This window comes from Meriones unguiculatus (assembly GCF_030254825.1).
Source record: "Meriones unguiculatus strain TT.TT164.6M chromosome 13 unlocalized genomic scaffold, Bangor_MerUng_6.1 Chr13_unordered_Scaffold_34, whole genome shotgun sequence".
NCBI classification, from domain to species: domain Eukaryota; kingdom Metazoa; phylum Chordata; class Mammalia; order Rodentia; family Muridae; genus Meriones; species Meriones unguiculatus.
The window spans coordinates 13,141,024-13,212,619 of NW_026843646.1; positions in this window are offsets into that span (position 1 = coordinate 13,141,024).

A 71,596-nucleotide genomic window follows, 5' to 3' on the forward strand; every position below is an offset into this window, starting at 1 on the left:
GCTAAACCCTTTATATGCTTGTGCATGAGTGATAGGGACTAGCACTAGGAGTTCATTATCTTACTTGTATTGTATGTGTGTGAGTTGTCAGGTCCAAAAGAAACTCTTTCCCTAAATTCCACAAGGGACAAATGGCTCTCTGGAGTGCCTTTTAGCACAGCAAAGTGCATGTCCATCTTCAGGGTCCTTCAGGATCACAAGTACCTGTTACACATTTCAAAGTCCACGTATCCCCCCTAGCCTTTTTCACCTCCTCCCCTAATCTAAACTCCTTCCAGCTCACAGGCTTCCCTCCCCTCCACTACTCATCCTCCTTATAAACCTGCTATTTTGGCTACTTTCTTTCCTTGTGTCTCTGTCTGTCTGTCTGTCTGTCTGTCTTCCTGTCTGCCTCTGTCTTCCTTTCTGTCTCTCCCCTCTCCCCTCTATTTTTTAACTCTCTGCTCCTGCTTCTATCCCTGACAGGTCCAGTCTGCTGGCCATGTTCAATCTACTACTTTCTCTCTGTGTTCTGGACTCTTCCAGATGCCTCTGGATGTTCTCTTCTCCTATGCACAATAAACACTTTTCCCTTAGCCATATCATGGAGGGGTCTGTCTGTATGTATATGTACCATGGGCATGCACGGTGCCTGTGAAGGCCAGAAGAGAGTGCTAGATTCCCTGAAACTGGAGTTACAGATGCTTTTGAGATGCCATATGGATCCTGAGAATTGCACCTGGGTCCTCTGCAAAAGTTGTAAGTGCACTTAAGTGCTGGGCCAGCTCTCCAGTTCCTTAGCACTGGATGTTTCAACACAAGTTTTGGGCCTCCCAGCAACTGGTCACTAACTGTTTTTAAATAATAAAGATTCTTTTCAGGTTTAATAGAGAAGCATTAAGACAGATTTCAGATGGAATATCTTGTGAATTAAGCAAAAAAGGCAAGTTGAGTGTTTTTAGTTTCCAGTGTGTCTGATAGCATTGCCTGTTGGATCAGTGGAAACTTCAGAATAAAATACAAATCCTCTCCAAGTTTTGTTTTCTTTTTTTTTATTTTTTTTCATTTTTTTTTAATTTTATTTTTCTCATTAGTTACATTTTGTTAATTCTGTATCCCAGCTGTATCCCTCATTCCCTCCCCAATCCCACCTTCCCTCCCTCATCTCCTCCCTGCCCCTTTCCAAGTCCACTGATAGGGGAGGACCTCCTCCCCTTTCATATGACTCCCTTTTGTCAGGTATTTTCAGGACTGGCTGCAAAGTCCTCCTCTGTGGCCTAACAGTACTGCTCCTCCCTTGGGAGGTGGGGAGGTCAAAGAGCCAGTCATTAAGTTCCTGTTAGAAATAGTCTTTGTTCCCCTTACTATGGGAAACCAAATGATTACTGAACTATCACGGGACACATCCGAGCGGAGGTTCTAGGTTTTATCCTCTCATGGTCTTTGGTTGAGTGTCCATCTCAGAAAAGACCCTGTGCCCAGATATGTCTGGTCCTTGTGGAGCTCTTATCCTTTCCACATCAAACTCCCCTTCTTTCATATGATTCCCTGCACTCTGCCGAAGGTTTGGTTATGAGTCTTAGTATCTACGTTGGAGCACTGCTAGGTAGAGTCTTTCAGATGCTTTCTGCGGTAGACTCCTATCATACGTTCAATGCATATCCCATTTGTCTTTCTAAATGAGAATAAATCATCATACCCCGTGTCCGCTTTCTTGATTATCTTCTTTAGGTGTATAGATTTCATTATGTTTATCCTATCTTTTAGGTCTATATAAGCGAGTATATACTATGTTTGTCTTTCTCCTTCTGGGATACTTCACTCAGAATGATCTTTTCTAGATCCTACCATTTGCCTGCAAATTTCATGATTTCCTCCTTTTTGATTGCTGAGTAGTATTTCATGTGTAAAAATACCACAATTTCTGTATCCATTCCTCCGTTGATGGACATCTGGGTTGTTTCCAGGTTCTCGCTATTACAAATAAAGCTGCTACAAACATGGTTGAGCAAATGTCCTTACTGTGTACTTGAGCAAATTTTGGGTATATGCCTACCAGTGGTATAGCTGGGTCTTGAGGAAGCGCTATTCCCAATTGTCTGAGAAAGTGCCAGATTGACTTCCAAAGTGGTTGTACCAGTTTACATTCCCACCAGCAATGGAGGAAGGTTTTCATTTCTCCACAACCTCTCCAATATGTGTTGTCATTTGAGTTTTTCATCTTGGCCATTCTGATGGGTGTAAGGTGAAATCTCAGGGTCATTTTAATTTGCATTTCTCTAATGGCTAATGACTTTGAGCATTTCTTTAAGTGTTTCTCTGCCATTCTATATTCCTTTACAGAGAATTCTCTGTTTAGCTCCGTTCCCCATTTTTTTAATTGGATTACTTGGTTTGCTGCTTTTCAGATTCTTTAGTTCTTTATATATACTGGATATTAGCCCTCTGTCAGATAAAGGGTTGGTGAAGATTCTTTCCCAATCTGTAGGCAGTCATTTTGTTTTGATGACAGTGTCCTTTGCTTTACAGAAGTTTTTCAGTTTCATGAGGTCCCATTTATTGACTGTTGCTCTTAAAGCCTGTGCTGTTGGAGTTCTGGGTATATGCCTACCAGTGGTATAGGTGGGTCTTGAGGAAGCGCTATTCCTAATTGTCTGAGAAAGTGCCAGATTGACTTCCAAAGTCACAGGAAGTCTCCTGTGCCAATGAGTTCTAGGCTGTTCCCCACTTTTTCTTCTAACAGATTTAGCGTATCTGGTTTTATGTTGAGGTCTTTGATCCACTTAGACTTTAGTTTTGTGCAGGGTGATAAATGTGGATCTATTTTCATTTTTCTGCATGTAGACATCCAATTAGACCAGCACCATCTGTTGAAGATGCTATCTTTTTTTCATTGAATGGTTTTGGCTGCTTTGTCAAAAATTGAGTATTCATAGATACATGGGTTTATATCTGGGTCTCTTCTATTCGGTTCCATTGATCCTCCTTTCTGTTTCTATGCCAATACCATGCAGTTTTTATTACTATTGCTCTGTAGTACAGCTTGAGATCGGGAATGGAGATACCTCCAGATGATCTGTTGTTGTACAGGGTTGTTTTGGAGATTCTAGGTTTTTTGTTTCTCCATATGAAGCTAAGAACCTTTTTTTTCAAGGTCTGAAAAGAATTGAGTTGGTATTTTGATGGGAATCTGTAGATTGCTTTTGGTAGGATGGCTATTTTCACAATGTTAATCCTACCCATCTATGAGCACGGGAGCTCTTTCCATCTTCTGAGATCTTCAATTTCTTTCTTCAGAGACTTGAAGTTTTTCTCAAACAGGTCTTTCACTTGCTTGGTTAGTGTCACCCCAAGGTACTTTATGTTATTAGTGGCTATTGTGAAGGGTTTTGTTTCCCTAATTTCTTTCTCGGCCCTTTTGTCTTTGGTATACAGGAGGGCTTCTGATTTTTTTGAGTTGATTTTGTATCCAGCCACTTTGCTGAAGGTGTTTATCAGCTGAAGGAGTTCTCTGGTTAAATTTTTGGGGTCACTCATGTAAACTATTATATCATCTGCAAATAGTGACACTTTGACCTCTTCCTTTCCAATTTGTATCTCCTTGATCTCCTTTAGTTGTATTATTGCTCAGGCTAGAATGTATTGAAAACTTTGTATGCAGCATAACTCCAGCACAGAGCATAGGTGAACAGGCAACTGTTCAAGTACTATGTTGAAGAGATATGGAAAGATGGGCAGCCTTGTCTTGTCCCTGATTTCAGTGGGATTGCTTTAAGTTTCTCTCCATTGAGTTTGATATTGGCTGTAGGCTTGTTCTATATTGCCTTTACTATGTTTAAGTATGTGCCTTGTATCCCTGATCTCTCCAATACTTTAAACATGACTGGGTGTTGGACTTTGCCAAATGCTTTTTTGGAGTCCAAGGAGATGATCATGTGGTTTTTCTCCTTCAGTTTGTTTATGTGGTGGATTACATTGATGGATTTCCATATGTTGAACCACCCTTGCATGCCTGGGATGAAGCCTACTTGGTCATGGTGGATGATATCTTTGATGTATTCTTGTATTCGGTTTGCAAGTATTTTATTGAGTATTTTTGCATCAATATTCATAAGAAAGATAGGTCTGAAGTTCTCTTTTTTTGTTGGGTCTTTGTGCGGTTTGGGTATCAAGGTGACTGCCACTTCATAGAATGAGTTTGGTAATGTTTCTTCTGTTTCTATTTTGTGGAATAGTTTGAGGAGAATTGGTATTAGCACTTCTTTGAAGGTCTGGTAGAATTCTGCGCTGAAACCATCTGGCCCAGGGCTTTTTTTGGAGGGGAGACTGTTAATGACTGCTTCAATTTCCTTGGGGGATATAGTGCTATTCAGTCTTTCTAGCTGATCTTGACTTAATGTTGGTAGATGGAATCTATCAAGAAAATTGTCCATTTCATTTAGATTTTCAAATTTTGTGGCGTATAGGCTTTTGTAATATGACCTAGTGATTGTTTGGATTTCCTCAGTGTCTGTAGTTATGTCACCCTTTTCGTTTCTGATTTTGCTGATTTGGATAGATTCTCTGCTTTTTAGTTAGCTTGGCTAAGGGTTTGTCTATCTTGTTGATTTTCTCAAAGAACCAGAATTTTGTTTCATTGATTCTTTGAATAGTTTTATTTGTTTCTATTTGATTGATTTCAGCCCTGAGTTTGTTTATTTCCAGCCTTTTGCTCCTCTTGGGTGTATCTGCTTCTTTTTTTTTCTAGGGTTTTCAGTTGGGCCATTATGTTACTTGTATGTGACATTTCAAATTTCTTCTTGAAGGCACTTATTGCTATATTTTTTTTCTGAGCACTGCTTTCATTGTGTCCCATAAATCTGAGTATGTGTGCCTTCATTTTCATTGAATTCTAGGAAGTCTTTAATTTCTTTCTTTATTTCTTCCTTAACGCAGCTGTCATTGAGTAGCAAGTTGTTCAGTTTCCATGTGTGTGTAGGTTTTTTGTTATTTCCGTTTTGTTGATGTCCAGGTTTCGTTCATGGTAGTCTGATATAATACAAGGGATTATCTCAATCTTTGTATCTGTTGAGGCTTGCTTTGTGACCAACTATATGGTCTATTTTGGAGAAGGTTCCATGCAATGCTGAAAAGAAGGTATACTCTTTTGAGTTTGGGTGGAAAGATCTGTAGACGTCTATTAGGTCCATTTGATTTAGGGACTCTGTAAGTGCTTTTATTTCCCTATTTGGTATCTGTCTAGTTGACCTGTCCCTTGGTGAGAGTGGGGTGTTGAAGTCACCCACTATTAGGGTATTGCAATCAATGTGTGGTTTAAGCTTTAATGATGTTTCATTTATGAATGTGGGTGCTCTTATATTTGGGGCATAGATGTTTAGAATTGTGATGTCTTCTTGGTGAATTTTTCCTTTGATGAAAATATAGTGCCCCTCTATGTCTTTTTTGATTAGTTTTGGTTGAAAATCTATTTTATTAGATATTAGGATAGCCACTCCTGCTTGTTTTTTGGGTCCATTTGCTTGAAAAACTGTTTTCCAGCCTTTTACTCTGAGGTAGTGTTTATCTTTGTTGAGTAGGTGTGTTTCTTGCATGCAGCAGAATGTTGGTTCCTGTTTCCACACCCATTCTGTTAGTCTGTGTCTTTTTATTGGAGAGTTGAGTCCACTGATGTTGATAGATAATAATGACCATTGAATGTTATTTCCTATTATTGTGGAGTTGACAATGTTACTGTGAATCATTGTTTGTTTGCTTTTGCTTTTTGTTGGAAATTATCTTTAACCTATGTTTTCTTGGGTGTAATTGTTTTCATTGGATTGGAATTTTCCTTCTAGTATCTTCTGTAGGGCTGGGTTGCTGTTCAAATATTGCTTAAATTTAGTTTTATCGTGTAATATTTTATTTTATCCATCTATCTTGATTGAAAGGTTTGCTGGGTAAAGTAGTCTAGGTTGGCATATGTGGTCCCTTAGGGCCTTTATGATATCTCCCCAGGCCCTCTGGCTTTCATAGTTTCTGATGAGAAGTCCGGTGTGATTCTGATAGGTTTGCCTTTATATGTTACTTGGCCTTTTTCCCTTGCTGCTTTTAGTATCTTTTCTTTGTTCTGTAGATTAAGTATTTTGACTATGATGTGGCGTGAGGAGTTTCTTCTCTGATCTAGTCTATTTGGTGTTCTGTAGGCCTCTTGTATGTTTGTAGACATCTCTTTCTTTAGGTTGGGAAAATTTTCTTCTATGATTTTCTTGAAAATATTTTCTGGACCTTGTAACCTGGACTCTTCTTCTTCAATTCCTATTATTCTTATATTTTGACTTTTCATGGCATCCTTTCTTGCATGGTTTGTTTTTGGTATTTTTCTGATTTTATTTTTGCTTTGAGAGAAGTATCAATTTCTGTGAGTGTTTCTTCAGCACCCGAGATTCTCTCTTCCATCTCTTGTATTCTATTAGTGATGCTTACCTTTGTGATTCCTTCTCTTTTCTCTAAGTTCTTCAGTTCCAGGGTTTACTCAGTTTGTGTTTTCTTTATTGATTCTAATTCTGTTTTCATGTCTTGCAACATTTCCTTCATCTGTTTGAGTGTGGATTCCTGTGTCTCCAAGATGGTCTCTATTTTTTTGTTTGTTTCCTCTCTTAGTGCCTCTGCTTCTGCCTCCAATTGTTTGGCTATATTTGCATGTGTTTTTTTAAGAACTTCTTCGTTATCAGCACCAGAGTTAATAAAATGTAACTGATAAAAAAAATTAAAAAAAAAGAAAAAAAGAAAAAAAAAGAACTTCTTCGTTCACTTCGTGTTTCTATTTGGGAGGCTAAATCTTTAAGGGATTTTTTTGTATCTCTTTAACTGTTTGAATTTCTATGACTATTATAACTGGATAATCATAGCTTTAAAATCATTTTCTTTTTCTGTTTCTGCTGAGTTGGAGTGTCCAATAATTTTGGAGGTTGCCGGTGAAGCCATGATATCTTGATTTGCGTTGGTTGTGTTCATTTGCCGACCTCTGGCCATTTGGTTATCTGTCGTGTTCACTGTCTGTTCCTGGATTCTGCAGGTCAGACTGGTTTTTCTCTGGTTTCTGGAGAATTCTTCAGTAAAATGAAGGTCTAGTGAGGTCTAGTGGTTTCAGTGTTTGCATTGGTTATTCAGCTATACCTGTAGAAGGAAAGTTTGCAGGCGCAGAAGGGCAAATGTGGGGTAGCCTGTGTTTGAGCGTGTGCTTATGGGTGTGTCCTAAGGGAGAGTGTGTTGGTGAATGAAGAGGCCTTCAGTGTGTGAGAGGGGTGCTTTGCAGGCACTGAAGTTGTTGCAGGCACTAAGGGATCGCAAGCGCTGTTGAAGAATGTGTGCGTGTATTGATTTTACAGGTCTGCTGGTCATTGGTGTCTATTCAGCTGGTTTTCTGCCACTGAGGGGTTGGATGGCCCATATAATCACTGGCTGGGCAGCCCTGTGTAGTCCGTGCTGCCACTTGCAGACTTGGGATCTGGGAAGGGTTGTACTGTGGGTCTGAGTCTCTGTGGCTAGCACTGTATTGGGCATGCGCTCTGGAGGGATGGAGTTTCGGTGGTGCGTGCACTCCTGCAGAGCTGGGTGGTGGTGGTAGTGGGGAGTGTGTTCCGTGGGTCAAGAGCTCGGCGAGAGCGCCCTAGGTGGGGTGTGTTCTCCTCTGAGTGGTAGCGTTCAGCAGGTCGTTACTGCTCTCCGCTGCGGCAGCGGGGTCTGGAGCCCTGCCTCCCTGCCTCTGCCCGTCTTGGGTCCCAGACACTGAGCTTTGCCGCTTTGGTATCCAGGAAGAATTGTATTGTGGATCTGAGTCTCTGTGGTTAGCGCTCAGTGGTTGGAGCTCTGTGATTGGACCTGCGCTTCTCCTGTGAGGAGGTTTCTGGGGTTATTGCACTCTGGCCACTTGGGATGTGAGCTCTGCTACACTTCCTGCTGTGGTCTAGGCATGGGATCGCATCAGCCGGATTGGGGAGGGGACGCTCCTCGGGACCGGAGGGCCCTGAGTGGGACGTGTGTCCAAAAAGGGGATGGGTGTTCAACGGGTGGTTACAGCAGACCACTGCTGTAAGGGGCCCAGAGCACTGTCTCTGCTGCCTTGATCTCCTGGATATGAGCTTTGTGCCCCGCTGCCTGGTGCTGTGTGCAGGTTTCCCCGAGGGAGGCCCGGACAAGGGAAGCGCCCTATTTCCTTCCTGGAGAAGTCCGTGCCCCATCTAAATCTACAAGCACTCCACACTTCTGTGGTGGCCCCTCTCCTTTAGAAAGCCCAAAAGTCCAAATTCTAGCTTTGATTGACTCTCCACTCACCAATTACGGGGATTCATGTCTTCTGCCTCTCCAAAACGGTGCGCTCTGCTCACCGCCATCTTGGAGTCCCCCCTTGTTTTCTTTTACCACAGTAATAAATGTAAGAGCTGGAGGGTGGGAAGAAGTGCTGGGAAATGTCTTCTGGATGTGACAGCACTACTGAACTGAGCTCACTGAAGCTATCGTGACCTACACAAGAGCAAGCCAACAGTATATATAGGTCAACATTCCAATGAGCAGCATGAACTGAACACTGTGGGTTATGAAGAAAGGAAAAAGGAGAGGATGTGAAAGGTTGAAGTGGACATGTTGGGGAAGCCTGGGAGTCAATGAGGTCATTGGGAGTGAACGTGATCAAGACACATAGCTTATATGTATGAATTTGTCAAAGAATAAACAAATGCTAGTCTATTTAAAAAGGCCAATGCAGAGGACACACTTATCAGTGCAAGACTTGGGAGGCAGAGGCCCGCAATTCACTATGAATTGGATGCCAGCCTGGGCTATAGAGTGAGATCCTATCTAAAAATATTTCAAAATATCACATGTATCTATGACTTATGTGTCACCTACCTATTTATTTATTTGCATCATGAAGCTCAGGCTGGCTTTTAACTTCATATGTAGTGGAGACTGGCTTTGCCCTACTAATCCTCTCCTCTACCTTCTAAATCCTGGGATGAAAGCATGTGGTAGCACCCCAAGTGTGGTGGTTTGAATGAGAATGCCCCCCCATAGGATCATGTAGGCCTCATGCTTGCTAAGCAGGAGCCTTCCTTCTGAGAAATATCCTCTTAAAAATTAATTTGTTTAAGCCGGATGGTGGTGGTACACATCTTTTAAATCCCAGCACTCATGAAGCAGAGGCAGGTAAATCTGTGTGAGTTCAAGGCCAGCATGGTCTACATAGGGAGTTCTGTGACATGGAGAGCTACATAGTAAAATCATGTTTCAAAACAAAATCTTGGTTAGGAGTGCTGGGGATGGAAGCTAGGTTTTTGCTATGCAGAGTCTCACCTATGCCATATAAGTACTATATCACGAAGCAATACTCTCACGTTTATAGAAAGTAAAGCACAAACTAAAGGTCTGACATTTGAGTCTTCTGACATAGGCATCTGCCCCCTGCTAATATTGAAAATTACTCACAGAAACTCTGACCCTCAGCCCAGGGCTTTTCTACTAGCTTATGTACATCTGGCAAATAGAAGGCAATAGCTAGTACATACAAAGTACATTTCTGTTTTTGAGATAGGCTGGCCTCATACTCCATATGCAGATAAGGCTGACCTTACATTCCACATTTCAAACAGTTAAATTGTATGTATGTATGTATGAATATATAGAGTTACATGATCTATCGATGATCTATCTATTTATTTTTCTATCTACCTATCTAGCTTCCTACCTATAAATCAATTTATCTATCTGTCACCCCTCCATTTCCTATCTACAGATAGGATCTCTTGTAGCCCAGGCTGGCCTATAACTCCATCAGTAGTGGAGGATGACCTTACATTCTTGATCTTCTTGCTTTTACCTTAATCTAAGTGACTAGTACTCAGCCTTAAATGCGGCATCAATGGCACTCCTCCCTTCCCAAGTCTCAGGGAATATGATGGGAGAAGGGGTGGAAAAGAATTTAAGAGCCTGAGGATTGACATGAATGCTGGGAAATGCTGCTTTCAGGCTATTGTTCACATGAACCTACTGAGGGTAGCCCTTCCAGATCTTTCTGTGTCAGCTGCTTGGAGTCACACAGCCCAGGTAATAAGGAGGCCTTCAAAGGCCTCCTTGCTACCTCAAACAAACACAGACAAAGGCAAAACAAATCCAACAACAAACAAAAAACCCCACTCAAACACAACCCTGTTGAGCTAACAAAAGTGGGTTTTACCACTGTTCACAACTGGCTTTCAGACCAATTTGCTTCCTGCAGAAAAGGCTTTTTGCTGAGTAAAATGCTAAAATGGGGACCCAAAGGGGATTTAAAAGGTCTTTAGAAATATGAAAGGCTCCACGTCCTCCTTAATCTCCACACCTGTGTGAAGTGGTTTATAATGAGTAATGGACTAAAGGGACGACAGCAGGGCATTTGTAGAATCTGACAGGTTTATCAACTTGTGTTTTTCTGAAAACCAGAACTTGGAACGCTTTCTGCTCACTGCTGTCTGTTCACTGTTAAGATGTATTTGTAGTTAATCACCATTATGTTCTGGAGGAAGCCAAGTATGTGCAAGAGAAATAAAATTGCTTTGCTCTTGTCCTAGGCTCTGTCTTTCTAGTCCTCCTGACTGCTACTTCTGTTCACAGTTTTGGGAGTATTTTTCTGGAACTATTTTACCTGTATAACATTTTATGTATATATAATGATATATTTGAATATTTGTTTCCTTTGTTGCAGCAAGCTTCCATATAGCACAGGCTAGCCTCTAACCTGTTCCTACTTCTCAAGAACTGGGATTACAGGCATGTGCTACCATGCCCAGCTATGCACGAATATTTATTCTTTTTTTCTGATTATTTTATTTTATTTTTCTTTATTAATTACACTTTACTCATTTTGTATCCCCCCCCCCGCGTGGTTCCCTCCCACCTCCCATCCCAATCCCTCCCTTCCTCCACCCTCTGCATGCATGCCCCTCCCCAAGTCCACTGATAGGGGAGGTCTTCTTTTCCTTCCTTCTGATCCTAGTCAATTAGGTCTCATCAGGAGTGGCTGCCTTGTCCTCTTTTGTGGCCTGGTAATGCTTCTTCCCCCTCAGGGAGAGGTAATTAAAGAGCAGGCCAATCATTTCATGTCAGAGACAGTCCCTGTTCCTATCACAATGGAACCCACTGAACTGCCATGGGTTACATCTGTGCAGGGGTCTTAGGTTATCTCCATGCATGGTCCTTGGTTGGAATAGCAGTCTCAGGAAAGACCTCTGTTCTCAGATTTTTTGGTTCTGTTGCTCTCCTTATGGAGTTCCTGTCCTCTCCAGATCTTACTGTTTCCCACTTCTTTCCTAGGATTCCCTGCACTCTGCTCAAAGGTTGCCCATAAGTCTCAGTATCTGCATTGATAGTCTGCAGAGCAGAGCTTTCAGAGGTCCTCTGTGTCAGGCTCCTGACTTGTTCCCTCTTTTCTCCTTCTTCTGATGTCCAGCCTCTTTGCTTTTCTGGATAGGAATTGAGCACTTTATCAAGAGTCCTCCCTCTTGATTAGTTTCTTTAGGTGTACAGATTTTAGTAGGTTTATCCTGTATTGTATGTCTATATGAGTGAGTATATACCATGTGCATCCCTCTGCAGCTGGGATTGCTCACTCAAGATGATCTTTTCCAGATCCCACCATTTACCTGCAAATTTCATGATTTCCTTGTTTTTTAATGCTGAGTAATATTACATTGTGTAATACCACATTTTGTGCATCCATTCCTCCACTGAGGGGCATCTGGGCTGTTTCCAGCTTCTGGAAACAGCTGCTACAAACATGGTTGAGCAAATGTCCTTATTGTGTACTTGAGCCTCTTTTGGATATATGCCTAGGAGTGGTATGGCTGGATCTTGAGGAATCACTACTCTTAGTTGTCTGAGAAAGTGCCAGATTGATTTCCAGAGCGGTTGTACAAGTTTACATTCCCACCAGCAGTGGAGGAGGGTTTCCCTTTCTCCACAACCTCTCCAGCATGTGTTGTCTCTTGAGTTTTTTATCTTAGCCATTCTGATGGGTGTAAGGTAAAATCTCAGGGTCGTTTTGATTTGCATTTCCCTGATGGCTGATGAGGTTGAGCATTTCTTTAAGTGTTTCTCTGCCATTCAATATTCCTCTACAGGGAATTCTCTGTTTAGCTCTGTTCCCCATTTTTTAATTGGAGTACTTGGTTTGCTGTTTTTCAGCTTCTTTAGTTCTTTATATATAATGGATATTAGTCCTCCATCAGATAGAGGGTTGGTGAAGGTTCTTTCCCAATCTGTAGGCATTCATTTTGTTTTGATGAATGGTGTCCTTTGATTTACAGAAGCTTTTCAGTTTCATGAGGTCCCATTTATTGATTGTTGCTCTTAGAGCCTGTGCTGTTGGTGTTCTGTTCAGGAAGTTTTCTCCTGTACCAATGAGTTCTAGGGTATTCCCCACTTTTTTTTTCTAGCCAATTTAATGTGTCTGTTTTTATGTTGAGGTCTTTGATCCACTTGGACTTTAGTTTTGTGCAGGGTGATAAGTATAGATCTATTTGCATTTTTCTACATGTAGACATCCAGTTAGACCAGCACCATTTGTTGAAGATGCTGTCTTTTTTCCATTGAATGGATTTGGCATCTTTGTCAAAGATCAGGTGTCCATAAGTGTGTGGGTTTATTTCTGGGTCCTCTGTTCGGTTCCATTGATCCACCATTCTGTTTCTATGCCAGTACCATGCAGTTTTTATTACTGTTGCTCTATAGTACAGCTTAAGATCAGGGATGGAGATACCTCCTGAAGATCTTTTACTGTAGAGAATATTTATTCTTAAGAAGGGAGGAGAGGGTTAAGAAATGCCTTAACAGTTAAAAGTACTTGCTCTTCTTGCAGAGGCTGTGGGTTTGGTTCCAGCACCCATATAGCAAGTAACAACCATCTATAACCAGCTCAAGTCTGGAGACTAAAGTCTGCAATTATGTTTATTTTTTCCTTTTGGGGGACACTGTCCTGCTAGAACTTGTAACCCATCCTTAAGTTATTTCACTTTGGGAATAGGAGTAGTTTTACAACAGCCTGGCTCACATTGAATTTGGGTGGGTCATTAATGTTGGCACATTCAAGACAACCCAGATTCTCACAGATAGAAATGCTGATTATTTGTGTAGGAATTGACTGTAAGAAAGACCCTGGCCATCTGGCTCACAAGAGCTTCAACAGGGCAAAGAACATGGCTCCATTCAGAAGCTGCCCTGGTGTGGGTCTCTGATGGAGCTGCTCTCTCTGGTGCTTCTACACTCCTACGTACACGCATAGAGAAGAGCTAAAATTCTCCAAACACAGAAAAGTGATAGAGCACTGAGGGTCCTCATGCCCTGGTCTGATCAGTGCATGGTGTGTAAAAGTATTGTGATATCACACTGTCTAGTATTGTGTGTTTCTCTGGAGATATTAATTACACTGTTGTGTTTGTACTGAGGCATGAAACTGTCTGCAATTGTATGTACTGAGATATCACATTGTCTACTGTTATGTATATGTACTGGGACATCACATGCCTGACCTTGTGTGTCTGTACTGAAACATCACATGCCTACAGCTATACCAAGCTGAGTATATTTGATCCCCTATGATCTTGGAAGCTAAGCAGGATTGGGCTTAGTTAGAACTCAGAAAATAAAGCCTTATTACATTCAACCCCCAAAATGTGCAATTATTTTACATGTTAACTTAAAGCTAAAACAAGTGTTTCAGTGACACCACCCACTCACTGCCTGCGAGTTCAGTTAAAACTCTTCAATGGTTTTGCAAATTTGTTCGAGGCCAATGTGCTGGCTTATTCTCTACCACCCCCGAAGCCACCCACAGTCAGCACTGCCATTACCACCCCCAAGATAAACTCTGCTCTTCTCCAACCTCAGGGGTGAAGGCTGGAATCAGGCTTCCTCTCCCCTGGATCACCCACCTCCCTCAGGGTCTTTCAGCCATCTGGTCAGCCCACCTTCTTACAAAGCACCCTCCCCTGACCCCTACCCCCCTCCACAGCTTTTACAGGGTCCATAGGCAGTACAGAGTCCTTCTGTTAGTATTTTGTAGTATGAGGTTGCTGTTTCACAAGGTGCTTGAGTTCTGGTTCTTATATTACCAAGTAGGCCACGGTGACCCCAGAAAAGTTTACACAGGTATGCAGAGTTGAGAGGACGGTTAGAAGAACTAGTTCTGTTTCCACCATGAGGGTTCTCTGGGGATTGAACTCAGGGAGTCATGTTTGGCAGCAACCACCTCTACCTACTGAGCCATCCTGCCAACCCATCCAAACATTCTTTAACGGAAGTTCCTCCCCTGTGGACTAACAACTGAGTGGGATAACCCTCTATTTTCCTAATTCTTTCCATTTTTCAGTAAAGAAAGTCCATACGCATTTAAGATAAGAATTCCCAGCCTGAAGTAAGACTGTTTTTCATAATTCTGAAAACATCTACTTACAGGTATCCATGTTCTAAAGCACTCCTGGTGTGTGGGTTTCAGGATCCACATTGGCTGATTGCAGTGGGGAGTCTTGGGAAAGATCTCAGAGCTGACTTGTATTGCAAGTGTAGCTCCTGCCTGACTTTCTGTTTTGTAATGATTTACTTTGTAACTTGTTAGATGCTTTAAAAAAAAAAAACAGGTGTTGCCTTGGCTGATGGGCTGCCTTATTTGGCTGGGTGGGCTGGGAGCCAGTCAGGCCCAGACTCTGAGAACACAGGCTGATTGGGGTTTTGGCTTGCTGCCAGGGCAGAGTCCTCTTTGACTTGTAGGATAGAGTTGGCACAGGAGAAAGAAAAGAAGCACAATTAAAAGGCTGAAGGCAGACCTAGGGCACGGTAGACTCAAAGATATGTGAAGGTGTGTTCTCTCATGCAGAAGAACAACCAAGTGTGCATGGCGGAGGAGGCAGGAGTGGGGGATGCTGGGCCATCATTCACAGGAAACATGTGGTCCTTACTGTCTTTGATCAAAGCCAACTGAGAACAGACAGACACACAAACAGGTGCAGAGACGTGTCAGGCATGGAAGATGTGGAAGACTACGGAAAGTTACTATGTGGGGCGTGGGGCAGGGACATCAAACCAATGTTCTGAACGCTGAGGAGCCTGGAGCCTTCATCAGGCTCAGGGCCTCTCTGAGGGGCCCTCAGAGGCATTGAGTTAAACAGGGAACCCCTGGAGCAGGTGAGGGGCAAAGCCAACTCTGCATTTGTTTGAATCTTTTTCTTCTTGGGAGCAGAGGTAAGACTGGACAGCTGGATGAACACAAGACTTGTGGAGAAGCAGTAGTTTTGGGAACCACTGGATTGTTTCTCATCTGCTGGTACGTTTATCCAATTCAGACACACTGGACTTCTCTCAGAGCAACTTCAGAACTAAATCCAGGCCTTCTTTTTGCACCAAGCTGATGAAAGATCCCAGAAGATGTCCATTGTGTCTTCCACTTCACGAAGCAGGAGACCTAGGACAAGGAGCAACTGACCAGGGACCCCCAACACTCATAGTTTTAACATTGTTTTTCATTGTTTTTAATGATTGCAAAAATTAACACACTGATTCTTAAACAAAAAAAAATTTAGGAAAATTGTAAGAGCTAAAAGGAAGGAAAACCAAGGCCTGTTCATAACAAACCTCTGCTTGTGTATTTGTAGGTGATCCTTATTGTCAGTTGGACATGTATAGACTGTCATACTTTTTCAGCGCAACTATGTGTGCATTTTCCCCTAAAAGTGGGCAGGACTCTTCTCACTGATTTGTAATCTTATGTTATTCACTTAATAACTTACAATACTGTGCCAGTAGAAAAAAAAAAAAAAAAAAAAAAAAAAAAAAAAAAACAGCAGTGAGCCACATGGGAGAGCTCTTATTTACGATAGTAGCTGGTTTTTACTTCTGGGCACACTTCTCCAACTAGCCTTACATATTTGCATACTCTAACCAAGGACCATTCATGGAGATAACCTAGAAACCCTGCAGAGATGTAGCCCATGGCAGCTCAGTGTCCAAGTGGGTTCCATAGTAATGGGAACAGGGTCTGTCTCTGACATGAACTGATTGACCTGCTCTTTGATCACCTTCCTCTGAGTGGGGAGCAGCCTTACCAGGCCACAGAAGAAGACAATGCAGCCACTCCTGATGAGACCTCATAGACTAGGATCAGAAGGAAGGAGAGGAGTACCTTCCCTATCAGTGGACTTGGGGAGGGACATGGGTGGAGAAGGGGGAGGGATGGTGGGAGTGGGTGAGGAGGAGTGAGGGAGCTACATGGGGCTACAAAGTAAATAAACTATAATTAATAAAAATAAAAATAAAAAAATAAAAACACTCATATTCTTAACGAGGAACAAGGATTCACTTGAAAAAGAAAATTGTACTTGCCAAACTAAAATCTTTACAAAGCATTCTAACTTAATTGAAACCTGTGTTGACACCTTGGTGACTTAATGTTACCAGGAAAGTTAAACAAGAGAAATGTGCTCTGGTGCTCTGTGCTATGACCACCAAACCTCAGCAGAAGATGTTGAATTATTCACACAGCCAGAAGTTTGTTCTTGTCCTAGAGAAACTTCCTACTTAAGGGATAGGTATTCTGCAGACGCCTCAGCCATGCTGAATGCACTCCCTGCCCATTGCTCCTGACGTCAGCATGTTTCCAAACAGGAGGAGAGCCGGGCTCATATCTGAGTTTCATTGAAATCCTTCAAGCCAACGCAGTAAACTATCACACCAAGGTCTCAAGATCTGTTAGCCTGTGTTGAGGAGACAGAGGATGTTAAAGGGAGTCATAGAGACAGGTGTCTTTTCCTTGATTTCAAGACTGCCACCAATGATGCAGTATTCCCTGAGCACCTACTGTGTGGCAGTTGGACATGTGGTCAAAAGTCCTAGGGAATTGTAATGCTGCCATTAATAACTTCCAGTATATGTCCCACCCCCATCCTGTATCATTTTCCTTCTGTGTAAATGTCTGCCTGGGTCTGAGAGAGCCTGTGTCTGTAATGAGACTTCAATACATCTGTGGGCTCATGCATTGGGATATAGGTCATCTACAAGTGACTACACCTCTCTCTCTCTCTCTCTCTCTCTCTCTCTCTCTCTCTCTAGCCATCATCAACTACCAATAGCTTCTGAGCTAGGGGGTGAGGCCTTGGTAATCCCTCCTCCTGGGCAGTGATGTTTGAGAGCATAAAGAAAAGGAAAGGAGGGCTGGAGAGATGGCTCAGCAGTTTGGAGTGTGCAGTGCTCTTTTGGGGGGACACTGGCTGATTCCCAGCACCCACATCAGATGACCCACAACCAGCTGTGACTCAAGTGCCAAGGGCATTCAATGTCTTTGGACTCTGAGGGTACCCTCACTCACATGGTGGCTCACAATCACCCAGAACTCCAGTTCCAGAGCACCTGGCACCCTCTTTGGATTTCTTCAAGCAACATAACACACATACGTATATGCAGACAAAATACTCATACACAGAACATAAATGTTTTTGTAAACTTGTTTTAAAAGATTTTAAAGCTTTTAAAGAAGGAAAAAAATCTTAGTAAAGGGAAGGGAAGGAGAAATACAGAGAGCTACAAAGAGTGTTGCATGAGCTCTGGTCAGCTTGCTTTCCTGGACTGAGGATCTGAACGTTACCCTGGCAGACTAGTTCTTATGCACCTCAAGAAGCTCTTTTTCCTCTATTGCTTTAGTAGAAAAATATGAGGGGAAAAATGCTGCCAACACTTTTTTCTTAAAATGGATATGACATTTCAAAGCTGCTAAAGTAATAAAGTGCCTCAACAAAGACTTAGTAGATTGTTTTTAAAGTAGGAAACAGTTTGCCATGTGTGAGGTGTGAGCATTGACTGTAAAATGAATTATTGTCCGGGAGGGGACGGGAGCTCCACAGGGACCAAATATATCAGGGCACAGGGGTCTTCCATGAGACTGTTTCTCCAACTAAGGACCATGTACAGATATAACCTAGAACCCCTGCCTGGATATAGCCCATGGTAGCTCAGTATCCAAGTGGGTTCTCTAGTAAGGGGAACAGGGACTATTTCTGACATGAACTCAATGGCTGGCTCTTCAACCCCCACCCCTCGAGGGAGGAGCAGCCTTGCTAGTCTACAGAAGAGGGCATTGCAGCCAGTCCTGAAGAGACCTGATAAGCCAGGGTCAGATAGAAGGGGAGGAGGTCCTCACCTATCAGGGGACTTGGAAAGGGGCAGGGAGGAGATGAGTGAGGGAGGGTAGGGTTGGGAAAGAATGAGGGAGGGGGCTATGGCTGGGATACAAAGTAAATAATCTGTGATTAATATAAAAAATAAAAAATGAATTATTGTGATTATTTTTACATATGAAACACTTTCATGTTTTACCAAGAACCACTATTGTTTTACCTGAATAAAGAGCGGGGTCATGCCAGAGAAAGGCCCTGGTCTCCTCACACATGCCAGGCACACACCATGTTCTCCCGGCCCTGGGCTGCATGCTGGGTTCTGTTTCCACACTGAGATAAGGCAGCAGTTACTCAACTTCTGTCTCCAAGTAGAAAAGGTCTTCATGTAGCTCCCCATCTGTCAGTGCGATGATGACACTCGCTGTCTTATATCCTGCTCAAAACAGCAAAGACCCTCTTAGGCTGCCCCACTGCCTCCTGAGATTTTTAACTCTTCATAAACTTCAGTCCCTGAAAATGAAGATGGGGAGAATCTCCAATCTTGTTTTCGTGTGTGGAAGCATCTCCAGCGTGGAGAATGCCTTTGTGGCGTCAGACTTCTGGGTTTCTCAGCCACATCTCAAACGTGTAGGCTGACCTGATGACACAGCTGCTGAGCAGGTCAGGCACTGCAATCAGCTCCAGTGACCAACGGGCCTGTGGCAAATTCCACACTTGGTCTGGATTGGTTATTCTTGAATGCCATAGCTGACCACACATGCCACACTTGGAAGACAGCTTGCTAAAAACATAACATTTATCAGAATTTGCAAGTTGACCAGAAGTGTTTCAGTTGTTGGAAAAAAATCTACTGGAATTCTTCCAATATTATTTCGACTTCCTGTACTCAAAAGTGATTTTGCTGAGCGAGTTTGGAGCCTAGCCTACTTGTTGCAGTTGTTACAATCAAACATGAAGTGGTTATTAGGGGAAAGTCTCCACAGTTGTATGGAATCTCATTGATGAGAATGCTCTCCATGAGGGAGACAAATAATAACCAGAATAATGATGATCATTGTGTCTCTCTTTCTAAGGACATTATTAAGCATACTTTAAGTGTTCATATTTAAGTGAAAGGAAGTTTAAGCCAAACTTGATCTAAATATCAGATCCAACAACAGGAGCCCCACAGAGAGACAAGATAATTACATCTGACATAGAAACCCAAGAGCTTACTAACCCAGCCAAACATTTATTAATTTAATGAATTTGCCATGCAAAGCCATTCATGGGAATTACAGACTGTGGCCATATGGAATCTTAATTGTTTTTATAAAATGTTTCCTAGCAAGGCATGGAGAATTTGGCTTGATATACAACATCTTTCTAGGCATTCCTTCATATTTCTTCTTTGTGATAAATGAATGTAGAGGTTTTATGGACCATGACACACATGTACTTAGAAATGTAAAAGAATTCTCTTCCAGAAGCAAATGCTGAGAGATACAAATGAGACACTGCACAATGTTGCTTTATTCTACAATCTTACCTTGACTGCTTTCATGGTAAATCTGCTCACTGGCCTGAAAACACATGAAGATACCATTAGACCATCAGCTACACAACGCTGCTTGCCAGTCCAGGCTCATGAATGCCAGCCCGGAGCTGGTGTTCATATGCTGTCTTGATTCTTAAAGTGACTGCTCCAGGTCTCTCTAAAAATGCCAGTGCTGATGTCCAGGTAAAGAGACTCTCACATTGAAGTCAGCTAACTGCTGACAAGGATGGAGCTCTTCTCTGAGTCTTGGAAAGATTTCCTTTAAAGCCAAAGATTCTGAAATTCCATCTCAGCCATTGAGGCTGCCAGCCACGAAGGTCACCTTGGGAACTAAGGGGACTCATATGTGGCAGAGTTCATGAGTGACGTCTAAGCACTGGCTAAGGAGGAGAAAACATTCCCTTAGTTCTTTTGAATGTAGCTGTTTTGAGATTATGGTGTGCAGAAATTTTTGCTCTCACATTACTGGGCATAATTAGTCTCCTCACTCCACTTGCTGTGTCTCATAAGCCGTCCCCACTCTGATATTCCAACATGATGCTTTATACTTGAGAGTTTCAAGCCTTCTTGAAATTACCTTTTTAAATCCTTCATGCATGTAAGTGTTTCCTCCTGGCAGAACTTTCTGGAGTTCTTCTAAGCCTTGATGGATCTGTTCCCTGAAACCCAAAAGTATCTTGTTAGTCTGACAAGAGTATTTTCACCTTGCTGTTGACAGCCACACACACCTGTTTGATTTCCACGAATAGGCTGTATTGCTCTGATACTTCCCAAATGCAGTAGAGGGAAAAGCCTTTGTTGTACATCACCCACCAGCTTCAGCCACAGCTACAGTAGAATGAGTTGGATTTTGACAATGTAAGGAACATTTTGCAGGAAACCTTCATTTGCTTTTCAGATTTTCTCCTTTGGTAACGTGGACAAAGCTTTCTTTCCATACTGGAAGTGAGCCTTGAAATGTCCCTGCTCCTAATGGGACATACAACCACACTGGTGAAGATGCTTATACGAGCCAGAGAGTGATGAGCACCAAGAAATCAGAAGCCAGGGAAAGGCAGCTCAAAGATGTGGCTGGGAGGCACCTGCACAAATGATGCCAAAGGGAACTGCACAGTCAGCTTTGAAAGCAAAAAAAAAAAAATCAAGAAAACAAACAAAACAAAACAAAACAAAATATGGAATCCCCACCTCCCATACAAACAGGCAGGGGCAATTAGTGGCTGTCACCATGTGCTCTTCTGGTGTTTGGTCTAGGTTGAGGCAGGAAGAGGAAATGGGACAGAAGATGGGAGAGGGATGGAGTGGCATCTGGGGCCACATGGAGTCTTGCAGACTTCTCTCTCTGGAGGGTAGGATGCAGATGCCCACACTCATGTTTCTACCTCTGCAGCAGTGCTTACTGAGCGCCCCAACCTCACACGGAAACCACAAGCCTTTGGGAAGGGTCAGGATGCCCTTCTTCCTGCTTTGGTTTCAAGGTGGAGATGGAAATGCACAACTTAAACGAGGAAGAAAGAGCCTTCAGGTCAGAAGAGACTCTACCATTCCTGAAGAACATGATACAGAAAGTCCTGCTTGAAGATGCTGCCTTCACCTCTCTGCGTGGATGCTATTCTCCCTGTATCAGAGAGATAAAACTTGGGCTCAAAGAGGGCAAGTCTCTGCTCTCAGAGACCAGAAAGAAGTTAAAGGTGCTGACTCAATTGCCATTGTGCACACTGGCTAGGAACTCTCACAGCCAGGCTCTGCTGAGTACGAGCAGTACAATGCTCCCAAGAACTCCCAGCTTATGACAGCTCTTCAGTGCCACAGCTAAGGACACTGATCACAAAAAGCAGAAGGAACCTGTCCAAGACCTCAAGATTAGCTGGTGGCAAGGGTGAGATTCCACCCTAAGGCCCTGCTGTGATCTGCGCTGATAAAGTTTTTCTTCTGAATGGATGATCCAGTGCATGAAAACCCGTTCACCTCGGCAATTGTGTGGGTAGAAGTTCCAATGAAAACTTATGTGAGAGGAGGCCTGAAAGGAGCTGAAGGGGGTGGATTACCAGGCTGTTGGAACATTTTAATGGCACAGTGAAAGAAAATGCCTGGCACAGGTGCCTGTGGTTGCTGCTCTCACGTGGACTACTCCACACCATGTCACTCAAACTTTGGGAAATGCACAGACTATTCTCTGGTTGTCTCATCAGAACTCAGCCACAAAAACTGGTAGCCCACTCCTCTCCCTGCCTGACTCATCAGCAAACTGTGTTTGTTCACCTTCAGAACTATCTAGAAATGGATCCACATCCCAACCAGACAGCACTAGGGGCTGTGCCACTATCCGACCTCACAAAGGCCACTGGGACAATACCTGTCCTCTGCCTCCTCTACCACACACTCTGGGTGAGGATGCCAGAGTCTTTTGAAGATGAAGATCAAATCGTGTCATTCTTGCCTCTGCCCAAGACCCTCCCATGACAAGTCACTGCCTCCCTGTCCAAGCTCACTTCTCACTAGCTGCCTCCATTGCTCCAACCTCAGTTTCACTTTTAGGACTCCTGTTTTTGACAGACCTTCTGCATCAGAAAGCCTGGCCTTTTCCTGGGCCCAACTCTGTTCCGGTCCCTGCTATGTCTGCTAGGACTTGTGACTGGTTTTTTAACAGACATTCAATAGATTCTTGTGAAGTGGTGGGTAGAGGAGCAGGCATCACTACTGCCAGTCATCTTGAGAAGAGAGACTTCCTTGGCCACATGGGAAGGCCAGGGTGAAGTGGGCCTGGTCACTGGCCCTAGTGTCCTGGAGTATCTGGAGGGAAGGTGTGTGGTGAAGGGAAGTCATTCTTTGTGCTATAATTCTTCCATCACCTCCAATATTTCAATATTTCATCCAAAGGCACAATTTCAACTGGTTGTTTGCTTTTTTCTTTCTTTCTTTCTTTTTTTTTTGAGAAGAAAGAAAAAAATTAACTCATGCTTTAGTAAAGGAGACAAAGATAAGAATGGTGTTCCCTAACAAGGCCACCAAAGGTGCAGAGATGGGGGCAGGCACCAGAAGCCACCTAGCAGAGCTCTGTCCTGTGGCTTGGCACTTCCTGAGTTCTCAAAAGCAAAGGCAGGAATGGGAAATCAGAGTCTGTTCCTGAGCATACAGAGATGGTAGGCACAGGATCCTTCAAAATAGCAGGAAGGAGGAGATGCCACGGGGGAAGAAGACTCTTTTCTGAAAATTAGATTGGTTGTTAAAATTAAATATACAATCTTAAGACACACAAACAAAAACATGTCCTGGGAGTTTAAAGCAATACTGGGGGTGGGGGTGCAGAGCAATGCTGGTGACTACAATTCTTAACTTCAAACTATACTACAGAACCATAGTGACAAATACAGACAGGTATGCCAATAGGAAACAATAGAAGATTCAGAAATAAACCCTCACAGTAGAGCCACCTGATTCATGACTGTATTAAAAACAAAACCAAACAGCATACATTAGAGGGCTGGAGAAATGGCTCATTGGTTAAAAAGTTAAAGTTTGGTTCTCAAACCTGACATCAGGTAGCTCAGGATCACCTATAACTTCAGCACATGTGAATCCAATTCCCCCTTCAGGCTTCTGAGGATACCTGCATTCATGTGCACATACTCCCCCAACTCCTGCATACAAAGAATTAAAAATAAAATAAATACTTAAAAAATACACTGGAAATAGAAGCCAGTGTCTTTACAAAAGATGCTGGAAAATTGGTATTCACATGTAGCAGGATGACATTTGATCTCTACCTCTTGCCTAATACATAAATCAACCCAAAATGGACTTAGTTGTAATACCTGAAACTCTGAAATTACTAGAGGAAGAAGCAAAACACTTCAACACATAGAAAGATAGGGTTCTTTTGAAATGGGCTCCAGCATCTCAGGAAATAATAAGAACTGGCTAATGGGATTATATCAAACTAAAAATATTCACAGCAAAGGAAACAGCTGAGCAAAGAGATAGCCTAAGAATAGACTATCTTGGCCAGTCATCAAACAGGAGATCAATGCCTAGAATCTGGGAAGAACTAAAAAACAAACAACCAAACCCACCAAAGTAACAATATAATCAACAAATAGGCAAATGAATTTCACAAATGAAGAAAAACAGAAAGCCAAGACATATGTGAAAAAATGCCCTATACTCTCAGCCACCGGGAAATTGCAAATGAAATTAATTACATTGCGATCTCTTCTCACCATAGATAGAATGAATGGCTGTCACCAAGAAAATGATGGATGCCACTGAAGAGCTCTTCTCCACTGCAGTGGGACTGACAAAGCCACTGTGGAAATCAGTACAAAGTTCCTCAAACAACTGAAAACAAAACCTGCAATGACAAAGCTATTCCACCATCGCTAACACCTGAAGGAGTCCAGTCAGTCAGTGGGCCTCAGGGCTATATGCACAGCCATGTTTGTGGCTGCAAAATTCATGACATCTAGGAGAGAGAACCAGCACAGATATCCACCAAGAGATGTATGTACAAAGATGTGGTATATATGTGCAGACACACACACAACAGATATCATGACGAAGAAAATGATAGAAATGAAGACTATAGAGGTAAGTGACATAAGCTAGATTCAAAAAGATAAAAATCCACGTGTTCACTCCTATGTGGAAGCCAGAGGAGAAAAACTTGAATAATATGAGGGGGCTGTTAGAGCTGAGGAACGGAGTAGAGGGGGAATAGGATGATCAGAAAGCACAACAGAGGGGACATGTGACTAAGGTATGTGACATGCAAGTAAGAAAACATGATGAAACTCATCATTTTAAATTTAGTGAATACTAGTAGAAAAGTAAACGTGATCTTTTTATTGGTCATGAACTAGTGAAGTGTGGAACATTCTTGGTAGCACTAAAGCCAGAATATTATGTTAACACTGAGCTTTAAAAAAGAAAGTTTGAAAAAAAATAGCATGTTGGGGTTGTGGAAAAGAGTCCTTGGCAGGTTTTTCTTCTGCCTAGTAAAGTATGGGAATGAGGGTATTTTTCTTCTAGGCCTGTTTCTTTTCCTTTACCAAGGTTTTCTTGAGAGAATGCTCTCAGTGTCTCTCTCTTTCCCTTGAGAAAGTCCCCAGCTACAGCAACTTCTTAACTGGTCCCATGCCTTGTTACTTGTCTCACCACTCCCTGCCCCTTCTTAGTGCCCAAAACATCCAGACATCTGAAGAGAGGCGGCGGCCTGGGAATTCGTGGTTCTGCTCTGACACTGGGACACCTCGTACTAAGAGGTGCCTCCTTCTGCCATCTTAGAAACTCAGGGAGTAGGGAGCCTGACCTTTCATAGGGTTACCACCTCTCCAGAAATTCAGGTATAAGTGCAGCACAACTTCCTGGGAAATGAGTGGCTGGGAATCCTACACAAGAGGCTGTTACTAAAATGCCCTGTTTTCCTTGCTGGTTTCTCTGTCTGCCAGTGTTCCTACTTAGAAGCTGGGGAATTTCGGGCCACACATCTTGTGTTCCTTTTGCAACATATAACTCTTAAGGGGTGAGCATGGGCTGCAACCGTCTGAATGAGTCCAGCTTCCGTGTACCATTCATTCATATGCAGCTACTTTATTCTCTAGAAAGTACATGCAGCAGCAGAGCAGTGATTTGTTAGGGTGAGGGGATGGTCACAGTGCACTGTGGGCCTGAGGATGACTTTCTGGGGGTGGGAGGTAAGCATGTTGTTGCATTTTGATGATGTCTGCTGATGAAAGCTGCGAAGGAACTGCACACATGAACATGTCAGTATGCGCTTCCAATGTCTCCACTAGGAAATCCTCCTTGGCATTACACAACATCCATTCTTGTTGTTGTTGTTGTTGTTGTGAAAAAATGACCCCATCTGCACACAGATAACCCAGCATGAGGTCTGCACAGTCAATGTCGCAGCCCCCGTGAAGGGGTCTTTGTAGAATTGGACTTTTCTTAAATGACCTGTAGCTTTTCGAATATACACGACTGTTCATTACCCAGCCAAGCTCCAAGCATTTCCAGGTGACCAGTGGCTGCAGCATGACAAACAGAAGCACACAGGTCTGCTGTTGACTCTTGTACCATCAAGTTCTAAAATGAACGGTAACAGTTTGCATATAACCCACAAAATCATGGCTTCCTCAGGCTTCTCTCGGGTTGGCAGAAGGGATGAGTGATGAGGTGCTTGCTTGAGAAAAGCTTTTCCGCCTATTACTGAGTTTCTTTCTACAAAGGACAATATTCCTTTGTCTTGTATGATCTCTACAGCAAGATCTTTTTTTTTTCATTCTTGATAATACCTGTGAGTTATGTTTTCTCTTCACACTTGAAAAGCAATCTTTCAAAAAATGTGTCAGTTCATACTTCTAAAATTTTCAACTCAGAATTTTTTTTAGTTTAATTTTACTTATTTTTTTTATTATTAATTACACTTTATTCACTTTGTATCCCCCCATAAGCACCTCCCTCATCCCCTTCCAATCCTACCCTCCCTCCCCCTTCTTCACACATGCCTCTCCCCAAGTCCACTGATAGGGGAGGTTCTCTTCTCCTTCCTTCTGATCTTAGGCTATCAGATCACATCAGGAGTGGCTGCATTGTCATCTTCTGTGGCCTGGTAAGGCTGATCCCCCCTCAGAGGGAGGTGATCAAAGAGCAGGCCTATCAGATTATATCAGAGGCAGTCCCTCTTCACATTACTATGTAACCCACTTGGACACTAAACTGCCATGGGCTACATAAGTGCAGGGGTTCTAGGTTATCTCCATGAATAGTCCTTAGTTGGAGTATGAGTCTCTGTGAAGTTCCCTGTGTTCAAATTTTCTGGTTCTGTTGCTCTCCTTGTGCAGTTCCCATCCTCTCCAGCTCTTACTATTTCCCACTTCTTACATAAGATTCTATGCATTCTGCCCAACCTTTGGCCATAAGTCTCAGCGTCTGCTTTGATAGTCTGCAGTTCAGAGGTTTTTGGAGGCCCTCTGTGGCAGGTTCCTAGGTTATTTCCTGTTTTCTTCTTCTTCTGATGTCCATCCTCTTTGTCTTTCAGGATGGGGATTGAGCGTTTTAGTCAGGGTCCTCTCTCTAGCATAGTTTCTTTAGATGTACAATTTTTCATAGGTTTATCCTATGTTATATGTTCATATGAGTGAGTATATACCGTGTGTGTCTTTCTGCTTCTGGGACAGCTCACTCAGGATGATCCTTTCCAGGTCCCACCATTTACCTGCAAATTTCATGATTTCCTTATTTTTCATTGCTGAGTAGTACTCCATTGTGTAGATGTACCACAATTTCTGCATCCATTCTTCAGTTGAGGGACATCTGGGCTGTTTCCAGCTTCTGGCTATTACAAATAAAGCTGCTACAAACATGGTTGAGCAAATGTCCTTATTGTGTACTTGAGCCTCTTTTGGATATATGCCTAGGAGTGGTATGGCTGGATCTTGAGGAAGCGCTATTCTTAGTTGTCTGAGAAAAGCCAGATCGATTTCTGGAGTGGTTGTACAAGTTTACATTCCCACCAGCAGTGGAGGAGGGTTCCCCTTTCTCCACAATCTCTCCAGCATGTGTTGTCTCTTGAGTTTTTGATCTTAGCCATTCTGATGGGTGTAAGGTAAAATCTCAGGGTCGTTTTGATTTGCATTTCCCTGATGGCTGATGAGGTTGAGCATTTCTTTAAGTGTTTCTCTGCCATTCGATATTCCTCTCCAGAGAATTCTCTGTTTAGCTCTGTTCCCCATTTTTTTAATTGGAGTACTTGGTTTGCTGTTTTTCAGCTTCTTTAGTTCTTTATATATACTGGATATTAGTCCTCCATCAGATAGAGGGTTGGTGAAGATTCTTTCCCAATCTGTAGGCATTCGTTTTGTTTTGACAAACGGTGTCCTTTGCTTTACAGAAGCTTTTCAGTTTCATTAGGTCCCATTTATTGATTGTTGCCCTTAGAGCCTGTGCTGTTGGTGTTCTGTTCAGGAAGTTGTCTCCTGTGCCAATGAGTTCAAGGGTATTTCCCACTTTTTTTTTTCTAACCGATTTAATGTGTCCAGTTTTATGTTGAGGTCTTTTTTTATTTATTAATTACACTTTATTCACTTTGTGTCCACCCTGTGGTTTTATCCCTCCTCCTGTCCCAATCCCTTCCTTCCTCCACCCTCTGCATGCATGCCCCTCCCCAAGTCCACTGATAGGGGAGGTCTTCTTTTCCTTCCTTGTGATCCTAATCAATTAGGTCTCATCAGGAGTGGCTGCATTGTTTTCTTCTGTGGCCTAGTAATGCTGCTTCCCCTCAGGGGGAGATAATTAAGGAGCAAGCCAATCAGTTCATGTCAGAGACAGTCCCTGTTCCTATCACAATGGAACCCACTTGGATAATGAATTGAATTGCCATGGGCTACATCTGTACAGAGGTCTTAGGTTGTCTCCATGCATAGTCCTTGGGTTGGAATATCAGCCTCAGGAAAGACCCCTGTTCTCAGATTTTTTTGGTTCTATTGCTCTCCTTGTGGTGTTCCTGTCTTCTCCAGATCTTACTGTTTCCCACTTCTTTCATAAGATTCCCTGTACTCTGCCCAAAGGTTGCCCATAAGTCTCAGCATCTACATTGATAGTCTTTAGGGCAGAGCTTTCAGAGGTCCTCTGTGTCAGGCTCCTGACTTGTTCCCTCTTTTCTCCTTCTTCTGATGTCCAGCCTCTTTGCTTTTCTGGATAGGAATTGAGCACTTTATCAAGAGTCCTCCCTCTTGATTAGTTTCTTTAGGTGTACAGATTTTAGTAGGTTTATCCTATATTATATGTCTATATGAGTGAGTATATACCGTGTGCATCTTTCTGCTTCTGGGATAGCTCAAGAGGAGCTAACACCAATACTCTTCAAAGTATTCCACAAAATAGAAACAAAAGGAACACTACCAAACTCATTCTATGAAGCCACAATCACCTTGGTACCTAACCCTCACAAAGACTGCATTATGTTGATGTATTTGATCCACTTAGACTTTAGTTTTGTACAGGGTGATAAGTATGGATCTATTTTCATTTTTCTACATGTAGACATCCAGTTAGACCAGCACCATTTCTTGAAGATGCTATCTTTTCTCCATTGTATGGTTTTAGCATCTTTGTTTAAGATCAGGTGTCCATAAGTGTGTGGGTTTTTTTTTTCTGGGTCCTCTATTTGGTTCCATTCATCCACCATTCTGTTTCTATGCTAGTACCATGCAGTTTTTATAACTGTTCCTCTATAGTACAGCTTAAGATCAGGGATGGAGATACCTCAAGAAGATCTTTTATTGTTTTAGAAAATCTGGTTTTCTTGTTATTCCATATGAAGTTAAGAATTTTTCTTTCCAGGTCTGTAAAGAATTGTGTTGGTAATCTGATGGGAATTGCAATGAATCTGTAGATTGCTTTTGGTAAGATGGCCATTTTTACTATGTTAATCCTGCCAAGCCATGAGCATGGGAGATCTTTCCATCTTCTCATATCTTCTTCTAATTCTTTCTTCAGAGACTTGAAATTTTTTTCATACAATTCTTTGACTTCCTTGGTTAGGGTTACTCCGAGGTACCTTATGTCATTTGTGGCTATTGGGAAGGGTGTTGTTTCCCTAATTTCTTTCTCAGCCCTTTTGTCTTTTGTATACAGGAGTGCTACTGATTTTTTTGAGTTAATTTTTTATCCAGCCACTTTGCTGAAAGTGTTTATCAGCTGTAGGAGTTCCCTGGTAGAGTTTTTGGGGTCACTCACGTATACTATCATGTCATTTGCAATTAGTGATAATTTGACTTCTTCCTTTCCAATTTTTATCCCCTTGATCTCCTTCAACTGTCTTATTGCTCTAGCAAGGACTTCCAGGACTATGTTGAAGAGATATGGAGAGAGTGGGCAGCCTTGCCTTGTCCCTGATTTCAGTGGGATTGCTTTAAGTTTCTCTCCAATCAGTTTGATGTTGGCTATAGGCTTGCTGTATATCGCCTTTACTATGTTTAGATATGTGCCTTGTATCCCTGATCTCTCCAAGACTTTAAACATGAATGGATTTTGTCAAATGCTTTTTCAGCATCTAGGGAGATTATCATGTGGTTTTTTTTTTCTTTCAGTTTGTTAATATGGTGGATCACATTGATGGATTTCCATATATTGAACCACCCCTGCATGCCTGGGACGAAGCCTACTTGGTCATAGTGGATAATATCTTTGATGTGTTCTTGTATTTGGTTTGCAAGTATTTTGTTGAGTATTTTTGCATCAATGTTCATGAGGGAGAAAATTGGCCTGAAATTCTCTTTCTTTGTTGGGTTTTTGTGTGGTTTAGGTACCAAAGTGACTGTGGTTTCATAGAATGAGTTTGGTAATGTTCCTTCTGTTTCTATTTTGTGGAATAGTTTGAAGAGAATTGGAGTTAGCTCTTCTTTGAAGGTCTGGTAGAGTTCAGCACTGAAACCATCTGGTCCTGGACTTTTTTTGGATGGTAGACTTTTGATGACCGCTTCTATTTCCTTGGGAGATATAGGACTATTTAATTGATTTACCTGGTCCTGATTCAGCTTTGGTAAGTGGAATCAATCAAGAAAATTGTCCATTTCATTTAGATTTTCAAATTTTGTAGCATATAGACTTTGGAAGTAAGCCTTAATGATTGGACTTCCTCAGTGTCTGTAGTTATATCCGCCTTTTCATTTCTGATTTTGTTGATTTGGATGGTGTCTCTCTGCCTTTTAGTTAGCTTGGCTAAGGGTTTGTTGATCTTGTTGAATTTCTCAAAGAACCAGCTTTTGGTTTCATCAATTCTTTGAATTGTTTTATTTGTTTCTAATTGATTGATTTCAGCCCTGAGTTTGATTATTTCCAGCTGTCTACTCCTTTTTGGTGTGTCTGCTTCTTCTTTTTCTAGGGTTTTTAAGTGAGCCATTAAATGGCTTGAATGAGCTGTCTTGAATTTCCTCTTGAAGGCACTTAGTGCTATGAACTTTCCTCTTAGTAAATTCCAAGAAGAAGAAGACATCACAATCCTGAACATCTATGCCCCAAATACAAGGGCACCCACATTTGTAAAAGAGACATTGATAAAACTTAAACCACACAGAGATCGTCAACTCAGAATTTTTACTTGTTTTTTTGTTTTGTTTTGTTTTTCCTACTTACGTTGAGTTTGGCCAGTGCTTCCTTTTCAGCTTCATTAAGTAGAAAAGCTAGTTACTGCTGTTAAGTCCTTTGCACTTCTCTTCCTATGGAATGCCTTTGCGGTTTCCTCTCTCCTCCCACTCACTGTCCAAGAACTGCTGATACTTGAGTTTTTCACTGTGGTTCAGCTGGCAACACCATCTACTCAGTTTTCATTGCATTTTCATCTATTAGGCAACACTGGTTAACTTCCTTTTGATGTTTCTTGTTTGTTTGTTAGTTTGTTTGTTTTTTTTCTTCAATGGTAACTTGCTTTGGCATAATGTTCTTTGGACTTTGCCAAAGTTTAGGATTCTATTTTGTGTAATATTAATATATCCATCTCAATTCTTATGATTAATTAATACTTGTACAACACATATTTTCTATTATTTCCCTTAGCTTATTGCTTTTATTCATGTCATGCATGTAGAAGGCTGCTCTACCAATGCCAACAACCTCCCAGTACCCCTGCTTTTGTGTCCCTTTCCACACTGCTTTGCACTTGGCTCTGTGATTCACTTTAGCCTGGAAGACATCAGCAAACACCATAACCCAGGGCTCTGTGACCTGGGTTTGCCATCTTGAAATGTTGCAGCCTTGTAGGACAGCCTGTGGTCCCAGCCTTCCAAGACTGTCCCACATCCTGATTCTATCTAGAGTTATTTGGAAAGAGTAGCCTCAATGCCTCAGTTGAGAAAAATGCCTTCTTCAAGACTGCCTGGAGGCAAGTTTGTAGTGCATTTTCTTCATTAATGATTGATGTTGGAAGGCCCAGCCCACTGGGAGTGGTGCCACCCCTGGTCACATAGTCCTGAAAGCAAGCCATGAAGTGAGCCATCAGAAGCTTTCTTCCATAGTCTCTGCTTCAGTTTCTGCCTCCAGCTTTCTTCTTTGTGTTCCTGCTGTGACTTCTCACAGTGATACAAATACCTGAGAGTAGTAAGATGAAATAAACCATTTCCTCCCCAAGGTGCTTTTGGTCATAGTGTTTTATCACAGCAATGGAACAAAGACAGAGATGCATTTACCTTTTGAATGGAGGCTATTCCTTCTTTCTCTGGTGTGGCATTCTCGATCTTGTGATTAGAATATGCAGTTCGATTTGTGATGAATGTAACTACTGACACAGTTGGGATGAAGTCCATTGTCTTGTTATTTATCTGTAATGGCCAGTTCTGTTGCTTCTCTTCTTTTACATCCTTTGGTTTACTCTAGTCCCTCCTGCTATGTCACCAAACACCATTCACCTTTCAAAATCTGTTGCTGGTGTTTCTTCCTTCACAATCTCCCTTTTGTTTTTCTGTTTTAGCAACTTACCATTGGAGTTCAATATGCATTTTTATTTTATTAATTTTATGCATTTACCCATATAACAAATTACTTTTGATCATTGTCATTTACTCTAACTAACTTTTTGTTACTATTATGACATACATACTTATGAAAGTATTTATTTATGAAATATGTGTGTATACATTTTAATATGTTATGAAACTCCAAAATATCGTGGACCCCTTACTTCTGTTGAGATGCATCCTAACCCCCAGGAGATGCCTGACATCTCAGAAAGCTCCTAGCCCTCTGGACACTGCCACTTCCTATGCATGCATGCTCAGCTCATGCAGTGCATGACTCTCTGACTCCATCCCTTACTCTTAGTGAGGTGTGATGGCACTGGCCCCAGAAGCTCTCTAGTTTTGGAGCTTTCTGGCATAGTTTGGAACACCTTTTCAGTTCTATTGGCTGCCTTAAATTCACCATCCTTTCCATGCTAGTGCACTGTAAGATCATAGCTTTCACAGTCCAAGGTGTGGCAAGAGGACCAGCATCATATTTTTTTCTTGTCTTCACAGTTCACTGGTTCTTGTCTTAGATCTTCTCTTTGGAATATTCAGATAGCCAGCACCACTGCTCCTGTCTATTGGGGCCATAGTAAATAAAACAAGAACTATTTTAATAAAAGCAAGGTGCTCTCTCACTACAGCCGTCTCATGGCTGAGACAGGTACTAGCTAGGTGGGTGATGCACATACAGTGGGAAAACATGGTTAAACAGTGACCCTTGGCAAGATGGAGGCTGATTTCACACTTCATCACAGTACTGAGAAATGTACAAGTTTAAAACCTACAAATTGCTTCTAGAATTTTCTACTCAACAGTGAAGGCTATGGTTCCTTGCCAGACCTAGTACCTTCCTGACCACATTCTGTGACAATGCTGGACCTGAGGGAGTAGGTAGAAGTATGCTAGATCTATACTGGATAATCCAACACAGAAGGCATATGTGAGCAGGAAGGATTTGCAAAGACAGAGTTAGAGGACAGTACCAAGGTGTTGAAGGGATGTGGGGCACTGAGAATGCAAGTCACAGTGGGAGTTAAACCCACACACTGCCTTTGAGATCAACTAGTAATGCTATTCACACACCCTGACTGAGCACTTACCCCCTGTGCCATCACAGAGCATAACTATTTCTGCTTCTGCCCAGCACAACCCTCACAAGGAGGAAGGCACAAGGATGTCCACTGCAGCACTGCTTACAACAGGAAAAGAAAGGAAAAGACTGTGGGCAAAGAAGATGGCAGACGGGTCTTTGGTGGTCCACCTTACACCAGGATGTGGTGAATCAGAAGCATCGAGATTAACTCTAAGCAAACAGGACACCTGGATCTATGCGGGAAAAGTCTCAAAAATATGTGCACTCTGCTCATACTTTATAATGTTTAACTTGGGGCTGTGGAGATGGCTCAGTTGATTAAATGCTGGCTACAACAAGTAAAAGGAACCTGAATTTGATTCCCAGGATACAAAAAAAGAGTGGGGCATGGCAGCGCATGCTTGTAACCCAAATGTTGGGAAGGTGGAGAGACTGGTCCCTGGGACTCATTAGGTACAGTTCCAGATAGCAGTGAGAGGTTCTACAAGGCTGATATCTGGCCTCCACACATGTGCACATACATGTATGCATACCTACATACATTCACATGGGTATCGGCTTGCCACCCCCACAAAGACAGAAAACACACACAAAACACATACCTACACAGAAACACACACAATATTTGTTATTAACTAAGGAGTTTAATACGAAAGCATTGTTTCCAGGGATCTAAAAGTGCACACATCCATGAAGATGATGAACTGCAAATTCAAGGTGACACTTAATTCTGTGGAAGGAGACAGAGACTGTGTCCCCCAGGAAGCTTTGCTAGGACATTACATTTTGCAAGCCAACTGGTACAAAATCGGTGTTCATGACCCTTTTCTCTATGCAGCAGTTTGAATGGTTGCTGGAATGAGCAGCAAAGGAAGAACCTGGGGTTCACGTTCAGGACCTGCCAAAGGCAACCCTGAATGCAAGCTTCAGCAGGTCCCCTCACTGGGTATGAGAATATAACCACAGCTGGGGCCAGTGGCATGATGGATAACAAATCTGACTAAGGGAGATTTGGGAGACAGCCATTCTCAGGTTCCTCGGACCATGCTGACATGGTCTTCCTGCTTCCAGCCAGACATCAGAAATGTTCCTGTTCATTTTCGTTCTTTGTGTATTTACTACATTAGAGACAAATAGCATTTCCTGAGTAACTGTAATTTATCAGAATCTCTGATAGGTGTTTTCTATACATTAATTCACAGTAGTCTCAAAGCTGCATCTTGTGTCTAGCACAGGAGAAAGCAGATAATGGAAAGTCCACAGTAGAGCCTAGAGATGAAACTCTGGGAACAGTCATTCTTCTGATTTAATTTGCAGTACCCAAATTGGGTGCATACCAGAGCATTGCAGCCAAAGGCACAAGGGCATAACACCTCCCTCCCCCCAAGCGTGGTCTTCAAACTTTTGAGAAACCACCCACTATAACTTTTATATCAATACAAGCATTGTCATATTACATTTTTAGGTGAAAAATCTTGAGAGAAATATCTTGCTATATCAACAACTTGAAGTTTGAGAGGGGGAATTTTATTTTCTCTTAGTCACAGAAAAATATCATAGGGAGAGTAGAAAACATTGGCTCACAGTGCTTGCAAAAGCATGTCTGTGGATCTGTTTCATGGGTCCAAGGTGGACTCTGTCTACTCAGTATGACTGAGACCCTGGCTGAAAGACTGTAGACAAATGTGCTGTGAAGACATGGCCTATGTATTCTTCTCAGGAATACACCATTAGACAAAGAAGCAATGACTTTTATCTTGCCTTATTCTGAAGAAGTATTCTCTGCCTATATCTGTGTATGCAAGGATAGGCTGGCCAATGTTCAACACTTAAGATAAGCCAGAGAGTACTGGGACTCACTATAAATTCACTGTTGGACACACTGTGATGATGTGAGGTGGGATTTATCAGGGAAGATTTAGAGTGAGCCTTAGCTGGTGATCAAAATTCCTAGCAATAACCACAATAGTAACAAAGTTAACTTAGCACTAAAGACATGTCTGCATCATGAATCTTCCCAGCATTTTAGATAAAGAAGAGGAGGCATATTCAAATTCTTCCAAATACTAAATATGTGAGGCTCCTCTCCCCTTTCATTTTAAAAATTAGAAAGGCATTTAGAAGTGTCCAAGACTCTTCTTCCCTTTTATTTTAAAAATTATAAAGAAATTAGGAGCCCTGTCTGTCAGGAATAGCAACCTGGAATCATTCTGCTCCAAAACCAAGAGCTGTTTCCAGAGCATGCCAAAGTTTGCTGCTGCAGACAGCTCAAGTCACTGAGAGGGGCACAGGCAGAGTCTAGATTTCCATTCACAATACAAGCTGGACATTCTGGGAGTCCCTTCTGCTTGCTGAAGCCTACCCTTTCTTCTCCATGTGTCTCAGTGATGTGGCTCTTCCTGCACTGAGGTCCACTGAGCTCCTAGGGCCATGAGAAAATGCTCAAGCACAGGCTTTTAGGGAGATGTTTCCCTGAAGCAGCCAGGGAGCTGGGCAGTGAACTGGGTGGCCCTGTTTTCTTAAATTTAAAACTGTATATGAGTGAAATTGTGGGAAATTTTTGAGTATAGTCATCAAGCACAAGGACACAAGTGCTGTGCTTTGTGGCCCTAATCCAGGTTCCCTCAGTTATACAGCAGGGTGGCCACCAGTCTTCTCTGCTGGGTATCCCCATCTATAACATGATATAATGAAGGATGTGATTCTAATGAGAGCCTTACAGGTAAGCATTATTTTCTCTTGTAATAGCTGATGAAAGTAGTCTATTCACTCATACACGGCAAGCCCTTATGTAGGCAACCCCCATCTGTTTATATGTATCTACATATGTGGCTTAATACGAGCTGCCTCAGAGATGACAGACCAGAGGGAAGCACACATTAAAGGTGGGTAGAAGGAGAAGGCTGTATGCAGTAGGGAAAGAACAACTGAGTTAAAAATCTCAAATTTGTGAATAAAACGTGGCGCTGAGCAGATGGGTGAAGCAGCACAAACAACCGGGTCCTTCTGGGAATCCTTTTCCTTATTAGTAAAAGGAGGCCAGTGGGTTGAAGAAGATATGATAATCCTTTGACCCACGGCTGTTTTGTTAGACCTTGTGTTTGACTCTTGGACACTTTGGAAGAAAGGTGGAGTTTCCAGTCAAAAGCAGTCCTTTGAGAGTACACATCCAACTCTCACTGCCTTTTCCAAACCATCAGAGATGCAGCTAAACTATCAGGGTAGAGCAAACAGTTTTCATTGCCTGACAGTAAGTAGGCAAGGGAGGATATTAGACTCAAATCTTGGAGACCTGCACGAAATTTTTTATTGATTCTTTGTGAGTTTCACACTATTCATCTTCATCTCATTCATCTCCCCATCCCTTCCTACCTTCCTATCTACCCTCTGTCCCTGCAACCAACCCCCCAAAAGAAAATAAAACAAAGATAAAATAAATTAAAAAAAAAAAGAAATCATAGAAAACCTCTTGTTGTGGAAGCTGCAGTTTGTCACAGTGTGTCCTATGGTATATTCTTTTGTCTACATAACCCCACTTGCAAATGTTCATTGCACTAACTGGAGGCCTCTTGCCTCTGCTATACCATCAACATGGGTTCCTTACTGGGGACTCCCCTGGGCCTACCTTTTGGTGCCATGTGTCATGGAGATCCCACTGCTTTGGATCAGCAGGGCCAGCTTTTCTGCATGTTCCAACAGTTCATAGATGAAGTAGATTTTGGGGAGGGCCTATTCAAAGTCCCAGATCTGTGCTTGGGTGGTAAATGAGTTGGTCATCCTGTCAGCTCTCCCATATCCACACCATCAGGATGAGCTCTCTAGCACTGCCCTAGCTAGCTCACCCAATACGGTCACCTACAGGGGACAGGGCCAGCTCTCCTGCTTTCATACCCCCTGGGGTTGGATCACTGGAGCTCAAGTCTGCATTTCCATGATCTAGCCCCAGAACTAACTCCATTATGCTGCCCAGTCAAGGCCTAGGGCCCAGTCTCAAGTGCTGCAGAGGTCAAGCTTTCCTGCTCTCATATCCTTGGGTCTGGCTCACCTGTGCTTTCATCATCAGGGCCACCTTCATTGTGTTGCCCAGGCCAGGTGCAGGGCTCGCTGTACCAATTTTTTAGTGGACTACTTTTACCTTTCATTCAAAATTACTTAAGAAAAGAATTGGTCAGATATGGTGATACATGACTTAATTCAGCAATCCAGAAGGTTATTGCTAGTTTTAAGGTAGTCTGATGTATGTAGTAAACTCCAAAGTTCAGAATAAGCCAAACCACATGGTAAGATCTTAGGTATCAAGCTTAGGAATCTATGAGGCAGAACACAGAGCTCTGTGAGGTTGCTTTATTTTAGTTTTTCCAGAAACTAGTTGAAAGATCTTTTAATAAGTGAGTCATTGCCTTATTTTAAAAGTCCTTATTTTATATTATTTTAAGTTAATTTCCTCTCACAGGTTCTAATCCAACTTGTATCATTATTAAGTATGTGTTGTGTATATGTGAGTTATAGGGTGGCCATTTTGCTTTAAGTATTCTTTTGTAGCTCTTCGGTTTGTTTGTTGTTGTTGTTTTTTTAATTTGTTTAGTTAGAGTTTATACAGTATTCTGCCTGCATGTTTACCTGCATGCCAGAAAAAGGAAGGAGATCTCATTATAGATGGTTATGGGCCACCATGTGGGAACTGAGCTCAGAACCTTTGGAAAAACAGCCAGTGTTCTTAACTTCTGAGCCATCTCTCCAGCCCCCTCTTGGTGTTTTTTTTCTTTATTAATTACACTTTATTCACTTTGTATCCCCCCCCCGAGGTTCTCTCCCTCCTCCTGTCCCAATCCCTCCCTTCCTCCACCCTCTGCAAGCATGCCCCTCACCAAGTCCACTGATAGGGGAGGACTTCTTTTCCTTCCTTCTGATCCTAGTCAGTTAGGTCTCATTAGGAGTGGCTGCATTGTCTTCTTCTGTGGCCTGGTAATGCTGCTTCCCCTCAGGGAGAGGTAATTAAAGAGCAGGCCAATCATTTCATGTCAGAGACAGTCCCTGTTCCTATCACAATGGAACCCACTTGGATACTGAACTGCCATGGGTTACATCTGTGCAGGGGTCTTAGGTTATCTCCATGCATGGTCCTTGGTTGGAATAGCAGTCTCAGGAAAGACCCCTGTTCTCAGATTTTTTTGGTTCTGTTGCTCTCCTTATGGAGTTCCTGTCCTCTCCAGATCTTACTGTTTCCCACTTCTTTCCTAGGATTCCCTGCACTCTGCCCAAAGGTTGCCCATAAGTCTCAGTATCTGCACTGATAGTCTGCAGAGCAGAGCTTTTCAGAGGTCCTCTGTGTCAGGCTCCTGACTTGTTCCCCCTTTTCTCCTTCTTCTGATATCCAGCCTTTTTGCCTGTCTGGATATGAATTGAGCACTTTATCAAGAGTCCTCCCTCTTGATTAGTTTCTTTAGGTGTACAGATTTTAGTAGGTTTAACCTGTATTGTATGTCTATATGAGTGAGTATATACTGTGTACATCTTTCTGCTTCTGGGATAGCTCACTCAAGATGATCTTTTCCAGATCCCACCATTTACCTGCAAATTTCATGATTTCCTTGTTTTTTATTGCTGAGTAATATTCTATTGTGTAGATATACCACATTTTGTGCATCCATTCTTCAGTTGAGGGACATCTGGGCTGTTTCCAGCTTCTGGCTATTACAAATAAAGCTGCTACAAACATGGTTGAGCAAATGTCCTTATTGTGTACTTGAGCCTCTTTTGGATATATGCCTAGGAGTGGTATGGCTGGATCTTGAGGAAGCGCTATTCTTAGTTGTCTGAGAAAGCGCCAGATAGATTTCCAGAGTAGCTGTACAAGTTTACATTCCCACCAGCAGTGGAGGAGGGTTCCCCTTTCTCCACAACCTCTCCAGCATGTGTTGTCTCTTGAGTTTTTAATCTTAGCCATTCTGATGGGTGTAAGGTGAAATCTCAGGGTCGTTTTGATTTGCATTTCCCTGATGGCTGATGAGGTTAAGCATTTCTTTAAGTGTTTCTCTGCCATTCGATATTCCTCTACAGAGAATTCTCTCTTTAGCTCTGTTCCCCACTTTTTAATTGGATTACTTGATATTTTTTGCTGTTTAACTTCTTTAATTCTTTATATATACTAGATATTAGACCTCTGTCAGATGTAAGGTTGGTGAAGATCTCTTCTCAATCTGTAGGCTGTCATTTTGCTCTGAGAACAGTGTCCTTTGCTGTATAGAAGCTTTTCAGTTTCATGAGGTCCCATTTATTGATTGATGTTCTTAGAGCCTGCACTGTTGCTGTTCTGTTCAGGATGTTGTCTTCTGTGACAATGAGTTCAAGGGTATTCCCCACTTTTTCTTCAAAGCAGTTTAGTGTGACTGGTTTTATGATGTGGTCTTTGAATCACTTGGACTTTAGTTTTGTGCAGGATGATAAGTATGGATCTATTTGCATTTTTTTCTACATGTAGACTTCCAGTTAGACCAGCACCATTTGTTGAAGATGCTGTCTTTTTTCCATTGAATGAATTTGACATCTTTTTTGAAAATCAGGTGCCCATTAGTGCCCATTAGATTTATGTCAGGGTCTTCTATTCAATTCCATTGATCCACAAGTCTGTTTCTATGCCAGTACCATGCAGTTTCTAGTATTGTTGTTCTATAGTACAGCTTGAGATCAGGGATGGAGATACCTCCTGGTGATCTTTTACTGTAGAGAATTGTTTTAGCAATTCTGGGTTTCTTGTTGTTCCATATGAAGGTGAGAATTTTTCTTTCAAGGTCTGTAAAGAATTGTGTTGGTAATTGGATGGGAATTGCATTGAATCTGCTTTTGGTAAGATGGCCATTTTTACTATGTTAATCCTGCCAAGCCATGAGCATGGGAGATCTTTCCATCTTCTTATATCTTCTTCTAATTCTTTCTTCAGAGACTGGAAATTTTTTTCATACAAGTCTTTGACTTCCTTGGTTAGGATCACACCAAGGTACTTTCTGTCCTTTGTGGCTATTGTGAAGGGTGTTGTTTCCCTAATTTCTTTCTCAGCCCTTTTGTCTTTTGTATACAGGAAGCCTACTGATTTTTTTGAGTTAATATTGTATCCAGCCACTTTGCTGAAGGTGTTTATCAGCTGTAGGAGTTCCCTGGTAGAATTTTTGGGGTCACTTATCATATCATCTGCAAACAGTGATACTTTGACTTCTTCCTTTCCAATGTGTATCCCCTTGATCTCCTTCAATTGTCTTATTGCTCTAGCTAGGCCTTCAAGAACAATGTTGAAGAGATATGGAGAGAGTGGACAGCCTTGCCTTGTCCCTAATTTCAGTGGGAATGATTTAAGTTTCTCTCCATTGAGTTTGATGTTGGGTATAGGCCTGCTGTATATCACCTTTACTATGCTCAGGGGTGTGCCTTGCATCCCTGATGTCTCCAATACTTTAACCATGAATGGATGGATATTGGATTTTGTCAAATGCCTTTTCAGCTTCTAAGGAGATGATCATGTGGTTTTTCTCCTTCAGTTTGTTTATGTGGTGGATCACATTGATGGATTTCCGTATATTGAACCACCCCTGCATGCCTGGGATGAAGCCTACTTGGTCGTAGTAGTAGATGATATCTTTGATGGGTTCTTGTATTTGGTTTGCAAGTATTTTGTTGAGTATTTTTGCATCAATGTTCATGAGGGAGATTGGCCTGAAATTCTCTTTCTTTGTTGGGTCTTTGTGAGGTTTAGGTACCAAGGTGACTGTGGTTTCATAGAATGAGTTTGGTATGTTCCTTCTGTTTTTATTTTGTGGAATAGTTTGAAGAGTATTGGTGTTAGCTCTTCTTTGAAGGTCTGGTAGAATTCTGTGCTGAAACCATCTGGCCCTGGGTTTTTTTTTTTTTAAAGGTAGACTTTGGATGATAGCTTATATTTCCTTAGGGGATATAGGTCTATTTAATCGGTTTACCTGGTCTTGATTCAGCTTTGGCATGTAGAATCAGTGAAGAAAATTGTTCGTGTCATTTAGATTTTCAAATTTTCTTGCATAAAGACTTTGGAAGTAAGACCTAATTATTGTTTGGATTTCTTCAGTGTCTGTGGTTATGTCCCCTTTTTTGTTTCTGATTTTGTTGATTTGGATAGTTTCTCTCTGCCTTTTAGTTAGTTTGGCTAAGGGGTTTTCGATCTTGTTGATTTTCTCAAAGAACCGGCTTTTGGTTTCATTGATTCTTTAAATTGTTTTATTTGTTTCTAATTGATTGATTTCAGCCCTGAGGTTGATTATTTCCAGCCATCTACTCCTCTTTGGTGTGTCTGCTTCTTTTTTTTCTAGGGCTTTTAAGTGAGCCATTAATTTGTTTGCATGAGATTTTTTGAATTTCTTTTTGAAGGCACTTAGTGCTATGAACTTTCCTCTTAACACTGCTTTCATCGTGTCCCATAAGTTTGGGTATGTTGTGCCTTCATTTTCATTGAATTCTAGGAAGTCTTTCATTTCTTTCTTTATTTTTTCTCTGACCCAGCTGTCATTTAGAAGCAAGTTGTTCAGTTTCCATGTGTGTGTGGGCCTTTTGCTATTTTTGTCATTGAGATCCAGCTTTAGTCCATGGTGATCAGATAGGATACAAGGGATTATTTCAGTCTTCTTGTATCTGTTGAGGCTTGCTTTGTGACCAACTATATGGTCTATTTTGGAGAAGGTTCCATGAGGTGCTGAGAAGAAGGTAAATTCTTTTGAGGTCCATTTGATTCATGACCTCTGTCAGAGTTATAGATTCTTTGTTTAATTTCTGTTTTGTTTACCTGTCCTTTGTTGAGAGTGGGGTGTTGAAGTCTCCCACTATTAATGTGTGGGGGTCTATGTGTGGTTTAAGTTTTATTAAAGTTTCTTTTACAAATATGGGTTCCCTTGTATTTAGGGCATAGATGTTCAGGATTGTGATATCTTCCTGGTGGATTTTTCCCTTGATGAGTATGAAGTGTCCTTCTCTATCTCTTTTGATTAATTTTGGTTGAAAATCTCCTTTATTAGATATTAGAATGGCTACTCCTGCTTGATTCTTGGGTCCATTTGGTTGGAAAACTGTCTTCCAGCCCTTTACCCTCAGGTAATGTCTATCTCTGTGATTTAGGTATGTTTTTTGTATGCAGATTGTTGGGTCTTGTTTACGCATCCATTCTGTTAGTCTGTGCCTTTTTATTGGAGAATTGAATCCATTGATGTTGAGGGAGATTAATGACCAGTGGTTGTTAGATCCTTTGATATTGATGTTGGCCATGGTATTGTGTTTGTCTGTTTGGCTACTTTTTGTTTTGCTGTAGTGAAGTTATTTATTTCCTGTGATTTCTTGAAAGTAGTTACTTTTCTTGGATTGTATTTTTCCTTCTAGTGTCTTCTGTAATGCTGGATTTGTGTGTAGGTATTGTTGACTCAGAGATTCTGCTCCCCCAGCAATTTAAATCCTGTGTTTCTCATGTATGTATGTATTTTTCTGTGTCTGTTTCTTTGTAGAGTTGGACTGATGAAAATTCGGACAGAGGATAGTTAAAATTAGAACTAGTTCTCGGCCCGGGAGTGCACATGGCTGCATGGCAGGACACCAAGCAGTGTGCTCTCCCTCCCAAGGGAGCCAAGGGAACAGGCAAGGCTCATGGGCTTGCTAGGTGAAAGTCCTTATACATGGCTAGGCGGGCATTGGCTCTGTAGCTGCTCCATGACAGGAGCTGCTCTGGCTGCCGAGAGTGAGGAAAAACTCCTCCCCCTTGCCTTCATGCCAGCTCAGCAGGGAACTGATCAGCAGGAGCTCACCATGCCCTCTTGCTCCTCTCTTCCCTCCTCCTACCTAAGGGGCTTGCAACTTACAGATCAAACAGTAATTTAGGAAGAAAACTGCACTTGCTGTAATGTTTAGAATTATAGCTGAGTCTAAATAAAAAAAAAAGTTTTGTTTGTCTGTTTAAATATATGGCCATTATATGATTGTTTTCAACTTGTCTTAAATGGTTGATATGTTAAAAAATAATTGGGTATGTTTTAAGGTTAAATTCAAATTCTTGTTTAAAACACGTATATGTGCCTATGTGTTTGTAGGGTCTATGAATGCATATGTTTAAATAACAACAATGTAAATTGCCACATGGTGTGGCTCAGGAAAAGAACAAAGGTTGCAAAATCTCTGAGTCAAAATGATTTTATTTCCTTTTAGAATAAGAAGAAAGTCTTATTCTAAGTTGATATTGGTTCTGAAGGTTGGGTTGCTTTCACTGATAAATTTTGGTCTTAAAATCTGGTTTCAACTTTTAAAATTATGGTTATGCTTTGTGAATTCACTCCTAAAGAAGATACTTTGCTTTGATATTGCAGGGACGAGTTTTAAAAATTGTTTAGATGTTTAAGAGGATAAAACATTTACAGTTTATCAGATTTTTTAAGCAATAACTCTTGGGAAGTCTAACAACGAACTTAAAACAGTTTCCCAACCCTTGGGAAAATTAAAAAAAATTTAATGAGAGTTTTTCTGTTATCTGAAAAGAAAGAGAGAGAGAGCAAGAGATATTAAAAAAATGGCTTGTCTAAAGCAAAAATGTCTGGTTAAGCCAAAAAAAAAAAAAAAAAAAAAAGCTAGGAACCTAAAGGTATGTAGGATGTTGCAGAAGGTTAGTGGATGTATTATAAAAAGCCAGAGAGTTAATATGATTTAAGAAAAAAAAAACTGTATTTAAATATGTTATAATTCATTTAAAAGGCTGGTGATTCTTCATTACAAAATGTTTTTTTATGCTCTTTTAAAGAAAAAAATTCTGGCTGATAGGTTTGGTATGGCTAAAATAATTCATACAGTTTAAAAATGTTCTGTACTGTTCTGTTATGCAGTTGGTTCTAAAACTTATTTGATCACTATGTTAAAACTTTTGGTTGTGGGGGATTATGGATACTCCACAGTGTTTGCTGTGTCATCAATAGCACCTAATGGCTATGTTTGGTATTGTCAGTCACAGCCTGTGCTAACACATGACTAGCCGCCATGATGGTTCAGGGATAGAGAGCATGTGAAGCTGTAGTTTTGCTGCCATATTTCTTTAGGGCTTTCAGCTGAGTTCAATTATACGGGGCCAGCTGCCATGCTGGTCCGGAGATAAAGAGGGTGGAGCCATGAGTTTACCACCATTTTGTTTAGGTCTCTCAGTTATGTTCAGTCCTCTAATTAGTGTTAAGTGCAAAGCTTTTTACTGTTCAATTTTAATACAAAGTGGTAGGATGAGCAAGATTTACTAGCCCCTCTATAAACTGTATCTGATTAAAATGTTTGCTTTGATTTTATTTCAGAAAGAGCAGACTTAAAGCTATGCTAATGACTGCATTTGGTTAAGGTGTTGAGCTTTACCTAGTGTCTTTGTATAGGTTTTTTTAAGGTTAAGCCTAAGATGGATAACCATAAAGTTTGCCTATTTGTCTTAAAATATATAGTTCTAAAACATGCATCTCAGAAATATGCTAGAACTAGATTAAGTAACATTCTGTTTTATAGGACACGGTTTAAAACAGATGATAAAAACAAAGAGTAACTCAGATATGCTGGCCCTCAAGCTTATCAGAGATCTGATGAATATGGCATTTTAACATATGTAAGTTTATTGTGGCAAAAGTCCCAAAATCCTGGCAGTAACTCCCCAAGGTCTCCGAGAAGATTTGGACAACGACAGATGACTGCAACTCTGGATTGTGGTATGCTAACCACTGGGCAATACTGCCCCAGCTGGCCCACTGGTAGGGCCCAGCCTAAACAGCTGACAAAGTCGGGGACACCTGAAGAGCCATTGTCTCACATGGGAGAGGCAAGGTGAGGTCAATCTCTCCTGTTCCTCTTTCCACAGCAGCAGTTTCTCATCCTCTATGCCTGATGGCTGGACTGCCTCTGCTCAGAAAGCCAGGAGACCACAGGGGCCAGGTACACTGCCCAGGTGATGGACTAACTAGTCATCTCTGTCATTTTGATTGGTACATTTACTTAGCTCATAATTTATCCTTCTCAGGTCTCTGATCACATTGACGGCTAGGCTGAAAGGCTAGGCTTAGTTAACAGTAACTTGGCAGCTAAAGACCAGACAGTTAGGTTCACTATCAGCTCATTGGACAGTTCATTAGTTAGTTAAAACTACTAGGTACTATATCTTTTGTGTAAAAAGAAAAAAAACAGGTTTGCCCTGCTCACAGGCTTTACATCAGTTGCCAATGTCTTATAATAATAGTTAAATTAAAAAAATATAGTTTATATAGGGTCTGAGGATATAGGAGTTCAGGTTATAAAAATCTAAAAAAATGTTGGTCTACATACTGATCAAAGTGTCAATTTAATGGACATCAGTTTAACACTTAAGTAAAAAAAAGAAAAAAGTACAAGCAGTTTCTCACGCAGGCAATTTTACTCAGCCAAAATATACGAGGGTTTACTCAAGGTTGCACAGAGCCTACTGTCTGGTTACTGTTTTTGCACGGAGTTTCTCAGGGTCAGAGCAGTCTGCTGTAAGACCACCAAGGTCAGTCTGTGAGAGACTGGACTTTGGAAAATAGCCAAGAGGCGGAGTTCCGCTGCTCAGATGCCGTTAACTCCAAAAAGGCTGCCACATGGACACACTTAAGTTGTTTATAAAAGATATAAAACAAACAGCTGACTGGTACCCATTCTGTTGGATATAGTTTTTACCTGTTACTCTCAAAATGTTGTTGTATTAGATTTGCTGATATGTTACTTTTCTGAGTTTTTAATATATATATATATTTCCTTTTGTGTACCAAAAATTCATATGAGTTTATAAAAATCAAAAGGTCATGAGACCTAGATCTGGCATAGCTCAAATGGATCCCAGAAGATTTTTTCTCTGCTGTTGGGATTCCTTTTTCCATTTAACAGACAAATCTTAACTTCTGTCTCTAGTCTGAATTTGTCTCAGCAGATTTTCACCTGGTTGACTCTGGGCTGCAAGCTGAAATCTGGACTTGTTGGAAGCTGACATGACTGCTCCCTGTCTCTTCAATTGGATCAACTAACCAGAGACTGTTAAGGACTGCCTCATTGACCAGCCTTTGACTGGCTCCTAGTAATCTTTACCCATGTACTCTCCCCAACTTTTGACCAGCATTTCAGCCTCTTTCAAACTGAGATATCAACGATTCAATATCAGCATGAAGAAATTCCAGAAGACGGATCATCAGCCCATTGTCCCATTCTACAGGCTGAAATGTTGAGTCAAAAGAAAAAAATTTCTTAAGATAAAATTCTCACTCTGAAGCTGCTTCATGATTGAAGCAGTTACAAGGAGAAGGGAGAAATGAAAGCGTTAGGCTAACTTTGTAACCTATATGTCTTCTAAAGCCTATAGTTTTGAGATTTAGGTCCAGGTTAAGCTAAAGCCTCTTAGTACCTTTCCAGAGAATGAAGGAATGTGACCCTATCTGTGAGGACAGATATAAAAAAAAGGCAAGCAAGCAATGATCTTCACTCAGCAAAAGAAGGACCAGACCCTTGTCTTTGAGATAGCGTTTCTTAGCAATGAACCTAGACTTCTTCTGAGTAGCTTTTGACCTCCAGCCAAAAGTCTGTAGCCCCTAATCTTCAAGGATGAGCTAACCACCCCCACCTTAAATTGCAGCTGCATCCACACTTGGCAGGACTGGCCAAGCTTGAGCACCTAAGACTAACCAATTATATTACTTTATAGCTTCCTCATCCAATCCTAAGTTGCCAAAACTGCAACTTCAAATTTCCCACAATTTTTCTTTTAAAAACCTAAAGGCCTTTGTCCCCCAGTGCCACTCTTTGCTGACCACCAGGGGTGACCCCATTGTGCAATGGTTAATAAACCTCTTGCTTTTGCAATGAGTCTTGGTCTGGGGGAGTTTCTGGGAAGGGTGCGATCTTGAACTCCTGAGCTGTGAGATCCCAGGTCTTACAGTGCCTGATACCTGAGTTTGTGGGAACAGCCTGGTATGTTGATCCAGGGGTAGCAGGGCTGGTTCATGCTTCTGGGAGAGCTCTCTTGGCACCAGAGGCTGCTGGGGTGGACTTAGACATTTGATCCTGTGTTCTGGCCTGGTGCTAGAACATGTCTGGGGCCTGGGTCCATGGTACTGCCATTGGCTTTGGAACATAGAGCCTGGCCTGTAGGGAAAGGCACTGGTCTGGGTGCTGAGGTTTCCAGTGAAGGCAGGTTCTCATTTTACTGTCTTCTTTCTACAAGAAGAGAATCTGTCTAGCCGAACAGTACATATCTGGGGAAGGGATTCATGATAGTGGTGTTCTTTTTATTTTTCAATGTGTCTTTTTCTTTTATTCCTTAAGCTCTTAAGTGCTGTAAGCTCTTGTCTGGATTCTATAGCTTTTATGGGTATTTTTGAATGAATGTTTGTTCAAGCTCATATTATTTCTGTTTTAATTTAAAATACAGCACATATTATAATAATATAATATATAGTGTAATAATGTTCAAAGGCTCTATAAGTTTGTCAGTAAATTGTAATCATGTAAAATGTTCCTGTTGGGCTGGTTGAGATGACTCATTAAGTAAGGGTCCTTGACACCAAGCCTGTCCATTGGAGTTCCATCTCCGCCATCCAGAGGATTTAAGGAAAGAACACAGCACACTCATAACTCTTTCTCTACCCATAAGTAAATAAGGGTGGTTCTTTGTCAAACATATTAGAGAAGTGCTGGTTTATATGGAAGATGTTGGAGAGACCTGACAGCAAACACTATGGTCTTGGACCAGATGCTTTCCAATAAGAAATGAAATGCTCTAAACATGATTGGGCAGTCAACAACATTGAAATGTAGACTGCATTTAGACTATAGTTGTATCAGTATACATTTCTCTTTTTTTTCAATTTCAATTTTATTTTTTTCTTCATAATTCATTCATCATATATCTCAATCGAAGACCCCTCCCTCAACTCCCGCCAGTCTTACCTACCCTCCCTCTTCTCTCTATCCCCTAGTCCACTGAAAGGGGGGGGTTCTCCACTATTGCCATATGTCCAAAGCTTGTTAAAGTCTCATCAGGACTGCCTGGATCCTCTTCCTTGGTGGCCTGGCAAGGCTGCATCATCCGGAGTAAGTTATCAAAGAGCAATCAACTGAGTTCATGATAGAGGCAGCCCCTGATCCTCTCACTCAGAGATCCACATGGAGACTGAGCTGCCAGTCGGCCACATCTGAACAGGGAGTCTAAGTCCTCTCCATCCATGGTCCTCCGTTGGTGCATCAGTCTCTGCAGGACCCCCTGGGCTCAGATCTTCTAGTTTTGTTGGTCTCCTTTCCCCTCCATGTCCCTCTATTCCTACCCCCTTCTTCCTCCATAAGACTTCCTATGCTCTTCCCAAAGACTGGCCATGCTCGCAGCATCTGCTTCCATCCCCTGTTGGGTGAATCATTTCAGAGGACCCTTTATAATAAGTTCCTATCCTGTTTTCTCTCTTCCACCACTTCTGGTTTCTATCCTGTTTGCTGTTCTGAATGAGATTTAAGCATCCTCCCTAGGGTCCTCCTTACTGTTTAGTTTCTTTAAGTCTGTAGATGGCTACAGCTAATATCTGCCTATAAGTGAGTATATACTATGTCTGTCTTTCTGTTTCTGGGTTATCTCACTCAGGATGATCTCTTCTAGTTCCATCCATTTCCCTGCAAATTTCATGATTTCCTTGTTTTTAATAGCTGAGTAGTATTTCATTGTGTAGATGTACCACAATTTCCGTATCCATTCTTCCATTGAGGGACATCTAGGTTGTTTCCAGATTCTGGCTATTACAAATAAAGCTGCTATGAACATGGTTGAGCAAATGTCCTTATTAAATGGTGGGGCATCATTTGGATATATTCCTAGGAGTGGTATAGATGGATCTTGAGGTGGTGTTATTCCCAATTTCCATAGAAAGCTCCAGATTGATTTCCAAAGTGGTTGTACAAGTTTGTACTCCCACCAGAAATGGAGGAGCGTTCTCTTTTCTCCACATCCTCTCTAGCATGTGTTGTCACTTGAGTTTTTTTTTTATCTTATCCAAGAAATTAGACATCAACAAATCAAATAATCCAATTAAAAATGGGGAACAGAGCTAAGCAGAGAATTCTCAAGAGAGGAATATAGAATTGCAGAGAAACCCAACCCCAACAAAAGATCAAAGCAGATGCTGAGACTCAAGGCTAATCTTTTGGCAGAGCACAGAGAGTGTTATGGGGGAAGAAAGGGGTGGGGTTAGGTTAGGGAAATAGGAGTATAAGGTACTGAACTCCTGTCATTTTACCTAATGAGCTATCTCTCTGGCTCCACACTGCTTTTTCAAAGGATCCTTGAAGTTTGAAAGTGAAAGCTTACAAATGATTTAGAAAAATAAAAATGCAGGTTCATAAATATATTTAGAAAGAATAATAAAACAAATACAGTAAATGCTATAAATTGAATTCTGCATAGACTATACGAGTATGTTCTCAAATTTCAAAATTACTTACATAAAATGTACCACAGATTAAATTCAGATTTACTTAAAAAACAAAACTTAAAAATTATTAAACATGTATCTTAGAAACAGTTTTAATGCACCAATTTGTGTTTCATTTGCTTGAAAATGACTGAAATGTTTTGAGCAGCTCCAAGCATCCTCTGTGCTCTGCTGCCCCCTAGTGCCCCTTTTGCTCATGAGCAGCTCATTCTGCAAATGGGGATTTAGAGCATTGGAATCCCCAGGCAAACAGGTTTCAAGTACAACCCTATCACGTAAAATACTTTAATTTTTTTTTATTAAATTTATTTACTTATTCATTTTACATCCAGATGATTTTTTTAGTGGTGATAGTGTGGTATAGTACCACGAAGCCATACCTCATGACATATTTCTCCTTCTGTTTCTCCCTTTTGTTGCTGGGATTGGCCCTCAGCGTGCTGTGTACTGGCTGTACTTCTGAGCTAAAGCTCCAGCCTGCCTGCTCCACCTGTTACAAGATTCTCAAATAACACATGTCAAATATCCAAGAGTATATATCAAATATACTTGCTTTTCTTGACAGCTGTTACTTAATAGTATTATCATAGTGTTCTACTTTGTAGCCAAGCATACTGGATTTGACCCCTAGTCTCTCATTACTGATTCCCAATTCCTAAAAGCATTGAATGCCATTTGTCCTCAAAAACTGCTTCAGTTTATTTGGCAAGAATATTTGACATGAATTGGCATGAACTTTCAGCTAACTTTGTATTGACTGCTTGTATGATTATTCCTAACTTAGTTCCAGAATTATTAACATGAAATGCTGCTGTTTTTTGTTTGTTTGTTTATTTGTTTGTTTTTAAACTGTTGGTTTATTGATTCTTCTTTTCATTCTTGGATTCTCTAAGAATTTCAGCTCACATGTTTAACTCATTAATATTAATTAATACTTTGATAATTTCTTTGATAAGGCTAGGACTATATATGGTAAAGCCTTAGGGATTTGGGAGTTGATAAGGAGAGATCATGGGTAAAATCAGTTATGCTTAGATTAAAAATAGAAGGCTTACTTTGATTGAGAAATGTCTGTATTTCATCTTAGTTTCCTTAAAATTATGGAAAGTTAAACATCAGATTGATTCATTATTCCATCTGTCTGTCTGGTTGTCTATCTCCTTTTGAGACTGGGTTTTGCAATGTTGTTCTAGCTGCCCTGGAGCTTCCTATGCAAACCAGGCTGGCTTTGAACTCAAGATATCTGCTTGCCCTGCCTTCTGAATGCTTGGATTAAAGGTTTTCCACTGCTTCAAGCCCAGTTTAACCACTTTAAAGTGTGCACGTTGACAGTGTTAGTTCTTGCAACCATCTCCAGAACCTTTTCATCTTGTCAAACGTGAGAAGATCTATACTCAAAACAGTAAGCCACCCATCCTCCTCTCCGCAGCCAGCCCCTGGCAGGTGTTATTTTACTTTCTGTCTCTGTGAATTTGAAAACCGTAGATGACTCTTTTAAGTGGAATTATCTGGTATTTATCATTTTGAATTAGCTGATTTCACTAATCTTATATCTTTAAGGTTTATACAGGCTGTAGCATAACACAAAACTTCTTCGCTTTTAAATATTGAGTAATATTCCATTTTTGCTTGTTTACCTAACTTGTAGTGATATTTTTTTTACTAACTTGTAGTGATTTTTGTTTGCTCATTTATCTTTCCATGCACGCATGGATTGCTTTTTTCTTTTTAGCTCTTGTGTATAATGCAGCCATGAAGATGGATGCATTATTATCTCTGTGAGTCCTTGCTTTCAGTTTTTTTGGCTGTAGACCCAGAATTAGAATCTGTGGATAATGTGATAATTGTTTATTTTTTTTGTTGTTGCTGTAATACTGTTTTCCTTATCAGTTATATTTCATGTTATCTGCTTTATTTAATTTTTTTTGCATGTGTATATATGCAAATGCGTACATGCATGCTTGTGTAGCTGGGGTCAGTGTCTTCCTCAGTTGCTTTATTTTTTTTCCTTTTTTTAATTTTATTAATTACACTTTATTCATTTTGTATCCCCCCATAAGCCCCTCCCTCCTCCCCTCCCAATCCCACCCTCCTTCCCCTTTCTCCATGCCTGCCACTCCCCAAGTCCACTGATAGGGGAGGTTCTCCTCTCCTTTCTGAACTTAGTCTATCAGTTCTCATCAGAAGTGGCCTCTACTGTGGCCTGGTAAGGCTGCTCCCCCCTCAGGGGGAGGTGATCAAAGAGCAGGCCAATCAGATTATGTCAGAGGCCTCTTCCCATTACTATGTAACCCACTTGGACACGGAACTGCCAGAGGCTACATCTGTGCAGGGGTTCTAGGTTATCTCCATGAATAGTCCTTGGTTGGAGTATGAGTCTCTGTGAAGTTCCCTGTGTTCAAATTTTCTTGTTCTGTTGCTCTCCTTGTGGAGACCCTGTCCTCTCTAGCTCTTACTATTTCCCACTTCTTACATAAAATTCCATTCACTCTGCCCAACAGTTGACCATCAGGCTCAGCATCTGCTTTGATAGTCTGCAGGGCAGAGGCTTTCAGAGGCCCTCTGGTAGGTTCCTAGTTTGTTTCCTGTTTTCTTCTTCTGGCTTTCAGAAGCCCTCTGTAGAAGGTTCCTAGGTTGTTTCCTGTTTTCTTCTTCTTCTGATGTCCATCCTCTTTGCCTTTCAGGATGGGGATTGAGCGTTTTAGTTAGGGTCCTCTCTCTTGCTTAGTTTCTTTAGATGCACAGATTTTAGTGGGTTTGTCCTATGTTGTATGTCTATATGAGTGAGTATATACCCTGTGTGTCTTTTTGCTTCTGGGACAATTCACTCAGGATGATCCTTTCCAGGTCCCACCATTTACCTGCAAATTTCATGATTTTCTTATTTTTCATTGCTGAGTAATACTCCATTGTATAGATATACCACAGTTTCTGCATCCATTCTTCAGTTGAGGGGTTTCTGGGCTGTTTTCAGCTACTGGATATTACAAATAAAGCTGCTACAAACATGGTTGAGCAAATGTCCTTTTTGTGTACTTGAGCCTCTTTTGGATATATGCCCAGGAGTGGTATGGCTGGATCTTGGGGAAGCGCTATTCCTAGTTGTCTGAGAAAGTGCCAAATTGATTTCCAGAGTGGTTGTACAAGTTTACATTCCCCTTTCTCCACAACCTCTCAAGCATGTGTTGTCACTTGAGTTTTTGATCTTAGCCATTCTCATGGGTGTAAGGTGAAATCTCAGGGTTGTTTTGATTTGCATTTCCCTAATGGCTAATGAGGTTGAGCATTTCTTTAAGTGCTTCTTTGCCATTCGATATTCCTCTCCAGAGAATTCTCTGTTTAGCTCTGCTCCTCATTTTTTAAGTGGATTACTTGGTTTGCTGTTTTTTAGCTTCTTTAGTTCTTTATATATACTGGATATGAGTCCTCTATCAGATAAAGGGTTGGTGAAGATTCTTTCCCAATCTGTAGGCAGTCGCTTTGTTTTGATGACGGTGTCCTTTGCTTTGCAGAAGCTTTTCAGTTTCATGAGGTCTCATTTATTGATTGTTGCTCTTAGAGCCTGTGCTGTTGGTGTTCTCTTCAGGAAGTTTTCTCCTGTACCAATGAGTTCTAGGGTATTCCCCACTTTTTTTTTCTAACTGATTTAATGTGTCTGGTTTTATGTTGGGTCTTTGATCCACTTGGACTTCAGTTTTGTGCAGGGTGATAAGTATGGATCTATTTGCATTTTTCTACATGTAGACATCCAGTTGGACCAGCACCATTTCTTGAAGATGCTATCTTTTTTCCATTGTATGGTGCTCTGGAGTCATTTCGTTCCAAGCGGGTTTTTAAGTGCTCTGAAGGCATTTCGTTGTAAGCGGGTTTTTAAGTGCTCTGGAGTCATTTCGTTGCAAGTGGGTTTTTACGTGCTCTGGAGTCATTTCGTTGCAAGCTGGTTTTTAAGTGCTCTGGAGTCATTTCGTTGCAAGCTGGTTTTTAAGTGCTCTGGAGTCATTTCGTTGCAAGTGGGTTTTTACATACTTCTCAGACATTTCACTGGAAGCGGGTTTTTTAAGTGCTCTGGAGTCATTTCATTGCAAGCGGGTTTTTAAGTACTCTGGAGTCATTTCGTTGCAAGCGGGTTTTTAAGTGCTCTGGAGTCATTTCGTTGCAAGCGGGTTTTTACATATTTCTCAGACATTTCACTGAGAGGAGGTTTTTTAAGTGCTCTGGAGTCATTTCGTTGCAAGCGTGTTTTTAAGTGCTCTGGAGTCATTTCGTTGCAAGCGGGTTTTTAAGTGCTCTGGAGTCATTTTGTTGCAAGCGGGTTTTTAAGTGCTCTGGAGTCATTTCGTTGCAAGCGGGTTTTTAAGTGCTCTGGAGTCATTTCGTTGCAAGCGGGTTTTTAAGTGTTCTGGAGTCATTTCGTTGCAAGCGGGTTTTTAAATGCTCTGGAGTCATTTCGTTGCAAGCGGGTTTTTAAGTGCTCTGGAGTCATTTCGTTGCAAGCACGTTTTTAAGTGCTCTGAAGGCATTTTGTTGTAAGCGGGTTTTTAAGTGCTCTGGAGTCATTTCCTTGCAAGCGGGTTTTAATGTGTTCTGGATTCATTTCGTTGCAAGCGGGTTTTTAAGTGCTCTGGAGTCATTTCGTTGCAAGCGGGTTTTTAAGTGCTCTGAAGGCATTTCGTTGTAAGCGGGTTTTTAAGTGCTCTGGAGTCATTTAGTTGCAAGCGGGTTTTTACATGCTCTGGAGTCATTTCGTTGCAAGCGGGTTTTTACATACTTCTCAGACATTTCACTGGAAGCGGGTTTTTTAAGTGCTCTGGAGTCATTTCGTTGCATGCGGGTTTTTATGTGTTCTGGATTCATTTCGTTGCAAGCGGGTTTTTAAGTGCTCTGTAGTCATTTCGTTGCAAGCGGGTTTTTAAGTACTCTGGAGTCATTTCGTTGCATGCGGGTTTTTAAGTGCTCTGAAGGCATTTCGTTGTAAGCGTGTTTTTAAGTACTCTGGAGTCATTTCGTTGCAAGCGGGTTTTTACGTGTTCTGGAGTCATTTCGTTGCAAGCGGGTTTTTACATACTTCTCAGACATTTCACTGGAAGCGGGTCTTTTAAGTGCTCTGTAGGCATTTCGTTGCAAGCGGGTTTTTAAGTACTCTGGAGTCATTTCGTTGCAAGCGTTTTTTACATGCTCTGGAGTCATTTCGTTGCAAGCGGGTTTTTACATACTTCTCAGACATTTCACTGGAAGCTTGTTTTTTAAGTGCTCTGGAGTCATTTCGTTGCAAGCGGGTTTTTAAGTGCTCTGGAGTCATTTCGTTGCAAGCGGGTTTTTAAGTGCTCTGGAGTCATTTCGTTGCAAGCGGGTTTTTAAGTGCTCTGGAGTCACTTCGTTGCAAGCGGGTTTTTAAGTGCTCTGGAGTCATTTCGTTGCAAGCGGGTATTTAATTGTTCTGGATTCATTTCGTTGCAAGCAGGTTTTTAAGTGCTCTGGAGTCATTTCGTTGCAAGCGGGTTTTTAAGTACTCTGGAGTCATTTCGTTGCAAGCGGGTTTTTAAGTGCTCTGGAGTCATTTCGTTGCAAGCGGGTTTTTAAGTGCTCTGGAGTCATTTCGTTGCAAGCGGGTTTTTAAGTGCTCTGGAGTCATTTCGTTGCAAGCGGGTTTTTACATACTTCTCAGACATTTCACTGAGAGGAGGTTTTTTAAGTGCTCTGGAGTCATTTCGTTGCAAGCGGGTTTTTAAGTGATCTGGAGTCATTTCGTTGCAAGGGGGTTTTTAAGTGCTCTGGAGTCATTTCGTTGCAAGCGGGTTTTTAAGTGCTCTGGAGTCATTTCGTTGCAAGCGGGTTTTTAAGTGTTCTGGAGTCATTTCGTTGCAAGCGGGTTTTTAAGTGCTCTGGAGTCATTTCGTTGCAAGCGGGTTTTTAAGTGCTCTGGAGTCATTTCGTTGCAAGCACGTTTTTAAGTGCTCTGAAGGCATTTCGTTGTAAGTGGGTTTTTAAGTGCTCTGGAGTCATTTCCTTGCAAGCGGGTTTTTATGTGTTCTGGATTCATTTCGTTGCAAGCGGGTTTTTAAGTGCTCTGGAGTCATTTCGTTGCAAGCGGGTTTTTAAGTGCTCTGAAGGCATTTCGTTGTAAGCGGGTTTTTAAGTGCTCTGGAGTCATTTCGTTGCAAGCGGGTTTTTACATGCTCTGGAGTCAATTCGTTGCAAGCGGGTTTTTACATACTTCTCAGACATTTCACTGGAAGCGGGTTTTTTAAGTGCTCTGGAGTCATTTCGTTGCATGCGGGTTTTTATGTGTTCTGGATTCATTTCGTTGCAAGCGGGTTTTTAAGTGCTCTGGAGTCATTTCGTTGCAAGCGGGTTTTTTAGTACTCTGGAGTCATTTCGTTGCACGCGGGTTTTTAAGTGCTCTGGAGTCATTTCGTTGCAAGCGGGTTTTTACGTGTTCTGGATTCATTTCGTTGCAAGCGGGTTTTTACATACTTCTCAGACATTTCGCTGGATTCGGTTTTTTTAAGTGCTCTGTAGGCATTTCGTTGCAAGCGGGTTTTTAAGTACTCTGGAGTCATTTCGTTGCAAGCGTTTTTTACATGCTCTGGAGTCATTTCGTTGCAAGCGGGTTTTTACATACTTCTCAGACATTTCACTGGAAGCTTGTTTTTTAAGTGCTCTGGAGTCATTTCGTTGCAAGCGGGTTTTTAAGTGCTCTGGAGTCATTTCGTTGCAAGCCGGTGTTTAAGTGCTCTGGAGTCATTTCGTTTCAAGCGGGTTTTTAAGTGCTCTGGAGTAATTTCGTTGCAAGCGGGTGTTTAAGTGCTCAGGAATCATTTCATTGCAAGCGGGTTTTTAAGTGCTCTGGAGTCATTTCGTTGCATGCTGGTTTTTATGTGTTCTAGATTCATTTCGTTGCAAGCGGGTTTTTAAGTGCTCTGGAGTCATTTCGTTGCAAGCGGGTTTTTAAGTACTCTGGAGTCATTTCGTTGCAAGCGGGTTTTTAAGTGCTCTGGAGTAATTTCGTTGCAAGCGGGTGTTTAAGTGCTCAGGAATCATTTCATTGCAAGCGGGTTTTTAAGTGCTCTGGAGTCATTTCGTTGCATGCGGGTTTTTATGTGTTCTGGATTCATTTCGTTGCAAGCGGGTTTTTAAGTGCTCTGGAGTCATTTCGTTGCAAGCGGGTTTTTAAGTGCTCTGAAGGCATTTCGTTGTAAGCGGGTTTTTAAGTGCTCTGGAGTCATTTCGTTGCAAGCGGGTTTTTACGTGTTCTGGAGTCATTTCTTTGCAAGCGGGTTTTTACATACTTCTCAGACATTTCACTGGAAGCGGGTTTTTTAAGTGCTCTGTAGGCATTTCGTTGCAAGCGGGTTTTTAAGTACTTGGAGTCATTTCGTTGCAAGCGTTTTTTACATGCTCTCGAGTCATTTCGTTGCAAGCGGGTTTTTACATACTTCTCTGACATTTAACTGGAAACGAGTTTTTTAAGTGCTCTGGAGTCATTTCGTTGCAAGCGGGTTTTTACATACTTCTCAGACATTTCACTGGAAGCGGGTTTTTAAGTGCTCTGGAGTCATTTCGTTGCAAGCGGGTTTTTTTAGTGCTCTGGTGTCATTTCGTTGCAAGCGGGTTTTTAAGTGCTCTGGAGTCATTTCGTTGCAAGCGGGTTTTTAAGTGCTCTGGAGTCATTTCGTTGCAAGCGGGTTTTTTAAGTGCTCTGGAGTCATTTCGTTGCAAGCGGGTTTTTAAGTGCTCTGGAGTCATTTCGTTCCAAGCGGGTTTTTAAGTGCTCTGAAGGCATTTCGTTGTAAGCGGGTTTTTAAGTGCTCTGGAGTCATTTCGTTGCAAGTGGGTTTTACGTGCTCTGGAGTCATTTCGTTGCAAGCTGGTTTTTAAGTGCTCTGGAGTCATTTCGTTGCAAGCTGGTTTTTAAGTGCTCTGGAGTCATTTCGTTGCAAGCGGGTTTTTACATACTTCTCAGACATTTCACTGGAAGCGGGTTTTTTAAGTGCTCTGGAGTCATTTCGTTGCAAGCGGGTTTTTAAGTACTCTGGAGTCATTTCGTTGCAAGCGGGTTTTACATGCTCTGGAGTCATTTCGTTGCAAGCGGGTTTATACATACTTCTCTGACATTTAACTGGAAGCGAGGTTTTTAAGTGCTCTGGAGTCATTTCGTTGCAAGCGGGTTTTTACATACTTCTCAGACATTTCACTGGAAGCGGGTTTTTTAAGTGCTCTGTAGGCATTTCGTTGCAAGCGGGTTTTTAAGTACTTGGAGTCATTTCGTTGCAAGCGTTTTTTACATGCTCTCGAGTCATTTCGTTGCAAGCGGGTTTTTACATACTTCTCTGACATTTAACTGGAAACGAGTTTTTTAAGTGCTCTGGAGTCATTTCGTTGCAAGCGGGTTTTTACATACTTCTCAGACATTTCACTGGAAGCGGGTTTTTAAGTGCTCTGGAGTCATTTCGTTGCAAGCGGGTTTTTTTAGTGCTCTGGTGTCATTTCGTTGCAAGCAGGTTTTTAAGTGCTCTGGAGTCATTTCGTTGCAAGCGGGTTTTTAAGTGCTCTGGAGTCATTTCGTTGCAAGCGGGTTTTTTAAGTGCTCTGGAGTCATTTCGTTGCAAGCGGGTTTTTAAGTGCTCTGGAGTCATTTCGTTCCAAGCGGGTTTTTAAGTGCTCTGAAGGCATTTCGTTGTAAGCGGGTTTTTAAGTGCTCTGGAGTCATTTCGTTGCAAGTGGGTTTTACGTGCTCTGGAGTCATTTCGTTGCAAGCTGGTTTTTAAGTGCTCTGGAGTCATTTCGTTGCAAGCTGGTTTTTAAGTGCTCTGGAGTCATTTCGTTGCAAGCGGGTTTTTACATACTTCTCAGACATTTCACTGGAAGCGGGTTTTTTAAGTGCTCTGGAGTCATTTCGTTGCAAGCGGGTTTTTAAGTACTCTGGAGTCATTTCGTTGCAAGCGGGTTTTACATGCTCTGGAGTCATTTCGTTGCAAGCGGGTTTATACATACTTCTCTGACATTTAACTGGAAGCGAGGTTTTTAAGTGCTCTGGAGTCATTTCGTTGCAAGCGGGTTTTTACATACTTCTCAGACATTTCACTGGAAGCGGTTTTTTTAAGTGCTCTGGAGTCATTTCGTTGCAAGCGGGTTTTTAAGTACTCTGGAGTCATTTCGTTGCAAGCGGGTTTTTAAGTGCTCTGGAGTCATTTCGTTGCAAGCGGGTTTTTAAGTGCTCTGGAGTCATTTCGTTGCAAGCAGGTTTTTTTAGTGCTCTGGAGTCATTTCGTTGCAAGCGGGTTTTTAAGTGCTCTGGAGTCATTTTGTTGCAAGCGGGTTTTTAAGTGCTCTGGAGTCATTTCGTTGCAAGCGGGTTTTTTATGTGCTCTGGAGTCATTTCGTTGCAAGCGGGTTTTTAAGTGCTCTGGAGTCATTTCGTTGCAAGCGGGTTTTTAAGTGCTCTGAAGGCATTTCGTTGTAAGCGGGTTTTTAAGTGCTCTGGAGTCATTTCGTTGCAAGTGGGTTTTTACGTGCTCTGGAGTCATTTCGTTGCAAGCTGGTTTTTAAGTGCTCTGGAGTCATTTCGTTGCAAGCTGGTTTTTAAGTGCTCTGGAGTCATTTCGTTGCAAGTGGGTTTTTACATACTTCTCAGACATTTCACTGGAAGCGGGTTTTTTAAGTGCTCTGGATTCATTTCATTGCAAGCGGGTTTTAAGTACTCTGGAGTCATTTCGTTGCAAGCGGGTTTTTAAGTGCTCTGGAGTCATTTCGTTGCAAGCGGGTTTTTACATACTTCTCAGACATTTCACTGAGAGGAGGTTTTTTAAGTGCTCTGGAGTCATTTCGTTGCAAGCGGGTTTTTAAGTGCTCTGGAGTCATTTCGTTGCAAGCAGGTTTTTTTAGTGCTCTGGAGTCATTTCGTTGCAAGCGGGTTTTTAAGTGCTCTGGAGTCATTTCGTTGCAAGCGGGTTTTTAAGTGCTCTGGAGTCATTTCGTTGCAAGCGGGTTTTTTTAAGTGCTCTGGAGTCATTTCGTTGCAAGCGGGTTTTTAAGTGCTCTGGAGTCATTTCGTTCCAAGCGGGTTTTTAAGTGCTCTGAAGGCATTTCGTTGTAAGCGGGTTTTTAAGTGCTCTGGAGTCATTTCGTTGCAAGTGGGTTTTTATGTGCTCTGGAGTCATTTCGTTGCAAGCTGGTTTTTAAGTGCTCTGGAGTCATTTTTTTGCAAGTGGGTTTTTACATACTTCTCAGACATTTCACTGGAAGCGGGTTTTTTAAGTGCTCTGGAGTCATTTCATTGCAAGCGGGTTTTTAAGTACTCTTCAGTCATTTCGTTGCAAGCGGGTTTTTAAGTGCTCTGGAGTCATTTCGTTGCAAGCGGGTTTTTAAGTGCTCTGGAGTCATTTCGTTGCAAGCGGGTTTTTAAGTGCTCTGGAGTCACTTCGTTGCAAGCGGGTTTTTAAGTGCTCTGGAGTCATTTCGTTGCAAGCGGGTATTTAAGTGTTCTGGATTCATTTCGTTGCAAGCAGGTTTTTAAGTGCTCTGGAGTCATTTCGTTGCAAGCGGGTTTTTAAGTACTCTGGAGTCATTTCATTGCAAGCGGTTTTTTAAGTGCTCTGGAGTCATTTCGTTGCAAGCGGGTGTTTAAGTGCTCTGGAGTCATTTCGTTGCAAGCGGGTTTTTAAGTGCTCTGGAGTCATTTCGTTGCAAGCGGGTTTTTACATACTTCTCAGACATTTCACTGAGAGGAGGTTTTTTAAATGCTCTGGAGTCATTTCGTTGCAAGCGGGTTTTTAAGTGCTCTGGAGTCATTTCGTTGCAAGCGGGTTTTTAAGTGCTATGGAGTCATTTCGTTGCAAGCGGGTTTTTAAGTGCTCTGGAGTCATTTCGTTGCAAGCGGTTTTTTAAGTGCTCTGGAGTCATTTCGTTGCAAGCGGGTTTTTAAGTGTTCTGGAGTCGTTTCGTTGCAAGCGGGTTTTTAAGTGCTCTGGAGTCATTTCGTTACAAGCGGGTTTTTAAGTGCTCTGGAGTCATTTCTTTGCAAGCGCGTTTTTAAGTGCTCTGGAGTCATTTCGTTGCAAGCGGGTTTTTAAGTGTTCTGGAGTCGTTTCGTTGCAAGCGGGTTTTTAAGTGCTCTGGAGTCATTTCGTTGCAAGCGGGTTTTTAAGTGTTCTGGAGTCGTTTCGTTGCAAGCGGGTTTTTAAGTACTCTGGAGTCATTTCGTTGCAAGCGGGTTTTTATGTGTTCTGGATTCATTTCGTTGCAAGCGGGTTTTTAAGTGCTCTGGAGTCATTTCGTTGCAAGCGGGTTTTTAAGTGCTCTGAAGGCATTTCGTTGTAAGCGGGTTTTTAAGTGCTCTGGAGTCATTTCGTTGCAAGCGGGTTTTTACTTGTTCTGGAGTCATTTCGTTGCAAGCGGGTTTTACATGCTCTGGAGTCATTTCGTTGCAAGCGGGTTTTTACATACTTCTCAGACATTTCACTGGAAGCGGGTTTTTTAAGTGCTCTGGAGTCATTTCGTTGCAATCGGGTTTTTAAGTACTCTGGAGTCATTTCGTTGCAAGCGGGTTTTTAAGTGCTCTGGAGTCATTTCGTTGCAAGCGGGTTTTTAAGTGCTCTGGAGTCATTTCGTTGCAAGCGGGTTTTTTTAGTGCTCTGGTGTCATTTCGTTGCAAGCGGGTTTTTAAGTGCTCTGGAGTCATTTCGTTGCAAGCGGGTTTTTAAGTGCTCTGGAGTCATTTCGTTGCAAGCGGGTTTTTTAAGTGCTCTGGAGTCATTTCGTTGCAAGCGGGTTTTTAAGTGCTCTGGAGTCATTTCGTTCCAAGCGGGTTTTTAAGTGCTCTGAAGGCATTTCGTTGTAAGCGGGTTTTTAAGTGCTCTGGAGTCATTTCGTTGCAAGTGGGTTTTACGTGCTCTGGAGTCATTTCGTTGCAAGCTGGTTTTTAAGTGCTCTGGAGTCATTTCGTTGCAAGCTGGTTTTTAAGTGCTCTGGAGTCATTTCGTTGCAAGCGGGTTTTTACATACTTCTCAGACATTTCACTGGAAGCGGGTTTTTTAAGTGCTCTGGAGTCATTTCGTTGCAAGCGGGTTTTTAAGTACTCTGGAGTCATTTCGTTGCAAGCGGGTTTTACATGCTCTGGAGTCATTTCGTTGCAAGCGGGTTTATACATACTTCTCTGACATTTAACTGGAAGCGAGGTTTTTAAGTGCTCTGGAGTCATTTCGTTGCAAGCGGGTTTTTACATACTTCTCAGACATTTCACTGGAAGCGGTTTTTTTAAGTGCTCTGGAGTCATTTCGTTGCAAGGGGGTTTTTAAGTACTCTGGAGTCATTTCGTTGCAAGCGGGTTTTTAAGTGCTCTGGAGTCATTTCGTTGCAAGCGGGTTTTTAAGTGCTCTGGAGTCATTTCGTTGCAAGCGGGTTTTTACATACTTCTCAGACATTTCACTGAGAGGAGGTTTTTTAAGTGCTCTGGAGTCATTTCGTTGCATGCGGGTTTTTATGTGTTCTGGATTCATTTCGTTGCAAGCGGGTTTTTAAGTGCTCTGGAGTCATTTCGTTGCAAGCGGGTTTTTAAGTGCTCTGGAGTCATTTCGTTGCAAGCACGTTTTTAAGTGCTCTGAAGGCATTTTGTTGTAAGCGGGTTTTTAAGTGCTCTGGAGTCATTTCGTTGCAAGCGGGTTTTTAAGTGCTCTGGAGTCATTTCGTTGCAAGCGGGTTTTTACGTGCTCTGGAGTCATTTCGTTGCAAGCGGGTTTTTAAGTGCTATGGAGTCATTTCGTTGCAAGCGGGTTTTTTAAGTGCTCTGGAGTCATTTCGTTGCAAGCGGGTTTTTAAGTGCTCTGGAGTCATTTCGTTCCAAGCGGGTTTTTAAGTGCTCTGAAGGCATTTCGTTGTAAGCGGGTTTTTAAGTGCTCTGGAGTCATTTCGTTGCAAGTGGGTTTTTACGTGCTCTGGAGTCATTTCGTTGCAAGCTGGTTTTTAAGTGCTCTGGAGTCATTTCGTTGCAAGTGGGTTTTTACATACTTCTCAGACATTTCACTGGAAGCGGGTTTTTTAAGTGCTCTGGAGTCATTTCATTGCAAGCGGGTTTTTAAGTACTCTGGAGTCATTTCGTTGCAAGCGGGTTTTTAAGTGCTCTGGAGTCATTTCGTTGCAAGCGGGTTTTTAAGTGCTCTGGAGTCATTTCGTTGCAAGCGGGGTTTTAAGTGCTCTGGAGTCACTTCGTTGCAAGCGGGTTTTTAAGTGCTCTGGAGTCATTTCGTTGCAAGCGGGTATTTAAGTGTTCTGGATTCATTTCGTTGCAAGCAGGTTTTTAAGTGCTCTGGAGTCATTTCGTTGCAAGCGGGTTTTTAAGTACTCTGGAGTCATTTCATTGCAAGCGGTTTTTTAAGTGCTCTGGAGTCATTTCGTTGCAAGCGGGTGTTTAAGTGCTCTGGAGTCATTTCGTTGCAAGCGGGTTTTTAAGTGCTCTGGAGTCATTTCGTTGCAAGCGGGTTTTTACATACTTCTCAGACATTTCACTGAGAGGAGGTTTTTTAAATGCTCTGGAGTCATTTCGTTGCAAGCGGGTTTTTAAGTGCTCTGGAGTCATTTCGTTGCAAGCGGGTTTTTAAGTGCTATGGAGTCATTTCGTTGCAAGCGGGTTTTTAAGTGCTCTGGAGTCATTTCGTTGCAAGCGGTTTTTTAAGTGCTCTGGAGTCATTTCGTTGCAAGCGGGTTTTTAAGTGTTCTGGAGTCGTTTCGTTGCAAGCGGGTTTTTAAGTGCTCTGGAGTCATTTCGTTACAAGCGGGTTTTTAAGTGCTCTGGAGTCATTTCTTTGCAAGCGCGTTTTTAAGTGCTCTGGAGTCATTTCGTTGCAAGCGGGTTTTTAAGTGTTCTGGAGTCGTTTCGTTGCAAGCGGGTTTTTAAGTGCTCTGGAGTCATTTCGTTGCAAGCGGGTTTTTAAGTGTTCTGGAGTCGTTTCGTTGCAAGCGGGTTTTTAAGTACTCTGGAGTCATTTCGTTGCAAGCGGGTTTTTATGTGTTCTGGATTCATTTCGTTGCAAGCGGGTTTTTAAGTGCTCTGGAGTCATTTCGTTGCAAGCGGGTTTTTAAGTGCTCTGAAGGCATTTCGTTGTAAGCGGGTTTTTAAGTGCTCTGGAGTCATTTCGTTGCAAGCGGGTTTTTACTTGTTCTGGAGTCATTTCGTTGCAAGCGGGTTTTACATGCTCTGGAGTCATTTCGTTGCAAGCGGGTTTTTACATACTTCTCAGACATTTCACTGGAAGCGGGTTTTTTAAGTGCTCTGGAGTCATTTCGTTGCAATCGGGTTTTTAAGTACTCTGGAGTCATTTCGTTGCAAGCGGGTTTTTAAGTGCTCTGGAGTCATTTCGTTGCAAGCGGGTTTTTAAGTGCTCTGGAGTCATTTCGTTGCAAGCGGGTTTTTTTAGTGCTCTGGTGTCATTTCGTTGCAAGCGGGTTTTTAAGTGCTCTGGAGTCATTTCGTTGCAAGCGGGTTTTTAAGTGCTCTGGAGTCATTTCGTTCCAAGCGGGTTTTTAAGTGCTCTGAAGGCATTTCGTTGTAAGCGGGTTTTTAAGTGCTCTGGAGTCATTTCGTTGCAAGTGGGTTTTACGTGCTCTGGAGTCATTTCGTTGCAAGCTGGTTTTTAAGTGCTCTGGAGTCATTTCGTTGCAAGCTGGTTTTTAAGTGCTCTGGAGTCATTTCGTTGCAAGCGGGTTTTTACATACTTCTCAGACATTTCACTGGAAGCGGGTTTTTTAAGTGCTCTGGAGTCATTTCGTTGCAAGCGGGTTTTTAAGTACTCTGGAGTCATTTCGTTGCAAGCGGGTTTTACATGCTCTGGAGTCATTTCGTTGCAAGCGGGTTTATACATACTTCTCTGACATTTAACTGGAAGCGAGGTTTTTAAGTGCTCTGGAGTCATTTCGTTGCAAGCGGGTTTTTACATACTTCTCAGACATTTCACTGGAAGCGGTTTTTTTAAGTGCTCTGGAGTCATTTCGTTGCAAGGGGGTTTTTAAGTACTCTGGAGTCATTTCGTTGCAAGCGGGTTTTTAAGTGCTCTGGAGTCATTTCGTTGCAAGCGGGTTTTTAAGTGCTCTGGAGTCATTTCGTTGCAAGCGGGTTTTTACATACTTCTCAGACATTTCACTGAGAGGAGGTTTTTTAAGTGCTCTGGAGTCATTTCGTTGCATGCGGGTTTTTATGTGTTCTGGATTCATTTCGTTGCAAGCGGGTTTTTAAGTGCTCTGGAGTCATTTCGTTGCAAGCGGGTTTTTAAGTGCTCTGGAGTCATTTCGTTGCAAGCACGTTTTTAAGTGCTCTGAAGGCATTTTGTTGTAAGCGGGTTTTTAAGTGCTCTGGAGTCATTTCCTTGCAAGCGGGTTTTTATGTGTTCTGGATTCATTTCGTTGCAAGCGGGTTTTTAAGTGCTCTGGAGTCATTTCGTTGCAAGCGGGTTTTTACATACTTCTCAGACATTTCACTGAGAGGAGGTTTTTTAAGTGCTCTGGAGTCATTTCGTTGCAAGCGGGTTTTTAAGTGCTCTGGAGTCATTTCGTTGCAAGCGGGTTTTTAAGTGCTCTGGAGTCATTTCGTTGCAAGCGGGTTTTTAAGTGCTCTGGAGTCATTTCGTTGCAAGCGGGTTTTTAAGTGCTCTGGAGTCATTTCGTTGCAAGCGGGTTTTTAAGTGCTCTGGAGTCATTTCGTTGCAAGCGGGTTTTTAAGTGCTCTGGAGTCATTTCGTTGCAAGCGGGTTTTTAAGTGTTCTGGAGTCGTTTCGTTGCAAGCGGGTTTTTAAGTGCTCTGGAGGCATTTCGTTGCAAGCGGGTTTTTAAGTGCTCTGGAGTCATTTCGTTGCAAGCGCGTTTTTAAGTGCTCTGAAGGCATTTTGTTGTAAGCGGGTTTTTAAGTGCTCTGGAGTCATTTCCTTGCAAGCGGGTTTTTATGTGTTCTGAATTCATTTCGTTGCAAGCGGGTTTTTAAGTGCTCTGGAGTCATTTCGTTGCAAGCGGGTTTTTAAGTGCTCTGAAGGCATTTCGTTGTAAGCGGGTTTTTAAGTGCTCTGGAGTCATTTAGTTGCAAGCGGGTTTTTACATGCTCTGGAGTCATTTCGTTGCAAGCGGGTTTTTACATACTTCTCAGACATTTCACTGGAAGCAGGTTTTTTAAGTGCTCTGGAGTCATTTCGTTGCATGTGGGTTTTTATGTGTTCTGGATTCATTTCGTTGCAAGCGGGTTTTTAAGTGCTCTGGAGTCATTTCGTTGCAAGCGGGTTTTTAAGTACTCTGGAGTCATTTCGTTGCACGCGGGTTTTTAAGTGCTCTGAAGGCATTTCGTTGTAAGCGTGTTTTTAAGTGCTCTGGAGTCATTTCGTTGCAAGCGGGTTTTTACGTGTTCTGGAGTCATTTCGTTGCAAGCGGGTTTTTACATACTTCTGAGACATTTCACTGGAAGCGGGTTTTTAAGTGCTCTGGAGTCATTTCGTTGCAAGCAGGTTTTTAAGTGCTCTGGATTCATTTCGTTGCAAGCGGGTTTTTAAGTGCTCTGGAGTCATTTCGTTGCAAGCGGGTTTTTAAGTGCTCTGGAGTCATTTCGTTGCAAGCGGGTTTTTAAGTGCTCTGGAGTCATTTCGTTGCAAGCGCGTTTTTATGTGCTCTGAAGGCATTTCGTTGTAAGCGGGTTTTTAAGTACTCTGGAGTCATTTCGTTGCAAGCGGGTTTTTATGTGTACTGGATTCATTTCGTTGCAAGCGGGTTTTTAAGTGCTCTGGAGTCATTTCGTTGCAAGCGGGTTTTTAAGTGCTCTGAAGGCATTTCGTTGTAAGCGGGTTTTTAAGTGCTCTGGAGTCATTTCGTTGCAAGCGGGTTTTTACGTGTTCTGGAGTCATTTCGTTGCAAGCGGGTTTTACATGCTCTGGAGTCATTTCGTTGCAAGCGGGTTTTTACATACTTCTCAGACATTTCACTGGAAGCGGTTTTTTTAAGTGCTCTGGAGTCATTTCGTTGCAAGGGGGTTTTTAAGTACTCTGGAGTCATTTCGTTGCAAGCGGGTTTTTAAGTGCTCTGGAGTCATTTCGTTGCAAGCGGGTTTTTAAGTGCTCTGGAGTCATTTCGTTGCAAGCGGGTTTTTACATACTTCTCAGACATTTCACTGAGAGGAGGTTTTTTAAGTGCTCTGGAGTCATTTCGTTGCATGCGGGTTTTTATGTGTTCTGGATTCATTTCGTTGCAAGCGGGTTTTTAAGTGCTCTGGAGTCATTTCGTTGCAAGCGGGTTTTTAAGTGCTCTGGAGTCATTTCGTTGCAAGCACGTTTTTAAGTGCTCTGAAGGCATTTTGTTGTAAGCGGGTTTTTAAGTGCTCTGGAGTCATTTCCTTGCAAGCGGGTTTTTATGTGTTCTGGATTCATTTCATTGCAAGCGGGTTTTTAAGTGCTCTGGAGTCATTTCGTTGCAAGCGGGTTTTTACATACTTCTCAGACATTTCACTGAGAGGAGGTTTTTTAAGTGCTCTGGAGTCATTTCGTTGCAAGCGGGTTTTTAAGTGCTCTGGAGTCATTTCGTTGCAAGCGGGTTTTTAAGTGCTCTGGAGTCATTTCGTTGCAAGCGGGTTTTTAAGTGCTCTGGAGTCATTTCGTTGCAAGCGGGTTTTTAAGTGCTCTGGAGTCATTTCGTTGCAAGCGGGTTTTTAAGTGCTCTGGAGTCATTTCGTTGCAAGCGGGTTTTTAAGTGCTCTGGAGTCATTTCGTTGCAAGCGGGTTTTTAAGTGTTCTGGAGTCGTTTCGTTGCAAGCGGGTTTTTAAGTGCTCTCGAGTCATTTCGTTGCAAGCGGGTTTTTAAGTGCTCTGGAGTCATTTCGTTGCAAGCGCGTTTTTAAGTGCTCTGGAGGCATTTTGTTGTAAGCGGGTTTTTAAGTGCTCTGGAGTCATTTCCTTGCAAGCGGGTTTTTATGTGTTCTGAATTCATTTCGTTGCAAGCGGGTTTTTAAGTGCTCTGGAGTCATTTCGTTGCAAGCGGGTTTTTAAGTGCTCTGAAGGCATTTCGTTGTAAGCGGGTTTTTAAGTGCTCTGGAGTCATTTAGTTGCAAGCGGGTTTTTACATGCTCTGGAGTCATTTCGTTGCAAGCGGGTTTTTACATACTTCTCAGACATTTCACTGGAAGCAGGTTTTTTAAGTGCTCTGGAGTCATTTCGTTGCATGCGGGTTTTTATGTGTTCTGGATTCATTTCGTTGCAAGCGGGTTTTTAAGTGCTCTGGAGTCATTGCGTTGCAAGCGGGTTTTTAAGTACTCTGGAGTCATTTCGTTGCACGCGGGTTTTTAAGTGCTCTGTAGGCATTTCGTTGTAAGCGTGTTTTTAAGTGCTCTGGAGTCATTTCGTTGCAAGCGGGTTTTTACGTGTTCTGGAGTCATTTCGTTGCAAGCGGGTTTTTACATACTTCTGAGACATTTCACTGGAAGCGGGTTTTTAAGTGCTCTGGAGTCATTTCGTTGCAAGCGGGTTTTTAAGTGCTCTGGATTCATTTCGTTGCAAGCGGGTTTTTAAGTGCTCTGGAGTCATTTCGTTGCAAGCGGGTTTTTAAGTGCTCTGGAGTCATTTCGTTGCAAGCGGGTTTTTAAGTGCTCTGGAGTCATTTCGTTGCAAGCGCGTTTTTAAGTGCTCTGAAGGCATTTCGTTGTAAGCGGGTTTTTAAGTACTCTGGAGTCATTTCGTTGCAAGCGGGTTTTTATGTGTTCTGGATTCATTTCTTTGCAAGCGGGTTTTTAAGTGCTCTGGAGTCATTTCGTTGCAAGCGGGTTTTTAAGTGCTCTGAAGGCATTTCGTTGTAAGCGGGTTTTTAAGTGCTCTGGAGTCATTTCGTTGCAAGCGGGTTTTTACGTGTTCTGGAGTCATTTCGTTGCAAGCGGGTTTTACATGCTCTGGAGTCATTTCGTTGCAAGCGGGTTTTTACATACTTCTCAGACATTTCACTGGAAGCGGGTTTTTTAAGTGCTCTGGAGTCATTTCGTTGCAATCGGGTTTTTAAGTACTCTGGAGTCATTTCGTTGCAAGCGGGTTTTTAAGTGCTCTGGAGTCATTTCGTTGCAAGCGGGTTTTTAAGTGCTCTGGAGTCATTTCGTTGCAAGCGGGTTTTTTTAGTGCTCTGGTGTCATTTCGTTGCAAGCGGGTTTTTAAGTGCTCTGGAGTCATTTCGTTGCAAGCGGGTTTTTAAGTGCTCTGGAGTCATTTCGTTGCAAGCGGGTTTTTTAAGTGCTCTGGAGTCATTTCGTTGCAAGCGGGTTTTTAAGTGCTCTGGAGTCATTTCGTTCCAAGCGGGTTTTTAAGTGCTCTGAAGGCATTTCGTTGTAAGCGGGTTTTTAAGTGCTCTGGAGTCATTTCGTTGCAAGTGGGTTTTACGTGCTCTGGAGTCATTTCGTTGCAAGCTGGTTTTTAAGTGCTCTGGAGTCATTTCGTTGCAAGCTGGTTTTTAAGTGCTCTGGAGTCATTTCGTTGCAAGCGGGTTTTTACATACTTCTCAGACATTTCACTGGAAGCGGGTTTTTTAAGTGCTCTGGAGTCATTTCGTTGCAAGCGGGTTTTTAAGTACTCTGGAGTCATTTCGTTGCAAGCGGGTTTTACATGCTCTGGAGTCATTTCGTTGCAAGCGGGTTTATACATACTTCTCTGACATTTAACTGGAAGCGAGGTTTTTAAGTGCTCTGGAGTCATTTCGTTGCAAGCGGGTTTTTACATACTTCTCAGACATTTCACTGGAAGCGGTTTTTTTAAGTGCTCTGGAGTCATTTCGTTGCAAGCGGGTTTTTAAGTACTCTGGAGTCATTTCGTTGCAAGCGGGTTTTTAAGTGCTCTGGAGTCATTTCGTTGCAAGCGGGTTTTTAAGTGCTCTGGAGTCATTTCGTTGCAAGCAGGTTTTTTTAGTGCTCTGGAGTCATTTCGTTGCAAGCGGGTTTTTAAGTGCTCTGGAGTCATTTTGTTGCAAGCGGGTTTTTAAGTGCTCTGGAGTCATTTCGTTGCAAGCGGGTTTTTTAAGTGCTCTGGAGTCATTTCGTTGCATGCGGGTTTTTATGTGTTCTGGATTCATTTCGTTGCAAGCGGGTTTTTAAGTGCTCTGTAGTCATTTCGTTGCAAGCGGGTTTTTAAGTACTCTGGAGTCATTTCGTTGCATGCGGGTTTTTAAGTGCTCTGAAGGCATTTCGTTGTAAGCGTGTTTTTAAGTGCTCTGGAGTCATTTCGTTGCAAGCGAGTTTTTACGTGTTCTGGAGTCATTTCGTTGCAAGCGGGTTTTTACATACTTCTCAGACATTTCACTGGAAGCGGGTCTTTTAAGTGCTCTGTAGGCATTTCGTTGCAAGCGGGTTTTTAAGTACTCTGGAGTCATTTCGTTGCAAGCGTTTTTTACATGCTCTGGAGTCATTTCGTTGCAAGCGGATTTTTACATACTTCTCAGACATTTCACTGGAAGCTTGTTTTTTAAGTGCTCTGGAGTCATTTCGTTGCAAGCGGGTTTTTAAGTGCTCTGGAGTCATTTCGTTGCAAGCGGGTTTTTAAGTGCTCTGGAGTCATTTCGTTGCAAGCGGGTTTTTAAGTGCTCTGGAGTCACTTCGTTGCAAGCGGGTTTTTAAGTGCTCTGGAGTCATTTCGTTGCAAGCGGGTATTTAATTGTTCTGGATTCATTTCGTTGCAAGCATGTTTTTAAGTGCTCTGGAGTCATTTCGTTGCAAGCGGGTTTTTAAGTACTCTGGAGTCATTTCGTTGCAAGCGGGTTTTTAAGTGCTCTGGAGTCATTTCGTTGCAAGCGGGTTTTTAAGTGCTCTGGAGTCATTTCGTTGCAAGCGGGTTTTTAAGTGCTCTGGAGTCATTTCGTTGCAAGCGGGTTTTTACATACTTCTCAGACATTTCACTGAGAGGAGGTTTTTTAAGTGCTCTGGAGTCATTTCGTTGCAAGCGGGTTTTTAAGTGCTCTGGAGTCATTTCGTTGCAAGCGAGTTTTTAAGTGCTCTGGAGTCATTTCGTTGCAAGCGGGTTTTTAAGTGCTCTGGAGTCATTTCGTTGCAAGCGGGTTTTTAAGTGCTCTGGAGTCATTTCGTTGCAAGCGGGTTTTTAAGTGTTCTGGAGTCATTTCGTTGCAAGCGGGTTTTTAAGTGCTCTGGAGTCATTTCGTTGCAAGCGCGTTTTTAAGTGCTCTGAAGGCATTTCGTTGTAAGCGGGTTTTTAAGTGCTCTGGAGTCATTTCCTTGCAAGCGGGTTTTTATGTGTTCTGGATTCATTTCGTTGCAAGCGGGTTTTTAAGTGCTCTGGAGTCATTTCGTTGCAAGCGGGTTTTTAAGTGCTCTGAAGGCATTTCGTTGTAAGCGGGTTTTTAAGTGCTCTGGAGTCATTTCGTTGCAAGCGGGTTTTTACGTGTTCTGGATTCATTTCGTTGCAAGCGGGTTTTTACATACTTCTCAGACATTTCGCTGGAAGCGGGTTTTTTAAGTGCTCTGTAGGCATTTCTTTGCAAGCGGGTTTTTAAGTACTCTGGAGTCATTTCGTTGCAAGCGTTTTTTACATGCTCTGGAGTCATTTCGTTGCAAGCGGGTTTTTACATACTTCTCAGACATTTCACTGGAAGCTTGTTTTTTAAGTGCTCTGGAGTCATTTCGTTGCAAGCGGGTTTTTAAGTGCTCTGGAGTCATTTCGTTGCAAGCCGGTGTTTAAGTGCTCTGGAGTCATTTCGTTTCAAGTGGGTTTTTAAGTGCTCTGGAGTAATTTCGTTGCAAGCGGGTGTTTAAGTGCTCAGGAATCATTTCATTGAAAGCGGGTTTTTAAGTGCTCTGGAGTCATTTCGTTGCATGCTGGTTTTTATGT